This window comes from Sarcophilus harrisii, chromosome 5 (genome assembly GCF_902635505.1).
Source record: "Sarcophilus harrisii chromosome 5, mSarHar1.11, whole genome shotgun sequence".
Lineage (NCBI taxonomy): Eukaryota > Metazoa > Chordata > Mammalia > Dasyuromorphia > Dasyuridae > Sarcophilus > Sarcophilus harrisii.
Window position 1 is genome coordinate 88,756,995 of NC_045430.1, and position 72,089 is coordinate 88,829,083.

At 38.0% G+C, this 72,089-nt stretch overlaps 1 protein-coding gene across 2 annotated transcripts; it reads right to left on the reverse strand.

Moving 5' to 3' along the window:
* Positions 1-2,078: 2,078 nt before the first annotated feature.
* Positions 2,079-38,643, reverse strand: SP1 (Sp1 transcription factor). Of its 2 annotated transcripts, XM_031937791.1 has the most exons (6): positions 38,560-38,643; positions 37,485-37,621; positions 35,495-37,007; positions 10,222-10,390; positions 8,984-9,183; positions 2,079-7,895 (listed from the first exon to the last, which is right to left on the reverse strand). In XM_031937791.1, the coding sequence occupies exons 1-6, from the start codon at positions 38,564-38,566 to the stop codon at positions 7,582-7,584; spliced, it is 2,340 nt and encodes a 779-aa protein (XP_031793651.1). In that variant the 5' UTR covers positions 38,567-38,643; the 3' UTR covers positions 2,079-7,581. The 2 variants fall into 2 exon arrangements, with proteins under 2 accessions (XP_031793651.1, XP_031793650.1); XM_031937790.1 differs by lacking the exon at positions 38,560-38,643 and having other exon boundaries at positions 37,485-38,005.
* Positions 38,644-72,089: the final 33,446 nt, after the last annotated feature.

Genomic DNA, 72,089 nt, shown 5'->3' on the forward strand with positions numbered 1-72,089 from the left:
TAGTTATGTGACTCTAGGCAAATCATGTTTTCTCAATTATAAAATGAGGATAAGAAGTGCCTATTATGTCATTTTTCTGTGCTGTGTCTGACTCTCCATGACCTCACTTTGGGGTTTTCTTGGCCAGGATACTGGAAATGTTTTTGCCATTTCCTTCTCCAACTCATATTACAGATGAGGAAATGAGGCAAATGGGGTTGAGTGGCTTGCCCAGGGTTTGAGCCTGGATTTGGACTTCTATGATTTTGGGATTCTAAGACCAGTGTGCTACCTGTTCAATAAGTACCTAGTAGGAGCTTAATACTTGTCCCCTCCTAACCCTCTTTATGATGGCTTCCCTAACAAAGTAATTTTTCCCTTATATTAACACTATCTAGAACCCTCCTTCAACCCATTTTCTCTTTTCTTACCCACTGTTTCTTCTTATGCCACTCTCCTCCCCCTTCCCAATTCAGAATTAAAAAAAAAATATCCTCTTTATAGTCAGTATTTGATGTTTGTTGAACTTGTAAAATAAGGGGACTAGAGTAGAATGATCTCCAGGATTATTCTTCAGCAATAACAAGCTTATCAAATTTTCAGATGACACAAAAGTAACATGGCAGGATCCAAAAAAAAAACTCAGGCTATTATAGACTAAACTTAGTAAGACAAAAATGTGAGAAATATAAAGTCCTATAAAGATCAACTTCACAAATACAAGATGAGAACATTGTGATTAAGTCAACAATATAAAAATCATCTAAATAGTTTAGTGAATTCAATATGAGTAAAAAATTAACAGTATTAGGTATAATTCAGAATACAGGAGGTGATGTTCTCTTATCCCAGTTGGATTACATCTGGTGAATTTTCACTTCCTGAAGCCCCAGGCTTAAGAATCTGGAGAGCATCCAGAGGACAACCAGGAGAGCAAGAACTTCAAGAAGATCCCATGAGTAAACTGTAAATACAATTAGGTATGTTTAACACATAGATGACTTGAAAAGTGTCCTAAGACATCCTTGGCTTTGAAGGGGTCGAAAGTGTAGAAAAGGAATTAGATTTTTGCTTAGCCCCAGAGACAAGTATCCAATCAGGAAATGTTTCCAATGGAAGAGGTTGCCAAAGAGCAAATTTAAAACTTCCTAAGGATTGTTATGGGCTATGGCAATCTCTACAACCTGGGGAAAATGACAAGAGGTACTGTATGGCTAATTATTCTTTGTTCTTGGGGGAATTGATTTCGAATGGTGAAACAGTAATAGAGAGCAGAGTGAGGACAATTGCTAGTCATCAGCGAGAAAAGCTGTCACTTTTTGGATCTTCAATATCCAGCTAGCTGTCCATCCTTTGACTCCTTCTAAAAACATGTACAGATCCCACCAATTGAGACCAGAGGGAGTAGAAACCATTCAATACAATTTTCTTCTTTCACTTCGCCAGGTCTGGGTTGTGAAGGATGAAAGGAAAATAGACCGAGTAGGGAACTCATCACTTCCAAGGAGCAGCAAGGATCAGGATCAAGTTTGGAAACAACTTAGCCGTCACACTACATGGACTTGAACCTTATCAAATGATATGGGGAGAGGCAATCTCTGATGGTGGGTCAGAGCTCAGAGCTAAGTTGAGTGGTGGAGCAATGAGTTTAAAATGAGGGGTTGGGAATGGCCAGCGTAAGGACCCCAGCTTTAATGGAAAATCCAAAGGGATCCAAGCTGACCCCAGCAAGAAGACTGATAGTCTTTGGAAAGGAAGTACCCATTATTTTGAGCAGAAAACAAAGGCCCACAAAATATACATGACTCCCTCCCTTTTGAGGACAACAAAAAGAACTCCCTCATTGGCCCGACTAACAACATTTGGCCTGATCATTTACAAGGCCCAAACTGGCTATTTCCTTTGCATATTTCCATTAAGTTATGGAATCCTGAAACGGGCACATGTCTACAGTTAAATGTCTGCTCAAATAAAATTAGTGGAGAGAAAGGGGAAGTCAGTAAGATTAGTTAACGTGCAGTAAACTCTGTTGTTCATAACTGTAAGCTTTTGGATGAGAAAATCCATTCAATACCCCATTCAACTCACTCCTCCACACACAGAGACATGGCTTTTTATTAAAAAATTTTTAATTGGTTTACAAAGGAGCTACAGACTACATTGAAACTAATCTTTGTACAAAAAGGCAAAAAAAAAAGTTCCCTCCCCCACCCCACCCCACCCAGACAAGAACAAGGGGGAAGAGACAAGAAAATGAGACAAGAGACAAATGAGCAAAGGGGGGGAAAGATTGATGGACAAGAGATAAGAGGCAAGAGAAGAGGAAATAATCAGTAAAAAAGGGCAGGAGTTCTAGATGAAATACAGAGAGAGAACTTAAAACCATATTTTCCCATAGAGCTCTGGTGGTAATTTGTTGGAAACCAACAGAAACAGCATGATATTGAAATTTTTTTTTTAAAGGCAGTTGTGTGGTGACTGGTTATTACCAGTGTTAGATTAAAAAAAAATTATCTAAAGTTTTAGGCACAAGTTGGGTCCCTAGCCTTCGCATGGGATGGCTGAGACTCATGAAAAAGCAGGTCATCCTGGACAACTACCATATACCCATCTCAGCAAGTCCTCCCCCATCTTTCCCCAGGCCTTGGGCTTTAGGCCCTCCATCAAGGCGAGGGAAGCCATAGGGAGAGGGGCTAAGCAGCAGGACGGAGACTTCCCTAGTGGAGAAGGCCAGGTGTCACAGGGGAGAAGAGAAGGGTAGCTGAAGGCCTGCTTCCTGCTCCCCAGGAAGAAGGCACAGTAGCATTTCTGAGCACTAGAAGGACAAGCATGTCACTTCCCCCCTCACGCCAAGGGGAACCAGCAAAATAAATTGAATTCCTTGTTCTTCGTCAGCAATCACAGCCCTGCCATCATTCTCCCTAATCCTGAGGGGAGACCAAGAGTGTGGCCAAATAGACTGCCAACATCCTATAATCTCTAGAATCTCCTATTAGTTGAAGGCTAAGTGGGCAGGGAAAGAGTTAGGTTACCCTGCAACTAAGACTTCGGCTAACAAAGCACTGTGCCCCCTCACCCCGAGGCTGACCAGACCATCTCCCAACATTCTTCCCTTTGGCCAGTTGTGTGGAGAGCACAGGGGCTTGGGAAACCTGGCTTGGTGCTGACCAACAGGGTCAGTGCTCACCAGAGGGAGGACAATGAATTGGGGAGTCCTAAATCCCAGGGTCTCAGGAAAGGGAATTAAAGCTAAGAGTTAAGCAGTAGGAGAAAAGAATTTAAGCTTAAGGCAACTCACTTCTGCCCTGTGACCTTAGCTAGTGCCTGGGTGCTGGTGTTCAGAGAAGAGAAAAAAGAAAGGGAATCGACCTCAAAGTTGGTCCGCTCATCCTCCTCGGAGGAGGTCTGTGGCCTGGGCGGGGAGCCAAAAGAGGCACCAGGGAGAGTCTGGGCTCCCAAACAAAAAGTAATAACCTGCCCATATTTTATCAGCAGTTTTCAAAAGCAACCTTTTCCGGGGCTGGATGAGTGCCACATCCTCCTCCCCTTCCCAAGGCTACTGCCGCCACCTTTCATCCCTTGAGAAACTGAGCCCTCTTCCAAGAGAGATGGAACAGATTTCACTTTTTACCTTTCATCACCAGAGGCTTCCTAGCCTAGGACAGGGTAGGGGGTTAACTGAAGGGGTCCCACTCTAGGCAATTAGACCATTCTCACACTTTTATTTTTGGCACCTGCAACTCCAAGTGCTTTTTAAATTCACCCCAAGGCCCAATAGGCACAAGGGATGATGGTAGCTGGGTGGAAACTTTAATCAAGTAGCACCTAGGCTCCCCCAGAGCATGACAGGGACCTGAATAGCACCCCCAACAAGGTCCCTCCAATACCTGTACCCCACCAAAAGATATATAAATTTATTGCATTTCAGCAAAGATCTGCAGCTTCCAGTATTCACAATGTGAAGATATTAACAATACAAAATATATTCTGAAAGTCAAATACCTGCAGTTTATAGTGCTTTCTCAGATTTGTTAAAAAATACAATGCTTAAAGTTTCCTATATAAGATATACAAAAGCAAAAAATATATATATATAGTAGAAATAAATCAGCCATATTAATTTACAGCTTTTGTACCCAACCCTTCCCCCCCCCCCTAAGCCCCATGTCCATTACTTCTGTATTTCCTGAAAAGGGGAGGGAGAGGGTTGTTTATTCAGATTTGGGCTGGGCTCAGGAATACCCATTAAACTGCACTCTGTTCAGAACCCACAGGTCAGGGTGGATTAGGACAACCAGAAAGTCCCTGAAAAGACAATATGGGATATCTTACTATTTGGGGGCACAAGGGAAGAAGCCAAAAGGTACAAAGGCCAGGCAAGGGAATGAATGCTTTAACATTACCTCTCCTATCCCAACCCCCCACACCAAAAAACAAAACCTCACAACAAAATAGGATTGGTCATGACCAAAAAAAAAAAAAAAAAGATCATATATCTCATGAGGAAGGGGAGATGAGTCTCAGGATCAGTCTACTGACAGCTGGATTAATCTGTGATGGCTAAAACCTTAGGGAAAAGGGACATTCAGAAAAGAGCTATAGCTCCTATCTAGGCACAGGGCCCCCCATCCCCAATCACTGAGTCCAGGAGATTCAAGCTGCCAATGGCCAACTCTCAAAGGTTCATAGGCCAAACAACACCTCTGCTCTTGAATTTCCTTGGTGGGTAGAAGGGAAAGATTGGTCTGTTATAAAACTGATCCAAGACATGGATAATATATTCTTTTCAAGGAGGAGTAAACCCACAGCCTTCTACTCTATAATCAACCTCAGATACCTTTCCCAAAAGGTCCATTGCCCCTAGTAGCAACACTGAAAGGGTTTCCTCCTAATTCCACATTGCTAGAGGAAGAGATTGTGCCTTGTTGAATTGTACCAATAAAATATTGAAATGTTCACTGGGGTGTCCTTCCCCCTTCCTTTAATGGATCCAAAAGTACATGATTATAAATTTACATTGAAAGAATCTGCTGAGTCCTCTCCTGGAGCTGGGGTGGGGAGGTAAGGGATGGGAAGGGAGGATGGGATGGGATGAGATGGGAAGATAGGATGATAAACTGGGGCACAAATTCTTTTGTTTCAGCATAAACAGGATTTGGTCTGGGAAACAATCTTAGTTAACTAAGATCCTTGCAAATGATTCCTGAGTTTTGAAAACAGCATATGTCCTCATGGAACTGAACATGCTTCAAGTTAATCTTTAAGATATTAACAGTCATTGAGTTTCAGGTTAAAAAACAAACAAACAAACACCAAAACCCTAATCGTGCTGGATTTTATACAAAATATAAGGCAGAATCACAGCATCATCTATTTGTAGCAACAGTCAAAAGATAAATTCATGAAAAGGTCTAGGCCTCTGCTTATGTATGGACTGGGACACTATTTTCACTTTCACATACATATGTAATCATTTCCCCTCAAAAAGTGCAGAAGGAATTTAGTATGTTCTTTGACCCCTTAACTTGCCTTGTTTCAAAGTGTGACTGTTAGAAAAGCAAAGTGACCCCAGGAACAGTGTACAGATAAAAGTGGAGTTCTATGAAAGGGGTCTTGAGGTGTTTTGATTCTAGAGCTTTTTGATTCTTTTCAACAATTTCAAAAAATTTCTTTTAAGTGTATGTAGACACGAACACATACACATTAAAACACATACATACACACACACACACACACACACACACACACACACACTCACACTCTTCACTAGCTCTATCAGCTCAGGGTAATTTCCATTTATTGCAGGTCTGCTTTAATAGTGGCTAACAGAAACCTATCCCCCAAATCAAAAGATCCACACAAGACACATCCGTTTCTACACCTTGCTCACAATGAGTGAAAAGCTCCCTGATGAGAAACCAAACAGTCAAGAGACACAAGGCTTTAGTGGCTGGGCCTTGAGGCCAATTTTAGTTGCTTTTGGATTTCTCAATGACAAAAGAAATAAGCTTCCTGTTGCTGTCATTCCCAGACTCCCCTTTAGATCTGGGCCTAAAGGAAATGGGAAGATTTTGTTTCTAAAGATACTGGTGCCCCTTCTGAAATGTCATCCCTACAAATCTCCCAAAACAGATAATAATGGTGGTGGGGGGAAAAGAGAGGGGGCAGGTAAAGTTCTTCTGACCTCCCACTACATCCCAGAACAATCCTACTTTTGTCCCCAAATAATTCTTAAGGACTGAAATTGGGGGAAATCAAATTGTGATAATCCTTAATAATGGAGTCAGAGAGAAATTTCTAGGGATGTTTTAAATAAAGAGCATGCCTCTTTTCAGGCAGTATGAAGTCCAGGCCTTAAAAAAAAAAAAAAAAAAAAAAAAAAAAAATCAACCTAGAACTAACCTGGAAGAAGGTAAAACAAATTCAACTAAGTCTCCAACTAATCCGAGGCTAGTTATTCTGAGTACCCTCCTGGCCTGGGCACATCCTTCATTCCCCCTATCCCACTCTTTACCTATTCTTCTACCACCATCTTTTGGTGTTTCATATGGCTTGGACAAACCCACCATCTCTCCATGGCCTACTGTCCTTTTTCCTAGAACCACCTGGGATCCTGGATGCTTGAAGATGACCAAAAGGCACTGCCTTTGACTCTGGCTCCAGGGTGGGAGGAAGTGAGGGCAATGCCTCCATCAGTAGTTTTTCTGAATGGCTCTCTGACCCTGTCACTTCAAGCATTGGCCCAGGGAACAGGGGTACTTTTCCCATTCTTCTTCAGGACCAAATTTGCCTCAAAAATGCTAGGAGCCCTGGTCCAAAGAATATCATCTAAAAGTTAAACACTAAATGATCAGGTGGAAAGAGGAAAAAGGAGAGGTGGGGAGGAGACTGAAAAGGGTATGATTGAGAAAGGTAGTACAGAAAGCTGCTCCCAATTAAAATGACAAAATAAAGGGAAAAAAAAAACCATATATATATAAAACCTAAAAGCAGAGTATATGAATGCTTAATCTCATGGGAGGTCAGGACAGCATCTGCAGAAAGGCCTGATGTGCCAGGCCAAGGCCCAGCCACAAGGAGATAAGGCATTATTATGAAACTGACCATGGTATTTCGGTCACAGGTTATTCCTCCTCCTCCCTTTGAGCCTACTCCCCATTGTGAATGTCTTTTATATATTTTATATATACACATATATATAATATAGAATCTGTCTTTTGTTAAAAAGTATTTCAATGATCATATATATATTTATCAAGGCATGATGGCTTTAAGGAAGGGGGAAGAGGGAAGGATCCATCATGGGGGAAGGTAAGATAAGTAAAGCAGAAAGGGAGAGGTTGGGGAAAGAAGTTTAAAAGGAAACCGTCTGGGGTCAAATGCTCCATGTAGGGTAGCGGGGTCACATCAATAGTTTCCACTCACGTGCCCCATTCCAGGTGGGGTACTAGGGCCCCAACTCATCTCCTGGGTACCCCCCCCACACACTTCCCATTGCTGTGCATCGTGGCTCCCTCTCCCACATGTCTCTTGGACCCAATGCTACCTTGTACCCCAGGGTTTGTGGGTACAGCCCGTGTCTCTGGCACTGGGCATATGATCTCAGAAGCCATTGCCACTGATATTGATAGACTGCAGGTCAGCTACCTGCATGACGTTGATGCCACTGTTGGCAAGTCGGGCAATCCCCTCTGGGCAAATAGCTTCCATAGCTACCATATTGGTGGTAATGAGGGCAGAAGGAGTGGGAGTGCCACTGCCCTCTGAGCCTGCCCCACTGTCCAGGGGCATGGTGCCTACGCTTAGGGCCACTCCTGGGCCTCCTTTTTTATTCTGGTGGGTCTTGATGTGCTTCGACAAATGGTCACTCCTCATGAAGCGTTTGGGGCACTCAGGGCAGGCAAACTTCTTCTCACCTGGATGAAGAGAGAGGCAAGGTAAGGAGACATAACTGATAAAGATGTAAAGAGGGAGGGGTGACTGAAAGACTAGGAACCTTGCCCAAGTCTCCGTCCTAAAACATGTCATATTAGAAGCACTTAATAAGACTATCCCAGAAGGTTGTGTTGTATTGTAGGGTTAGTCTGGGTTTTTCTGCCGAGGCATCTCTATTTTATTCCAGCTCACAAAAAAGAACGCTACTAAATCCCTTAAGTTTTTATTCAGTTTATCTTGACATTAAGTCCTTCTGCGAGATAAAGACAACCAGCAATCCCTGAGTATACCAAGTCCTACTGGGAGAGATGGGGAGCCAGAGACACAAGTATCAGAAAAAGGCTTTTTTGTTGGTTGTTTATTTTTGGAAGGAAGGGGAGAAGCAGAGCAGTGCTGTGGTTGCTAACCTTAAGAGATGGGAACAAGGCAATTTATAGGTAATTTTTTTTTACTTCCCAAACAGCAAAATTTAAGTCCTTTAGTTCAACCTCTCTCTCTCTTGTAATATCCTGGAACCATGAATCTCCTACTTGGAGACCTTGAGAAAGGAAAACTCATTTCCTCCAAAAGCAGATTATTCTACTGCTCTTAATTACATTGACTCAAAATCTGTTAATTTTAGCCACTGTTCCTAATTCTATACTTTAAAACAAATAAAAGTCTAACTTATCTTTTTACATGAATTAGTCCATCTACTCGTTGGTTCTGTTAACTTTTTTTGAAGCTATACTTATGGTTTTTGTTTTTATGTCTCATAATTCTGCTAACAACCCAATCTTCCTTTCTCATCAAGCATTCTCTTAATCAAACCATCTTTTCCCCTAAAACATCTTTAAATCTCTAAATAAACCTCCCCCAAGAAAGTTGGATTATACTTTATTCTAGAGTATTTTAAAACTAAAATTGTAAGTAGTTTACCAGATTTTTCACTATACCTAGTTTCTGTTTTTCCAACTAGATTATAAATTCACTAAATACCTTGCAACCGCAGATGTTTGTTTCAGTATATGATTCTGACTCCCTGACTGGCTTATCAGTTCACCAGCCCCTTTGATTGGTATTCACTCACCTGTGTGTGTGCGTTTATGCCGCTGGAGCTCATCTGATCGAGTAAAGCGCTTTCCACAGTACAGCCAAGAACAGATAAAGGGCCTCTCGCCTGTGTGCCATCGTAAATGTGCCCGAAGGTGGGAAGTCTTGCCATAAACTTTGCCACAACCTGGCATGTGGCAGATATGCTGCTTTTTTTTACCGGGGTCCCCAGAGCCCCTGTCAGAGAGAACATAGCCACCATCTATCATCATCTTTTCAGATATGAATAAGGTGACCTACCAGATATACTAATTCTGTCTCTGTCAATAATGCAAACCCTTAGACACAAGGGGAGCTGAGAAATGACACAGTCTAGGAAGAAACTGGACTGTTCCAATTATCTTTACCTCTAGAAAACAAATAAGATTCAAAATTACTAATGCTTGCTGCCTCTCCAGTATTTTTCTTTGAATGTCAGCCTATGCTTTGGATATTGTCCTAAACTCCTTATTTTCAGTTGCAATGGGGCAACTAAAGGATGCTATTGTGTAGAAAGCACCAAGTCTAGAGACAAAAAGATCTGAGTTCAAATCTAGCCTCAGACCCTTACTAGTTGAGTGAACCTGGGCAAATCACTTAACCATTGTCTGCCTTAATTTCCCCAGCTGTAAAATGGAGATGATAATAGCACCTCTCTCCCAGGATAGTTGTGAGATCCAATAAGATAATAAATGCAAAGAGCTTAGATAGTACTTGGCACATGTTATATAAATGTTAGTTATTATTGTTATCATCACTAAGAAATAATCATTGATAAAATTAAAAAAAAATAAAAACATAAAAAGTTTAAGCAACATTTGTCAGTCATCAAAAAGGAGGTTTATAATGCCCAACTTTAGGTATTACTCATGAAAAACAGTATGAGTTGGCCACTGACTTTGCTTGGTTATTTATTCAGGTAAAAGGATTTTCTTCTCCTTAGGTTTTTGGAATACTCCATAATGTATGCTGAAGTACTCTTCTAGGATGAAGATACAGCAAGGAAACAAACTGAAGGAACTAAACAACAAAGAACTGATTTTCTGAAGGATGAAAAAATAGAGAATGTAGTCCTTGATTCATGTTTTAGATATGTAGAAAAGTTTTGACATATTCTTAATCTTATCCTCTTCTGAATATATCACTACTCCCAACAACACTCTTAAGTTGCCTTCCTAATGTGCCCTCCTCTAAAACAAATGAAATTTATTTTGAACTTCTGGGAAGACAACTCACCTCCCTTCACTATCTTTACAATAGGGGCAGGTGCAAGCCTCCCGCCTTGTCCTTCGACCAGTCTGGGGTTGGGGGTCTGAGCTGGACTCTCCTTCCACCCCACCAGCCGTGTCATCATGCATTCCATCACCACTGGCTCCGTGAAGGCCAAGTTGAGCCCCATGGTCTCCTAGAAGAGAAAGAAAAATAACTCTTACTCCTGTTATCACAACATTACCTACCATTTAACTCCCTGAATTTATGACACAATGCTTGCTTCAAAATCCTTCCAATTACCCAGGTTTGAAACCTCATAGTTATCAAATAAGAAACAAAGTTGGGTGATCATTTAGTCCAAACCCTTCTTGGTGTAATGAAGAAATTTGCTATATCACAAGCAGCCCATTCAATTTTTGGACTACTTCAATTCTTTCTTGAATTCTTCTGAGCTTTATAAACAAAAAATGTCCATCCATTCTAAAGATTAAGTCTAAGAGGCCTCTACTAGGAAATGTAGGTAATGTAAAAACAAAAGATAACCTAATCAGTTTTACATAACAACCTTTCAAATATTTCAGGATTAGGACATTAATCTAGACTTTTTTTACTTTTCCAGGTTAAATATCTGTAATTCTCTCAGTTTACCTGTATGACCACTCCTTTGTTGGATCAATATCTATGACCTAGTTGGATACTTAAAAAACTTCTCCCAAATAGAACACATTAGCTTTCCCCCAAAATCCACTCTTCTTAACTTCCCTATTTCTGTCATCTCTGACTTCTCATTCTCCCTTCCATGTATCTAATAAGGAGCTTATTCATCAATTCTATTTTCCTTGCATCTCTTACATCCATTCTTATTTTTGACACAGCTACCACACGAATTGAAGACCTCCTCGGCTTTAGTCAAAACTATTACAATAGCCTCAGAATTGGTCTCCTTGTTTCAACTCTCCCTTCTCCAATCCATACTTTATACAGATGCAAAAATGATATTTCTAGAACACAGGTTCGATCTTGTCATTACCCCAACTGAAAAAATTCCAATAGTTGTCTATGATCTCTATGATCATATATGTGGCTCCTCCTCAGGCAGGAACTTCAAGAACTTTACAAACTCAGCTCCAATCCATCTTTTCAAGCTTATCACACTTAAATCTTTATGCCTTCTACAATCTAGCCAAACTGGCATTCTGTTCCTCATTCACCACATTCCTTCACCCTTTTCAATGCCTTTATACAGGGTGGTGTTACCCTTGCTTAGAAGTATTCCCTCCTCCCAGAATCTTAACTTCCTTCATAAACCTTTTGCAATCCCCCACTCCTACACCATCCTGCCAAGACCCCCTCCCAAACTTCTTTCTTCCTTATGTAGGGGAGAAGATATATTTTGCATACAGTTATTTAATAGCCAAGAGCTGACATTTATAATAAGGTTTAGAATGGGCAAAGCATTGTGCTAAGCATTTTACAATTATCTGATCCTCACAACAACCCTGGAAGTAGGTGCTATTATGATCTCCATTTTATAGTTGAGGAAACTGAGGCAAATAGAGGTGATCTGCCCAGGGTCACATAGTTAGTAAATGTCTCATATTGGATTTGAACTCATGTCTTCCTAGCTTGGTTTTTGTTTGTTTGTTTGTTTCTGTATTCTTAGTACCTGGCATAGTGCTGGCAAATAGTAAGTACTTATTAAATGCTTCTTCATGGAGGTGAACTACTTCCTTGGTTCCTTCAAACCACAGTTCTATTAAAGTAGCTTCAGGTGGCCTAGTTTTTTTCCAAGCCTCTGAGCCACACACTTTCTTCATATTGAATACCTCAGGAAGCCCTAGCCTCTTCACCTGAACTGGCGCTTAGCTCTTATTCTTCCCTATTTTGTTTGAAATATCACAGCAACTTCCCACAGAAATTTATTACAATTTCTGAAATAGTTAATCAGTCAGGCCATAGTGCTCTAAACCAATGGGAAATACTTGGCATTTTCTGAGGCTCAATGACATTTTCCTTAAATTAAAGAGAGGGGAGAAAAACCCCACCCAATATAAATGCTAAAAGATCCTTTGGTCCAACCAACTCATTAGACAGACACAGAAACTGAGGCCCAGAAAAGTCAATTCATGTCATGAGGGATATACAGTCACCTCATATAGCTTAGCACTATGCCTAGCATGTTATAAATAACTCAAAGTGAAACAAATGCAGATAACTTACTTTTGTCAACAGAGACTAGATTAAAACTTGAAAAGGATTCATCAGAAACAACTCATGCTTCAGGTACAGGTTAAACTAAATGATCTGTGAAGTCTTTTTCTAATATTAGAAATCTATCTGTCCCAAGATTATTTAAATGAGTCAGTGGCAGAAGCAGGACATTATAAATTCGGTGCATTTCCTCTAAATCAGGCTCTTTCCATCACTGTATTCATCCACAAAACACCTAAGGGGCAAATCAGGGCCCCACAAGGACAATTCTACGAGGAAACATCAATGCCTCCTATTCTAGCCTGCTCTCTTAGCTTCTCCCCCCCCCCCCCCCAAAAAAAGGAACTAGGAAAATGAGGCCTATGTTTAGTTTTTGTCACTGATCCCAAGTCCTTTTCAAAACCTGCCTGCTTTTCCTTATGTGACCAATTCCTTTAAGTTTTCCCTAGTTACCATACTCAGCATTCTCAGACTTTTGGGATACAATGCCTACTATTTGTTTGATTTTGTGATCAAACTGCCACTAAGCACAACATTCACCACTTCTGCTGTAAGGCAGATTTTCAAAAATGAAATTTCTTTTTAGAATCACAAACTTAGTCACATACCTATGAATATATGAAAACACCTCCTCCCCCAGACATTAGAAAACGGGGCCTCTAGTCGATCAATGTACCAGGTAAATAACATGTTATTAATTAGCATTCTAAAATAGCTCAAGGAGATTTTTTTTGCTAATAAACAATGGCTCCCCCTCGTGGTGACACAGAATTTGTCCTTGAAATAAGCCTACGTGGCTCAAGAGATTTGCTTGCTAGCACAAGTCATGGATAAACTAGCAAAAAGTTAATTTTGGAAGAGAAATTTTCCACGTGTTTGCAGAACTTTATCTACTTTGAATCATTAGTAAGGACAACTGAAGAATATAATTAACCAACTTCTATGTATCATTTTAAAGGTCCCAATATCTTCAATCTGAGAAACTGGACAATTAATTCCTTTTTTCTCAATTTCCTGCCCAACTTTTACAATTTAATGGGAAATAATCTTCCTGTTTCCGTTATATGTAATTATGGACTTCTGAACCCAGTGGAAAACGTGACTTAAACTTCTGCTCTATTCCTAATCCTTTAAGATTTTCATAAAAGATGAACTAGGTCAATTAATGATCCCTCACAAAAATGGCAAACTTTTTTTAAGAGCACTAAATTGCCATTTAATTAATTTAAAGATACGAGTGAAATGCCAGCAAGCACTAAATAAAGTTGTTTCCAATTCCCTTTAATAACTATTTCAAAAAGAAAATGGTTGTAGCTTTAAATGTGGTATTGGTTAAAGACAAAAAAAGATAAAAGAATTTTTCTTTTCATGATGAAAAAAGCTAGTAAACCAAAAGCACAATTTAATGACAGCTTTGCTCAACCCACTGTTCCACCTCTAGCATCAGTCTATATCTACTACCCATACTTCTCAGTTTACTTGAAATGACAAAATGTGCCAAGGCCATGAACTTCCTAGATTGGGCCTGCCTAAAGCCAAAAGTATATTGTTGTCTGAGAAGACAACTGTAAAAAATACCACAGATATATGGAAGACTACAGGGAAAACAGCAAAATGGCTGCAGAGTTGCTTAAGATCCAGCTTGTCCCCATATACTTCTAATGTCACTGACAGATCTAGCATCATACCTTCCTATCCAACAACCCATCACAACTATTCAAGGCAACACCATCAGGAATACTTATGAACATTAAATGAGTACTATTTCAACGAGGAAATGAATTAAACCACGTACTACATTTATAGATAAACATAGTACTGTACTAACTATATCATTTTGCCTGCATTGTACAGAAGTTTTTCTGAGGAGTAGCTGTCATTCATTTGATGCAACCTGTTCAACTCCCTAGCAGCATAATGGAGGACAAAAATATTACACTGCTAACCAAACTCATCTGTGCAAAATAATAGTCAAAAACAAAAAGCAAAAAAGATGAAAAGCGAAACAGACGTTACAAAGTCCCAACACCTAATCAAATTACAAAAGTTCTGACTTAAGCTTATTTATTCTTAAGTACAATTGTTATCCTACAAGCCTAATGTTAGCTATCAATGTTCCTCAATCTCTCATTACTAAAAGGCTTGAAATGGGAACTGGCAGGAGAGAGGGAAGGTTAAGAGAACCACAAAGGAACAGTGTCTGGTCAGAGGCAAGTACAAGTACACGAACATCACAAAACAAGTCAAGATGAGAGAGGAGACACAAAAACATCAAGTAGTATACAACTATCTAGTAAAAAACTAAACAGTCTTGTATACCACCCCGCCCCAAACACCCTCACATATTCTTTAAACTACAAGTATCTGAAACAGACCCCAGCTAGAGCAATGATGAAGAAAACCGACTAAGTCTCAATGAGGGATTAAGAATTCTGGAGGAAAAAAAAAAAAAAACTGAACAAAGAACAAATAAATAGCTTAGAACAGAAGTGGAAAAGTTTATCGAAGTAAAGGATAAGCTAAAAAATAGAAAATAACAATCAGAACTCAATTGATTCCAGGAGAACTATGAAAATTATTATAGTAAAACTAAAAGAACGAGAGAAGCAAAGAAAATGTTAAATCCAATATCAAAAAAAAAAAAAAAAAAAAAAAAAGCTTGTCAAAAAGGTTAAAGATAGATATTAAAGAATCACTGGAGCTCTCCAAACCATGATCCAAAGATTTTGATACTGTATTTCAAGAAATCAAGAAAACTGCCTCACACTTAATTCTCAAACTGAAAAACCCCACCAATTATCTCCTAAAAGAAATGCCAAAATAAAAACACTCATCAGAGTCAATGTCCAGAGCTTCAAAGTAGATTACATAAAGACACAGAATTCAACTACTAAAAAGTTATGAAAATCTAGGATTACAATATTGTTCCCAGAGAAGATATTGGGATAGCTAGATGGCACAGTAGATAGAGCATCAGCCCTGAAGTCAGGAGGATAAAAAAGTCCGGAGTTCAAATCTGGTCTCAAGACTCAGCACTTCTTGGATGTGTGACCCAGGGCAAGTTACTTAACCCCAATTGCCTCACCAACCCCCTCAAAAAAAAAAAAAAAAAAAAAGATGCCACAGAATACAAAATGGACCTCTATGCACAAAATTTGCGAGTAATCTCAATAACAGACTAGGTGTGAGTAGAAATTGTGAAAAGAGAATATTAAACATGTAATTAAATTAAGAGCAAAATATAGATGATGTTCTTGGATTCTAATGAGAAGAGTCTCTTCAGAATCTACTATCTTTAAAGGACACGAGTTAAATACATACAAAGATTAGCTGTGATTTATATTCTATTTTAAGAGAGTAAAGAAAAGTATAAAAAGGATGAATGTGAAGGTTGAGGAGGAGAGAATATGTTAAGAAATAAGGAAAAGCATTTATTTCTCACAAATGAGAGAAAACTGGTGAAAGACGGAAGAAATCAGTTTACATGTGAATTCTATCAAACAGATAAAGAAAAATAATTGGAAACTGAGTGGATGCCCATCAATTGGAGAATGGCTGAATAAATTGTGGTATATGAATATTATGGAATATTATTGTTTGGCAAGAATTGACCAACAGGATGATTTCAGAAAGGCCTGGAGAGACTTACACAAACTCATGCTGAGTGAAATGAGCAGGACAAGGAGATCATTATACACTTCAACAACAATACTATACGATAATCAATTCTGATGGACTTGGCCATCTTCAACAATGAGATGAACCAAATCAGTTCCAATGGAGCAGTAATGAATTGAACCAGCTACACCCAGGGAAAGAACTCTGGGAGATGACTAAGAACCATTACATTGAATTCCCAATCCCTATATTTTTGCCTGCATGCATTTTTGATTTCCTTCACAGGCTAATTGTACACTATTTCAGAGTCCGATTCTTTTTGTACAGCAAAATAACGGTTTGGACATGTATACTTATTTTGTATTTAATTTATACTTTAATATATTTAACGTGTATTGGTCATCCTGCCATATGGAGGAGGTGGGGGGGAAGAAGGGGAAAAATTAGAACAAAAGGTTTGGCAATTGTCAATGCTGTAAAATTACCCATGCATATAACTTGTAAATAAAAAGCTATTTAAAAAATTTAAAAACTCCAGTATTATACCAATTATTTGCAAAATTAGGGAAAGCAGGATTCTCCCTGGTTCTTTTCATAAGACAAGTAAAATCTGGATAACTAAATCAGAAAGGGATAAAACCAAAAAATTACAAACCATCATTTCCAATTAATATTGATGAAAAAATATTGAGCAAATTAATAGCAAAGAGGCTATAATATATTTAAAATATCAACACTATGATCAGAAAGGATTTATACACACAAATGCAAGAACAGTTCAATATTAGATCTACAAGTATAATAGATGATATTAACAAAATCAAAAAATTCATGATAATACAGAAAATTCTCTTAACAAAATACACTACTTTATGTTAAAAGGTGGGAGGAATAGAGAGGATGGTTCTTACATTTGATAAATCATATCTACTTGAGAGAACTAGAAATATCTGCAATGGAGAAAGGATAGGCCTTTCCAATGATATTAGAAATAAAAGCTAGAATGTCCATCCAATATCACCACTATCTGATATAATTCTAGGAAAAAAAAATAAAAGTAATTAAGGGAATAAGAATAGACACCGAAAAAATAAAATTATCACTTCTCACATACATTATATAACAACAAAACTCATGAAGAGACAGAAAAAAAGATACTTCAACAATGCATAAACTATCTGGGAGTCCACCTACCACATGACACATAAGAAGTGTATGAATACAAGTACAAATTAAATTTTTGAAAAAAAAGCTAAATTATTGAAAATGTATTTTTTAATTTGCATGGTTGAACCCTGATAAAAGTAAAAATACCAATACTATTTAATCAATTTGCAGATTCATCATCAAATGACAAAAGGCCAAGCAACAGAAAGGAAATAATGAAAACTGGAAAAATGAAAACTGGGTCTTATTAGCAAAGGGACCAGATCTCAAAACTATTCTACCAACAATAATTATCCAAGCTATCTGATACTATTATAAAAATAGAAATATCCAAAAATGGAAGAAATGAAGTACTTAAGATCCAGTAGCAATCAAATATAGTAGCTTACTGTTCAAAAAACACAAGAACTCCAAGTTTCTAGGAAAACTAGAAAACAATTTGGAAGAAATTAGGTTTTGTCCAATATTTCATACTATTTACCACAATAAGATTCAAATGGATAAATCACCTAATTACAAAAAATGATATTATGTATAAATCAGAAGGAAGTTATCTTAATCGTCTATAAATAACTAGGGAAAAAGTTTTTGATTAAATAAATAAAGACTAGCAAAAAAAAAAAAAAACACGGGTCAAAATGGCCAATTTTGATTACATAAAACCAAGAGTTAGAATTAGAGTTAACTGGGAAAACATCTTTATTATTTCTCTAATCAAGGTCTGACATCCAAAAAATATAGGAAATGTATGAAAATGTATAAGTACAAAATCCTCATTCCCCAATAGAAAAAAAATTCAAAGGAATATCTGTAATGACAGAAGAACAAATATACTAATGCACTGCGAATGGGGCTAAAAAAATTTTTTTAATGTATCCAAAGTCACTAAACTACATATCCTTTGATCAAAGGATACCCTTAGTAGGTACATATACAGCAAAGAAAGCAGGAGACCCGTATTGACCAAAATAATCACAGCAGCATTTTTTACTATAGCAAAAATATTAGGACAAACTGTAGGGACCCAACTGAGGAATGGTTGAACAAATTATAATGTGAATGTCACACAATTAGCACTATAAGAACTTATGGAAGGGACAGATTCAGAGAAACCTGGGAAAAGATATGAACTAATACAGAGTGAAATGAGAAGAGTGGGAAAAATTATACAAACTTCAAACAGACCTCAAAAACTGTGAAGAAAAACAGTGAAAGATTTAGAAATAATGATCAATATAATGACCAACCATAACCCCATTTCTTGGAAGAGAGGGAATAGATTTGTTTTGTGTGACTACTTTTTGTATATAGTGAAGGCTTATTTTATTCTTAATTTTTTGGTAGCAGTAAGGCTGGAATAGGATGGTGGTAATTTAAGAGATAGTTACAGCAATTTGAACTATGCCTTCAGCGCAATGAAATTGTGCATACCCTTTGATCCAGCAATAGCACTACCAGGTCTGCATCCCAAAGAGATCATTAAAAAGGGAAAAGGATCCACATGAATTGAAATATTTATAGCAATCCTTTCTGTGGCAGCAAAAAAGTGGAAATTGAGAGGATGCCCATCAATTAAGGAATGGATGAATAAGCTGTGGTATATGAATGTAGGAATACCATTGTGCTCTTAAGAAATGTTGGGCAGGATAATTTCAGAAAAACCTGGACTTCCCAAAACTGATGCTGAGGGAAGTAAGCAGAACCAGGAGAACATTGTGCAACATTGTGTAATGATTAACCATGATTGATTTAGCTCTTCTCTGCAATACAATGATCCAAGACAATTCAAAAAGGTTCATGATCGAAAATGCTATCCACTTCCAGAGAAAGAACTATGAAGTTTGAATACAGACCAAAGCAGACTCTATCACCTTTTGGGTATTTTATGGCTTTTCCATTTTATTTTATTTCTTCTTTCACAATGTGCGTAATGGGGAAGTATGTTTACAGGATTGTACATGTATCAGATCACATGCCATTTTAGGCAGGGGGATTGAAAGGAGGGAAGAAAAATTTTAAATCAAAATCTTATTTTAAAAAAATGAATGTTCCAATATAACTGGAAAAGTTTAAAAAAACTTTTTACCAAAAAAGAGAAAGATGTAATGAAATTTAAAAAAAAAGGAAATATTGGTGAAATATTTTTAAAGACGAGAGAGAGCAAAAGCAAAGCTCAGAAAGAGAACTAACCCTTTAAGTATTCATTTTTTCCCTTTAGATTTTATAGATCTAAAATTATGCATATATCTCGTAGAATGCAAAGTTTTCAGTAAGAATCAGGTGATTGTCATTGAGTAGTCAAACTGGCTTTCTCCACCAGGTGTCAGTGTCACCAAGGGATAGATGAGCATGGGTTTGGAATGATCAACTAAATTTTTTAAAAGTTGAGAGTTTCAAACATTTACTTCATTAAAAAGGTTTGAAAAGTGGCTATCGACAAAATTGAGCCCAGATTATAAACAACAACAACAAAAAAAAAAACCAAACCTGAATCCTAAAAGTCTAAGCTGCATTAATCTGTATTTTGGAAAACATAGGAGGAACTGTTAGCTATGCTAACATTGTTCCTTGTGATGACATATGTCCAAGGGGGATCAATTTCTTCATTTTACTTGTCCAGTTAAGATTTGAACATAAATGTGAACATCAACTTTAATGTTCCAAAAAAATCAAATAAATACTAATATTTTCAGTTTCTTCTTCTCTTTCCTGGCATTTTCTTCACCCTACAATTCCTTTCCCATATTCTAGCCCTTTTCCTATAACCATATATCTGAAGAAATCCCCTCAGGTTAACATTCCTCAAAACTAATTATAATTTATTTTTAAATGATTTATATTCATCACTTATATTACAGGGAGTGTAGTCTGGCTTGGCAACTGTCTTTAGAGAGAAAAAAAAATAAAATTTATCTTTGATTTTATATTCACATTTCCATCACTTACTGGGTTGTAAAAGTGTCAATTTCTCCTTAGGAAACTGAAATAGGGGTTTAGTATCCAGATTTTTATAATTTAATATGCACATTAACTTTTGGAACTATTCAGCTTCATCAATTATAAATTTTAATATCTTTAAAACAAAAATACTACAAAACATATAAAAATAAGAAAAAAAAGAAAAGTCCAATGTGGTAGCAAGATGACAGTATCTGCTTATTCTTGCAATGTAAGTAAGAGTAAAATGCTTCCTAAAGGTGTAACCTGGATGCTAAGTGAAATGAGCAGAAGATCATTGTACACGGCAACAAGCAATATTATATAACGATCAATTCTGAAAGAAGGGACTCTTTCCAACAATGAGATGATTGAGGCTAGTTCCAATGATTTTGTGATGAAGAGAGCTAGCTATCTACACCCTGAGAGGAGACTAGGAACCGAGTGTGGACCACAACATGGCATTCATTCTCAATCTTTTTGTTATTGTTCACTTGCATTTCGTTTTCTCACTCATTTTTTCCTTTTTGATTTGATTTTTCTTATAAGATAATTGTATAAATATGTTTATATGTTGGATTAAACATATTTTAACAAGTATAATATATTAGATTGCTTGCCATTAGGGCAGAGGGTAGGGGCAAGGAGGGGAAAATTTCGAACACAAGGCTATGCAAGGTCAATGTTGAAAAATTATCTGTGTATGTTTTGAAAATAAAAAGCTTTCAAAAAAAAGATGTAAGCTGAAAAGCTTTTTAGCTTACATTTTTTTTTTTGAAAGCTTTTTATTGGGTTTCCACATTACAGTAGAGGTGTCTAGTGATGTAAACACAGTACTTGGGAGTCCCAGTTCTATGACAAACTAGTCTTGTAATACTGAGAAAGTTATACCTTCTCCCTGGACCTCAGCTTCTTAAATTGTAAAATAAAGAGGCTGTACCAAAACAATAACTGAGGTTCTCTTCAGTGTTAACACCATAACCAGAGGCCCCAGGAGAAGCTTAGCAATAATGAGTGATAACAGCTTCAAGAAAAATCTACTCAGCTGGAAAAAAACCAAAAAGACAAGCGGGTCTATAGAAAACCCAGTATTTACTCATGCTATATGGCCAAAGTAAAGGGGAGAAGCCTCTTCTGAGTTTCTTCAGCATCTTGCCTTCACGGAAAGGGATGTGATTAGTAATATACGAAGGCACTAAATTGTTGCTAAAAGTTCCTCCAACTTCATCTTAAAGAAACAAATGTATACCATTACACCATTACAAAACATTTGACTCAAATACATTTGAAGTGTAACTCATTAACCAACCAGGTCACCTGGTAGTCACATAAGATGCAATAAACACCTAGTCTAATCTTTTCTCTCAACTTTCATACTCAACCATCCAGAAAATGGATAATACAAGTTCAACAAAGTTGGATAGAGGGAAAAGGAATGAGAGGTACCACTTTGGGTTGAGTCATATACTCCTACTAAGAAAGCCCAAAGGAAATTAGAGTTCTAATTGATCTTTTCTCCTTGAAACTTTATATACTAATGAGATTTCCCTAACATTGCACATTACCTTCATGTTCTTGCTACCTATGTTCTCTCTTTACTTTTTGCTCCCTAAATGTGAAAGTCCCATAAAGGTTTTGTTATCAAACCTTTCTATGTCCTCTGGCTTGAGAACACTCATTTCCAAGATTTCAACAATCATATCTAATCAAATTATTTTTACATTTCTATCTCTAGTACAGAAGCAATAAATGGCTTTTAGAACTCACTCTAAACTCATGTCCTGGTCAACCATTTATCTGCTTCCTTTAGGCTACTGTGACCACTGCTCACCCTACACTGGTTCTGCTTCTTTTGCTCTACCATCAGTTCATGCAGCCTTCCCAGATTTCACTGAATTATTCATAATTACTGCTTCTCCTGGCACCCTAATAGCCAACCCCCCTCATTTTACAAAGAGAAGACACAGCAGCTCAGAGGTGACACAGCCAGCCTAAGGTCACTCCCAGTAATGAGCAGAAGCAGGATCTGAAAGTAGGCCTTGATTTCACCCTAAGCTGCCTTATCTCTGGATCCACTGATCCCTTCTGTTCCCTGGCTCATCTTGCCTGCCTAGTCTTTTGGCTTTTTCTCTCATCCCAAGCTACTCTGCCTGGAGGTGACTATATCTTAAATCTAAACTCTGATCAATGGCTGCATGAGCCTAAAAGCCCTAGATTTCTTGTACTACCAGGGCCTCAAATGCACCAGATACTTAAGATACCAGACTGGAATCAATAATATAAAGGGAACTTTAGAACAGATCAAGTAGCCATAGAGAAGTAGCCATAGAGAAGAGGCAGGGAATCTTTTGCTCTTAGCTAGAGTCTGTCCCTAAGTTAATTTTCATCCATCTTGTGGCCTAAGATCTAAGGGACAACTTATGCCCAGAATTACAAACAAGAATACAGAATCAAGCAGTGGCAGTAGGCTACAATGTCTCCAGAAGCTAAAGAATTCTGAATTATCTATTCTACCTTTTTGACTTTTTTTTTTTTTTAAGTATATGTGTTGTCTATTTTTCCCTTTGCCCATTTCTTATCTGACCATAATAAAGACCTAAAACATGTTATACGTTGCCAGGATGATTAGAATTCAAAGTGAACAACCTTTAAGAAGCACTGATTCCCAGAAAAATAAAGACTATAAACAATGTTTTATTTTCCTTATTTTTTTCCCAAGAGGGAAAAATATAAACTGTTTTCAAAAAGATAAAAATATTTCAAATTCTTCCCTATTAAAAAATGAAATGAAGAGAAACCTAAGTATGTTCTGTTTTTTAAATATAATATTGGATTTTTTTTGTGGGTCAGTGGCTCTATAAGACTTCTCCTTACTAAAGGGATGTCTAAGACATGTTGTAGCCCTACTTTGGAATTATTTAAAAACCCTATGGATAAACATAAAATCTTTCCTCTAAAACACATCATTAAAAATATTCACTTTGTATATTGTATTATGTATGTGTATGTCTGAGGTCAGGCAGTTTCATGCTCAGTCCACATTTAGGATCTAAAATACTGCCCGACACACCTACAATTGTACAAATACATGAGATGTTTTAAATATTTCAACAGATATTCAACAGACATCTCCATGAGTAATAGGGCAAGTATTAATATTCCTATTTTATTTATTGGGAAAGTACTGCCCAGAAACTCCAAACAAGGACACCAAGTCTCTTGATTGAAAATTAAACAGACTATATTGCCTATCGAGTCTTTTCCAACATTCAAAAGCCCTTTGTCTATACATCCTATCTACTGGGCAGTTAGGGAGAGAAGAGTTATAGGAAAACGGGTAAGCATTAGGGCAAAGAGGATAAAGGAGAAAAAGGACACACATTTTACAAATGGGAACATCAGTCCTAAATGAAGAGAGTTGAACATTTTATTTCTCCAGTAAAATGAAAACTTTCCTCGCTAGACACCAAATAAAACCACAGCCAATACAAGGCTTCCTCCCCACAGAAGTTTGCCTACCAGCTACTGCCAGGCTCTGAGCCTCAGTTACCTCATTCTTCAATTTCATCAGAGAAAACACTATGTTCACAGCTCACCAACTAAATTAAAGGATAATGCTTAAGAGAAATAATTCAGAACAAAAAGTATGCAGGAAAAGAACTGTGAATGTAAGATTCAATTTATATTCATGTATGATTTCACACCTAGAACAATGCCCAACAAATGAAGAATAGCCATTTCAAAAACACACAACAAAAACAAACCATCAGTTTTTGTCAGTTTTACATTACAAGTTCAAAGAATGACTTTTCTTTATAACTGACAGGTTAGTAGTGGGAGAAAGGTCCACAGAAAAATTTCACCACCTTCTGATTCAGTTGTATAACCTGTCTCACATAACAGGATGGAGATTGGTAGAGGAGACTAGACAGAAACAGTTTTGATTCATTTATAAATAGAACTGTTCATACAGTTTCTAGATTTCATCATCTGCTCCCATCTCTTTAGAAAACAGCTGCACAGATGGGGCTGATGAGGGTTTGCACAAATAGGGCCAGAAAAGCCTCTGAACTCTTGACTTCCTGACTAAACAGCAAGCTTTTCTTTTCAAATAGAACCTATCTTCATGTTTTCTACAAGTACAATCTTGTTAAAAAAAAAAACAAAAAAAACCAAATAGGGCATCAAAGTTGAGTTTTTCATCTCCTTCCCGCCCCAATCCCCTTTTAAATCCTAGACATGTTACTTATGGGGGCTAGTCAGTTATCCAAATGACTTACTAAGTCTAATTAATGACTTATTAAATCCTGCCTTTTAAAGCTTTTGAGAAGAGTTCTTAAGCTAACATCCCTGAACTTTTTTATCCTCAATAGCTTGAAAACTATATTTCAATATAATTTCCTTTGTAATCCCATGTTTTATTGTATGCATTTAAAAATATCATATAAGGAGGAATCCATTGGTTTCACCACACTGCCAAGAGGATTTAGAAAAGAAAGTTAAGAATTCCTAGCTTAGGTGCTCTGAAAGAAGTAAAATAAATCATAGTAACTAAAGTATAAAGGGACACTGGAATATTATTTTCATCAACAGAACTGGTTGAGTATTTTGTGAAGAAAGCAATGAAGTTTTTTTTTTTTTGAATGCCAAAAAAAGCCAGAATGGTATACATTTAAGGTCATTTAGGAGCTCAAATTTTAATTTATAGTATTCTGAAGCTTAATACTCATTGTAAGGGTAAAGTTTTCTCATTTTTAAATATTTTTAAAACTAGCTGACAAACCAAAACCAGCAAAATCAAGAAAAAGTCAGACAACTAAGGATAATCAAAAATTGCATCTGAATCTGCTTGCCAGCCTGTTTCAAAATACTATGTGAGAGCACATTACTGATTTTATTTAGATGGATATAAGTTGCCTACATTTCAGTAAAAGCCTCACCATCAGTGCCAAGATGCTAGGCCACACTGTAGCTCCCTAAGCATCTAAACAATCTAGATGAGAGGTATCCATTGTCTGGCATGACAGGAGGATGAAATTCTCTGGGCCTCAGGGGGTCATTGAATAAAGCCCAACAAGGGGAAATGCTTTCCAAGAACAATCCATCTTTGCTTTCTTTGGTTGTTTTATGCCTCAGTAATTAAAACAAGACAAAAAGCAATTACCAGTTATGGAAGAATGATTTACTTTGAAAGCATGCTGAACACACATAATCCATCACACGTATTCTTGTATAATTCAGGCCTGCAACAATCCTTATCCCAAACTTTGTGCTACAATAAACACTTTGCTCACACATATTCAGAATTTTAAAAAAAAAATTTAAGCTAAATGCCAAATTTCTCTCTCAATCTTCCTTTAATCAGGTTACAAAATATAAACATGACACCAAATTAATCTAATGTATTAGGGTACCCTAAGATGCATTTTTGGCTACCATAAAATTGTTTCTAAGTGGATTAAAGATTCAGGGAGGCATCTGTCAAGATTCATCCAGAGGCTATTAGGTAAATTTAATTTATAAAATACTCTTTGAAAAATAAAGACCTAAATAATTGGAGAAACATTTAGCTATTTATGGGTAGAGGTTGAGCTAATAGAATAAAAATCACAATACTACAAATTTACTTAATGAGTATTATGCTATTACAAAAAAAAAAAAATAAAATAAGGATAAATAAAAGGGTCAATAATGAAAAATAAGTGATCTATTAATACCAGATCCAAAATTGTACAAAATAGTAATCATTAAAATGATTTGGTATGGGAAAAAAAAAAAAAAAAAAAAAAAAGGTTAAATAATGGAATAGATTAGGTATACAACAAAGACCCCAGTTACTGGGATGAAAAACTCATTATTTGTCAAAAACAGCTGGAAAAACTGGACCACACTCTGGCAAAAATTAGATTTAGACCAAAACCTCAAACCATGCACCAAGATAAACCAAATGGATAAATGACCTAAATATAAAAGGTCACATCATGAACAAATTAAAAGGAACGAGGAAGAAATTACATTTCAAAACTATGGTTGGGAGAAAAGTTCATGACTATACTATTGACAGAATGGATTACATAAAATAAAATGGATAGTTTATTTAAACCAAATAAAATTAAAATTAATGTAGTAAAAATTAAGAGGGAAAATAGGTACCTAAGGAAAAATATCTTTGCAGCAAGTTTCTCTGAAAAAGTCTCATTCTAAAGATATATAAGGAATTGATTCAAAGTTGTCCTTCTACAATGGATAAATGGTTTAAAGAATAGGCAGTTTTCAAACAGTAATCAAAAAACCACTTCAAATCAATAATAAATTAGAGAAATGCAAAAAAACAATTTGAAGTTCCACCTACAAATTCACTGTTAATAGAGCTGTGACATGGACTGGTCATTCTGGACAGCAATTGGCACTATGCCCAGAATGTTACCAAACTGTTCACATACCCTTTGACCCAGCTATATTACCACTAGGCTTATATCCCCCAAAAAATTAGAGAACAAGAAAAAGAAGTCTGTGTACAGAAATATTTATAGCAGTTTTGGAGGGATATCCAAAAAAAAAAAAAAAAAACCAACCCAGAAACTAAGGAGGTTGGTTGTCTTCCTCTTGGAAAATGACTGAACTGAAATGTATGAATGTAGTTAGTGATTGTGATATAAGAGATGATGAAGTAGCTTCAGGAAACTTATTTATAAACATACAGAGTAAACAGAAGAGAGAGAATAATATACATAACCACATTATAGAGAAATACAAGTTTAAAAAAGACTTTAGAACTGCAAACGCAAGGATATACCACAAATTCAAAAGATCAAAACGAAAAACTTCAATAACTTTCTGACACAAAAGTAATGAATTTAAAATGCACTGAAATGTTTTCAGACATGGCTAATATGAGAATTTGATTTTGTCAGATTAAAAAAAAAACTTTCAATACATATCTATGCAATTTGCTCAACAGAAGTAGTGCAAGAGAAAAATTTTCAAGTTAACTTTGCTGTTTGAAAAATAAAAATTTTTTTAAAAAAGTTAAAACTTTTTAAAAAGGATTGTAATGAATATACAAAGAGTAACAATACCACAGAGTGCTGGATTAAGAGTCAGGAAGACCTGGGTCCTAATACTGACTCCTAAATTTAGCAGCTGTGTGACTTCAGGCAAGTCACTCCCGTAAGCCTCAAATTCCTAATCAGCAAAGTGAAGCAACTGGACTTGTTTCTTCCAGAGCCTTGAAAAATCAAATCCCTTTGTTCTTATACTATTAATTAGAAAAGAATTATTTTTCAAACTGTAAATTCCTTGAGTTTTGATGCCCCTTGGCCTGATTTCCATATTTCTTTCTCTCATTGGAATACACTCATTAACAAGGATTTGGCGCAAATTTATGCATGAACAAGAAAGGAACAGAAAAAATATTTTTTAACTAGAGAACTGAGAAAGGATATAGACAGAAATGTAAACCTAACAATGGTTATAACCTTCAATTACTGCACAATCATTAACATGACCCTTAGGACAAGACACACTTGGTCCAAGATGAAAATTTTCTATCCTTTATAGTGCTTTTAAAGCCACTTTTACTCCTATTCCCCTGGTTCTATAAAGTATGAAGACTGCAGAGGTGGGGGATTCTAGGCCTGGAATGCTGCATACAGTGGGCAGCCAAGTAGCATAATGCAGGAATTTTAAAAACTTTTTCTATTCGATACCCTTTTTGCCCAAGAAATTTACATGACCCAAAGGTATACAGTTACATAAAACAGGTATACAAATCAAACATTTACTGACAATAAATCACGATTTCGGGATTACCACATTTAGTTATGAGAAACCACATGGGGTCATGAATCACAGTTTTAAGAATAAATATAGTGGATGGAGCACCAAACCTAGAGTTGGGAAGACCCAAATTCAAATCTAAGCTCATAATTTTGTTTGCCACATTTCCCTGATCTACAAACGGGGATAATAGTAAAATTTATTCCCCAAGATGGTTGTGAAGATCGAATAAGAGTGCTTTAACATGATGCCTAGCACATAGTAAGTACTATATGTAAATGTCAGTTCTTTTCACTGTTGTATATTAATATATATAATATATATAAAAGCACCAACCTTGGTTGGACCTGAATTCAAATAAGGCCTCAAACAATTATTATCTGTGTGACTTTGGGCAAGTCACTTAAAACCCTGACTACTTCAAAAAATAGTAATAATTTTATGGACTGCTTTTTCTCCCTTCTTTTAAGAGATGACTTACTGCTTAGGAAGAGGATATGAATATGTTTTTTAAAAAGGAATCAATTAAAATTAGATTTTTTTTAAACTTCAAATATATAAAAGATGTAAAAATATAAAACAAAGAAACAAGATAGTACAATGAAAATTTCATTAAAGAAATGATCTCTACCATTTATGCCTGAACTATTTTCAGATGACACTCCAATACAAAACAGATGCTAAACTATAGGTGGATAAAAAATAAACGTTTAATTGAACTACAAGTATCCTGTAACCTTGTGAATTTTATTTGAAATTAAAAATAATGAAACTAAAAGAAATGCATGAATGCCAATATTCTTAAAAACAAAAATGAGTCTATAACATTTCCTAGAATTCAGAAAAAATTTTACCTTCCCAAGACTGCTGCTGGTCTGGGCAAAATGTTTATACCTTGAATTCAATAAACTGCCAAAGGAGTCTAGGTACGTTATTTTTAGATCCTCCACTATTTACCATAAACAACACACTTCACAGTTTTTATGTGCAAGACAAAACTGAATTTTGTGTATTGCTCTTTTGGGGTAGTTAACCCTATCTTTAGCTTTCCACTAGTAAGGGAAGAAAGCAATTCTTAAGGGGAAAAAGGAAAAATCTGGAAGGTCATTCCAGAATAACATCTGAAATGCAAAGAATTAAAATTCTTTGCACAAAATAGAGCAAACCCAAATTCAATTCTGTAAAAGTTTAATTTATCTAAGCCCCAGATTTATGTTTCACTGTTCGGCTACCATCCTTCACCTTTCATGTTTGGGTCATTCTGATGATAAATTACATAACGAAGTAGATGAGAGTATGACCACAGGTAAAATTAAAATTAGTTCATTTATGTTTTAGGTTAATGAGATAATCCAATATGCAAAAGTATCTATATTCTGTTTTTCTTTCTCTTAATTGTTCTTAGTCTCTGAATCAAAAGATTTTATGTAAACTGCTCTACAAACTGTAAAACATTACATAAATATCAGCTATTATTTATCAGACTATTTATAATATCTACAGTGTTAAGTAAGCAAGGAAAATAAAATGATCACTTTCATTATCTGAAACAGCAGTAGTCAGGAGACCTGAAGATTAGTCCTGACTCTGACACTCAATGTATGACCTTGGGCAAGACAACCTTTCTGAACTTGTTTACTATCTGCAAATAAATATATAAATGAAAGTTGGGGAGTTGAACATGATAATCTCTAAGGTCTCTTCCAAATCCAAAAAGCCTTTTTGTCTTACCCCATATCACTATTTTAAGCTGCAGTATATTTTTGGCATTGTAAATAAGTACTATTGACAAAGATTCAAACTCTCTGAACAGTCATCAAATCAAAGATTTTAGAGTTTTAAGACCCTCTTCTCATCAATATAGAAACAAATACTGAAGTGACTTACTAAAAGTCACCCAGAATTCAAACCCAAGTTTTCTAACTCTAAAACCAATAACTATTTTTTCCCCACTACTCCTGGCTGCCTTATTAATCTTTGAGGCCAAAGACTGAGCAAATCATTCCTTAATGTTGATGCTAAGCAATATGCAAGGTCTATCTCAAGAGTATTCAAAATCTCACAGGTTATTTGTGGTCAATACACATTTTTAGTTTCCCAGAGAAACCAGTTATTTGAGATTTTTCTACAATTTCAGCCAGTTTCTCAATTATTATAGGGCAAGCATTAATTTGGACTAAAGCAAATGAGGCATTTCATATTCTAGTTCTAGCTCAAATAAGCTAATAGTACAGTTTGCTCTCTACAGGAAGTTTTGTTGTTGTTGTTGTTTTGGGGGGGAGGGGGGAGAATGAAATTCATAGTAAATAATGCAGGCTACTTAAAGGGCACATCAAAACCTGTTGAACAAGTAATATTGCTCAATCTCTGTATGTCATACAAACTGAGTTTCTACAAGACAGTAGAGTAAAAGGACAAATTTAAATGCAATCCAAGGTTACAACCAATCATGAAATAAAATACCCATTTGCCAGAGAAATTTAATCTCTTTCTTCAAACGTGTTTTTCAGAATGCCTATCTCACCCATAGGGTTGTCATGAAACTTACCTTAAAAAAATGTGTATATAGAAAGCTCCTTGCAAAGCCCTAAGTACTAGTTTTTGTCATCATAGATATGTCAGCATCCTCTTCCCTTATTATTAAGGCAAACAATCTCTCTAAAGCTGGCACACCATCAGACAGTTACAGTGTATATTTTCAAAAACAAAGCCAAGTTCTATAGGCTAAATATTTGTGGAATTTTCCCAGAATGCTACAGAGAAATTAAGAGAACACAGACACGAGGTAGGCACTAAATATAACACACACACATACACATACATATGTATATATTATAATAAATACTATAAAACTTTCCTAGAGAGTTAAAAACAAACATTCCCAGGACTAAATCGATGGTTTCTCAGGTCAAGTGATGATACAATGGGAAAGAAACTGACATCAATTTTACTATTTAAAAACATGTTTAATGACAGAAAGATTCAGTTGGAACCAAACTCTCCCAGTCAAGTCTGCATACTACCACAAGCAAATACTACAAAACAGAATCAAATTAATACAAGCAAGGAGAACTCTAGATGTGAGCCATGACTTGAGCACGATGCACCCTTTGCATAACTGTGTGCTCTTGTCACTTAATAAGGAACTAAAATGGTCACATTACACAATGCAATATGCTTTAAAGATGATGTCATTTACCGGAAAGTCACTGGGAGTAAACAGGGCCAATAAAAAAGGTTTTACAGACTGAATTCTAATTCATTCCACTCATTTTCAATCTGAATTAGGGGCACCTGAGTTTAAAGCAACTTTCACTCTTACTACCAAACCAAAATCAAGTTTTAGGCTACCTGGTCATTGGAACTATGACAACCACCATAAGAAATATTTAGAAGTATCAAGAAAGAAATTTAAGGAAGCTGTAAATTTCACTTGTTCAACTGAAGAAATGTTTTCCTTTTAAAATAGAAAATCTTACGAAAAAGTACTCCCCCATACCATTCTTTGAAGAGATGGGATATCCAATTACAAAACACTGATAATATTTTCAGGCTTTTTCAATGTTTTAATTTATTTTACTGTTTAGTTTCTTTTTTCTTAACAAAAAAACAAAACTTATGGGAAGGCTAAGAAAGGAGAGGAAGAAGTTTTATTTACATTTTTATTTTTAAAATGTAGAAGTTTACATAAGACCATACCCCATTCTCTTTGAGGGGGTAAAGGCCTATGGATGTTGATTACCACATCTGTCAGATGATTGACAAATTAGTTAATTTTGCTGAACTGTTTATTCCCCCACACACACCTTTTTTATATTTTGTTATAAGAAATGGCTTTCTATGTAGAGGAAGACATATTGAGAAACAAGGCTAATGTAAAAAAATCAATACCAACAAAATCTTAAATATGGAAAATTTCTAGGTGTGAGAATTTCTGCCTGAGGATCAATCATGTAGGCTATATTTTTGGTTATCTAAAACAACTTGTCACTGCATGCTGAAATACAACTTTTTAAAAAATTAAGTCTCAGCAATATGACTCCAAGTCTATTGATACCACTGGCAAAGCAGTTTCTGGTATCACATTCTTTAACTTCATTTGGAACAGGGACATTCTCCTACCACTGATAAAAAGTAAGCAAATGTGAAAATTTTTAGTGCCTACAATTTGCTTTTTATAGCCATTAATGAAATATGTTCTCTTCTGTTGCCAGAGCCTAGCCCTGGAACTTTTTATAAGGCAGAATTCCCACAAAAGTCAGCCAAATTCTGTTGTACAGAAACTATAGACCTAAGTAAACCTTTTCTCCAACCTGGGGCCAAGCAAGATTTTTAAGACTTCGCCAAAGCTGAGAAAAGTCCAAGAGATTCAAACTGAAAGGAACAGATGACAGTTTCTATAGAAGAAGAGAAATAAATGGGTTGCTGGCTAAAATACCATTGTTTCTGAATGGAAAAAAAAAATACAGGAGAGGGCCTCACAGATCACTTCACTGTCTGGAAACTAATCCTAATTTAGTGGGTGATACATCTGAGGCGTTTCCTTCCTCAACCACTACCCACCAGGGGCAGAGCAACCACAAGGACAGGAGTGTTCTGGTCTGTGCCCTGTCTCTTCTTAAGCACACACAGATAAGCAAACTGGAGAAGTTTAACAGGGGAGCTGCTTTCAGGTAATTTCATAGGAAGCCTGTAAACAGACAAAGGGAAACAGCTGCAAGGCTACATCCCACTACCCAGGTGAGCAGCACACAAGAAAACTAGCAAAGCTTGATTTTCCAGCAAAACTATCAAATACTCTGGAAAGAAGGATAAAATAACCCAATTTCACAGCAGCCAGACAACATCTGAACAACACTAGGCTTCCAGGAAGTGACTTTATTATTCTTCACAGAGGATAAAGCCACATGAAATTAGAGGTAACGAGTAGTTGCGCAATTATGACGAACTGGAAGGGGAGGGGGAGTATCTTTGGAAGTAACCAATAATGAGGTATTAGTAACTAAATCTCAACACCAACAAAATGGCATTTGGTGCTCGATTCTTTCATTTGGAATACCTAAGTGACCTCTGTCTTCAGCTCAAAGACCATAAATAACATGATGGCTTTGCCTGTGCCAAAAGGAACAGTGGGTTTCTCTAGAACAGGATTTAGCAGTAACAAATCCCCATTATGGATATCCAGAGCACAAGCTGAAAACTTTTTTAATATTTCATAGACTTAAAAATAATCATGCTGTTCCCCAAAAGCACTAGACAGAAATCCTAAGAATAAAGAAAATAAAACTTAACATGTTACCTGTAGATTTCTACAATGAGTTCAAGTTTCCTACATTTCCATCACTATATTCTCTGACCTATAAAAAGTACAATGCCAAACAGAACACTAAAACTCAGCTAGATGGTACAGTAGATCACCAGGCCTGCCCTCAAGAAGACTAATCTTCATGAGTTCAAATCCAGCCTCAGACACTTACTAGCTGTGACAATGAACAAGTCATCACTTAATTTTTCTGTTTCCTCATCTGTAAAATGAACTGGAGAAGGAAATGACAAATCACTCTAGTATTTTTGCTGAAAAAACCCCAAATGGCATCACAGAAGAGCTGAAACAACCAAACAACCAAAGAAGGTACATCATTTTGTAATCTTATTTGAAGTAACAGTAGTTGAAATCAGTTTTTTTTCCACTAGACAGAGGAACTCTTGAGTACAGGGTGCTGATCCCACCTTTTAAAGTATGACTCTCTAGGTGTCAATTTTCTTCTCTGTAAAATGGATTTGGAGAAGCATTAAGAAGGAAAATTAAATGGGTTTTCAAAGATCTTAAGAGCTGAAATGATCCTAGGATTAAATTATGTCTTTGTAGAAAATGGCAAGAGTTTTGATCCCTCACAATATCAAATTTACTGAATTAAGAAACTGAGTATATCTTAAGGCTCTAAAGTGTAATTATTTTAAACAAATGATAAGGCTTACAAATGAGGAAGCTTTATTTGCTATCTCCTGAAACTTTCTTAAAACTACAAGAGATAAAGTGGTCTACAATAAAATAAAATAAATAATTTCAAGGGTACAGACATGATATTGGTGGAAATACCCTCCACTATTGATTCAGATGAGAAATTGGTACATAGCTCTTAGTGGTAATTACCCAGGATCATGTGGTTATGATGGGTAAGAGATGTTTGAAATCAGGTCCTTGAGACACCAACACCAGCCTTCCATCTCCAATAGTACTTTTTGTCTTCTAAAGTATATTATGTAATGCTTATACCACCTACCTATATTCCAAAATAGAGCCATGAAGTTCAACAATTTGATGGAATTTTGATATTTTTAATCATCCACAATTTTTTTAAATGAACATTCCCGATAATATACAATAGAGCATGAAACCAAACTTCTCTAATTAAGGAATACCACTGCATTTGAATAGAAGTTAATGAATTCTATTCTAAACAGACCAATGTTCTCACCCATTCACCCCCCCCCCCCCCAACCTGTTTTTTAACTCCTAAAACATGCCCATTATGGATACCAAGAAAGAGAAATACCTCAACTTTGTTTTGATCAAGTTCTGTTGAACGCTATAATTTATGTCCATAACTTTACCTTGCCCCATTCCCTCATAAGTACCTGGGAAAGATTCTCTACTAAATCACTAACCTACATTGGGATTAAGTAGTGGCCCTAGTAGTTGTACATAGGACATCTAGCAAGTCCCATAAGCCATCTAAGAATGTGGGAATTTTGAACTAGTTTCCTAGTTAATCAAATGTTAACTAATAGAGATGTCATCGTAGTATAGACTTTTTTTTCTTAATTCCTTAGTTGTATAGCACACCAAACATTACTTTTGATGATTACAACTGCGATATTGTCAGGATTATAATCAATATATATAGTGGCACTAATATTACAAATGCCAAAGGTTTGAGAAAATGGGCTCAAATTCTACTGACCCCAGAAATTCCCTGGAAATTTTTAAAAACTAGATTCTTACATAGTACAATCTTTTTTGTGATATACAACTCTCATTAAATGCTGGATGTTCCTTCCCAAACCCTCCCCCCCCCCCAAAAAAAAAAAAAAAAAAAAAAAAACAGTTAACCAAGGAAAATGCACTAAAGATGAGTCAGGAAACTTTCATTCTGGTCCTGGCCTCTACCATTAACTAATTGTGTGCCTAAGCAAGTCAATTCTTGCCTTAGTTTCTACAACTGTAAAATAAGACTGGACTAAATGATCTGAGGTCTCTTCCAGTTCTAAATGTCTTCATTTGAGATGCTATGGTTCAGGGTTTCCAGGTAACTGAAGTTTTATTCTAATAAAAAGTATGATAATAAATATGAATCTAGATGCACTGGAGTGAAGAATGACTGTTAATACTTAATTCCAAATGATCTGGCGACATCATTGTAAATTCTCTAGTATAGACCTGCCTAGGCAGAAGTGTTAGCCAAACAGGTCTCTGCAAGCAGCTGGAAAATAAGTCCTATCCCTAGGCTGGAGCTCCTCCGCTGATGTGCCAAGGTCAGTTCTACAACATAAACATCTCAGTCCCATCCTGAATATTCCTTACCTGTGGCATTTGCTATGGTCAGTGGCAGACCTGGCAGCTGGTGCACCTGGATTCCTGAAGCACCTAGTGCACTGAGGTTGATGGTCTGGAGGCCTGGCATCGAGGAGAGCTGAGCAGCATTCACAGTGACTGTGCCAGCAGGGATGGAGGCAGCTGAGGCGATAGGTGTGAGGGTGGTGTTGCTGTTGCCAGTCTGTCCCAAAGAGACACCCTGCATTGGTGCCAGGGTGATTGTCTGAGCCTGTGGGTTCTGGACTTGAAGATTCTGAAGCTGAATAGTCTGCCAACTGACTTGCCCATTAGGCCCCACGGTTGGTGTCCTGATGATAATGGGGCCTGAGTTGGGAACAGCCTGAAGCTGGAGGTTCTGGAGACCATCTTGAGAAATAGCTTGGGTTGTAAAGGTCTGGCCTGACAGTGGTGTAGCCTGGAGAGCCTGAATAGCCTGTCCCCCTTGAACTAACTGAGGCTGGATGAGGATCTGCTGTTGTTGCTGTGACTGCTGGTTTTGCTCTCCCTCTTTCTGTTGACTGGTCTGGAGTGTACCTCCAGGCGTTTGGTTCTGAACATTCAGAGAGTCAGATCCCTGAAGCCCACTGACCCTTTGTGGTGTCTGCACTTGAGTATTGGTCCCAGATGTTCCGCTGGTAGAAAAATTCATAATGCCCATGTTGCTGGTGGTGGTTGTGGACGAGTAACTGCTGGCATTAGTGAAAAAGGATCCAGAACTGGCTTGTGAGGTTGCCAGGCTAGCAGAGCTAATAGTTGTCCCTGAGGTTGCCGGCTGTGAGCCACTCTCTTGAGAGCCTGAGCTACTGATTGTGACTGCCTGGGAACTGGGAGTCAGGGTGGCTGCAGCAACACTATTGACAGGCAGCAGGGTGATATTCCCATTCAGAGCCACTGGGACATTGGCCACATACTGAGTCTGTCCTGAGAGGACATTATTGGCCAAGCCTTGGAGGGGGACAGCCTGCTGGAGCAGGTTTGGCATAGCAGCGATGATATTGCCCCCACTCCCTCTATTTGTGATAATCTGCTGGTTTGCCCCTGGTATTATCTGAATTTGACCAGAACCATCTTGCTGCACTTGGGCCCCAGTGGTGGCAAACTGCAGCTGTTGCCCATCAACAGTCTGGAACTGGGGGATTACTTGATACTGAATGTTAGGCATCACTCCAGGAAGTCCTGTCAGAACTTGCTGGTTCTGTATATTGGGGGTGGTGGTGACAACATATTGCCCACCAGAGACTGGGCGATTCTTGGAGGATTCACTACTACTGCTACCATTGCTACTGCTGCCACCCTGATCCTTTGAGGTAGGGGTAGCCCCAGAGGAGGAGATGATCTGCCAACCATTGGCACCTTGGGTGAGCTGTGTGGCGGCTGTGAGATCGAGCTCACCTGAGCCCCCTGACTGGCTTGGGCCCTGGGAGTTGTTGCTGTTTTCATTGGGTGACTCGATTCTGCTGCAAGTGGCTGCTAGCAAAGCCAGTGGGGATGGCTGGGACTCCTGGTCAGAGAGGAAAGGGAGGAGGATTATTGATTTGTCATATGTCAGCCCTCAGTCATGCACAAATACCAAGAAGGAGACGAGAGACAAAATACAACCAGACTGCTGCATGAAACATAAGCAAAGATAGCACACCGGACAAGCAAGTACAAAAAGAGCACAGTGGGAGATCCAGCCTGAAGAAGCAAACCAAGGAGTCTCTCAGGTATTTGCACTGAACAATACAACCTGAGAGGCAAGAATCATTCACACCTTGCATTAAGAATGCCCTAACTTCAGATGTGCTACTATGTGAAAGAAGGATGCCATGAGTCGCTCAATGTCCTATCCCCAAGTCATTGTCTGAATTCCCATCCAAGGGGACAATTTTCTCAATGCCTTTTTTTCCTCCACTTCCGAGTCCTCCCTACTTCAAAAGAACTACTTACTACGCATGGGGGCTCAACTCTGTAGTAAGGTTTGGGCACTCTAACTCACCTGGCCACCTCCTCCTCCACTACTGCTGCTGCCTGTGCTGCTGCTGCGAGTCTGGGAAAAGCCACCTCCACCATTGCTGCCAACTCCTTTCTCAATCTTCACCACAACAGGCATTTCATCCACAGAATGATCTTGATCTGGAGAAGATGAAAAAAGCCAGAACATTCAAAGAGGCAGCAAGGGAGGGCGACACAAGGTCCCAGACGAGCTGGGACGCCGGGAAAGGGCACCGGGAGCGGGGGGATGGGCGGGTGCACGGGGCACTCGGACCCCAAGCTCCGCGGCGGCTCATCTTGGGATGCGAGGAGGCGGCCGCGGCGGGGTGGGCACGGGGATGACTGGGTCTCTGGGCAGGGAGGATGGGAAGGCTGGACACGGCCGCCAATGCCAGGAGCCCTCCACGAGTTGGGGGTTCTATGAAGCCGGGGACCCGGCCAGCCCTGGGGAGGCGGCGGTGGCCAGAGGAGGGAACGGGGTGGGGGTCCCCAGGCTAGAGGAGAGAAGGCGGTTTCGGGGGCGGGGAGGAGGCGGGCCGAGGGGGGCCAGGGCGGTTTCGGAGGGATGGGCGGGGCGAGGGCGGACCCACGGGGGGGGCCCCCAAAGGGGGGGATCGACAGCGGGGTGGGGGAGGAGGCCCGGGGCAGCGGCGGCCGCGGCATTGGCGGCGGCGGCCCCAGGGCGGGCGGGAGGCGTAAGGCCCGGGCGGAGCCTGCGAGGCCTCGGCGCCCCCGCCAGAGGAGCCTGAGGCGGGCAGGCGGGCCGGCGGGCGGCGGGCGGCGGGCGGCGGAGGCCCGTCCCCCGTGGCCGGGGCGGGCAGGGGGCGGGCGAGGCCGCGCTGCCCCCTCCCCCGGGGCGGGCAGCCCATCCCCCCTCCCCCTCGGAGGCCCCGCCACTGCCCCGGCTCTCTCTCACTCCCTCCCCCGTCCCTTCCCCTTCCCTCCGCCCCGGGCGGGACCAAGGCCGCCGCCGCCGCCTCCCGCCCGCCCCCCCTCTCGGCGGGGACCGCCCGGTTGGCCCGCGCGCGCGCCCCCTCACCCGCTTCCAAGCCCCCGGCGTGGAGGGCACGGATCCTTACCGCTCATGGTGGCAGCGCGGGCACGAGCTCTGGGAGGGGGAATCCTGCAGCGGGGGGGGTTAGGGGGGGCCCGGGGAGAACGCGGACGCTGACGAGGCAAGCGAACCTGGACCGGACAGGGAGGGGGGGGTGAGGAGGAGGGAACAGCGCGCCACAAGCCCGGCCTAGGCCCCGCCCCGCCACTGCTGCCCCGCCCAATGAGGGAGGGGGAAAAGAGGGACTTACGGAAGAGAGGCGGATCGATTAGCCAATGGGAAGGATTACTACTTTACTAGGGCGGTACCCGCTGAGCAGAAGGGCGTTGCGTATTTGGCGTTCGCCCCCTGGGATCAGCCCTCCAGTTCTAAAGTCCAATGAGAAAAAGGGCTCTAAGGGAGGGGTGGGATCTTTTAAAGATAGACGTGAGAACACGCTAATCAAGAACCAGGCGGGCTCTCTACGTGGTCCGGATAGGCTCATTTTTGTAGAAATGACGAGGGGAATGACTAATCAGATTTCAGGACATGGCTAGGCAAAGTACAGGTTTGCGAGCAAGGGGCGGGTTTATCTGAAAACGACCACTCACAAATCAGAAAGGCACCTAGGCAAACCATCATTGGAAGATTCCTAGAAGCAGACGGGACTAAATTTACATTGACGTGACAAGACATCCAATAAACCACCAAATAAGTTTTGTGAGGGAAGTCGGAGCAGGAGGGAGCGTAATCGGCCTCCCTCTGAATCCCGTCCACCAATGAGGAAACAGATTTAGCCGGGAACCGCCCTAAATTGGCCAATGGGCGTTGGCCAGTGGCGCCTCGAACTGGGGAGGGAATGGGGTTGTGCCAATAGTGCTGTGCCGCCATGTTGTTTTTTTTACCTAGGCGTTTTCGCGAACCCAAAGCGAGCCGGCGGCACGGCACTAGCCTCCGGGGGCGGAGTGTGGGGAGCCCACCCGCCCTGTTCCTCCTCCCCGCTCCGTCCCCCTTGCCCTCCTGCCCCGCCCCGGCCCATGTGAAGTAGAAGTTGGGACCGGAGCTCTGGGAAGCTCTCCCCTCCCCCGCTACACGCCTCGCCTTCCCGGGGCGGGGGGAGGGGGGAGGGGCAGCTGGAGGTCGCGCGGGGAGCGTGTTCCGGTTTCCTTTCAGCCTACCCCAGCTTTACCCCTGGTTAGGCCCTGCGAGCCCCTGGTGAGCCTTTGGACGCTCGGGGCTTCTTGTTTACACCACCTCTGAAGTAGATTCGGTCAGAACACCTACACAGAGCAAGGCCTGGGTAGGAAACTGCCCCCCCCCCCCCCCCCGCGGGTTTCCACTCAAAGTCGCCCACGGGGCTTTAACAAAGTCTTTGTAGAGAGTGGGGCTTCCAGATTATTGGAGTTCGGGGGCTACGAATTAGGAGACCCCTGGATGAGGGAGCAGAAGGCCGCGTTTACTCAGATGAGAGAAATAGACAATTTGGGAGGAAGGAAACAGGGAGCACAGCAAAGGGGGGATTATTAAGCCCTTAAGCACTTCCTGAAGGGGGGTGAGGGGCAGCAGGAATTTGGGGATCAAGTGAGGGAGGAGAGCAGGCATTCTGGGCCTGAAAGGATCAGGAGGTGGTGCTAGTCAAATTCAGCCAATTGGGGCAGGATGAAGCAAAGTAAAACTCTATGACTCTAAAAAGTAGGTTAGAACCAGGCAGTAAGTCTTAAAATTCTATGGGTTTTTTGGTATTTTATCCTAGGAACATCAGAAAGATGCTGAAAACCTTTGAGCTAAGAGTGTCTTGGTTAGTCCTGGAAAAAATGGAGAGCAAAAGGAATCGATTAGAAGGTTATTGCAAAAGTCAAGAAACTAGAGATCTAATATGGCTGGTTGCCCATAACAGGACCCCTGACAGAAGAGTAATCGCTGATAGTTAACAGGGTTATTGAGTGCTTTATCTTCTCAGTTCTTATACTGGAACCAGTTTTTTTCCCATTGCAGAATTTAAACTTCTCAGAAAGGTCAAGAAGTATTTAACTTATGCCTTGATCAATTAGCATTTAGTGCTTAATAAATACTTATCTAAGTGTGGGGCTCTTTTGATTATTAAAGGATCAAACAGAATCAAGCTTGGAAGAGCCTCCATACCTCCCCCTTGCCTCCTGCTCCTGCGCCACTGAATGAAGCAGTAGAAAAATCACTAGGTCACTATTTGGACAAAAATTGTTAGGAAAACAATTTGATAGGAACTAAGGACACCCCACTATTTAATATATGCCTCCATAAACTCCAAATGGCTGTTGGATTTAGAAAGATAAAATAAGTAAATTAAAGGAGCCCAGAAGAAATTACCCGTCAAATATACTGATAGCAAAAGAGGTCATGATTAAACAGTGATCTCAAGATAAAATGAAGAAATTTGATTACATAAAATTTAAAAGTTTCCACACAAATCTAATGCAGTTAAAAGGGAAATGGGTAGTGGGGGAAATCTTTGTTGCAAGTTTGTCCTATAAAGTTTTCATGTTCCATGGCTCAAATTTAGAACCATTTCTTGGTGGGAAAATGGTCAAAGTTTAGGACTTTCAAAGGAAGGTTATCCAAGGGTTTCAAAGGAAGATATCCAAGCTTATTAGCAGCCATATAAAATGTTCCAGATTACTAATAATTTGGGAAACACAAATGGGAAAAAAAACATCAGTTCTCCCTCACATCTATCAAAATGGCAAATATAAGAGGAAAATAACAAATGTTGGGGAAATAGGCACACTAGGTCATTTTTAGTGTGGTTGTAAACTGATCTAGCCATTTTGGACAGCAGTTCAGAACTATGCTGAAAAAGTTATTAAACTTGTGCCCTTTGAACCCAGCTGTCCTGTCCTAGGCCTATACTTCAAAGAAATCAAAGAAAAGAGGAAAAGGATCTACCTGTACAAAAATATTTATAGCAGGTCTTTTTGTAGTGGCCAAAGGCTAGAAGCTAGCAAGTGGGGAGTGGCTAAATAAATTATGGTATAATAATATAATGAACTATTATTGTGCCATAAGAAATAGTGAAACAGAAAGTGAAAACTTAGAAAGACCTCTGTGAACTGATGCAAAGAATTTGGCACAATGAGGAAAATGACATAGGCAAAAAGCAATTTTGATCGATTTAGAAGTAGGAGGTCTGATCAATATACCGATAAACTTCAGACTTTAGAGTAAACACACCACAGCCATAAATTCTGAAGGAAGGCCTCCTCTCCCAGCATTCTATGGTGATCCCATCAGCTCTCAAAGATTCAATTATCTTCCCCAGGCAGATGATTCTTCTATCTATTCATCCAGGCTCCACCTGGCTCAGGACTTCCCATCTCACATCTCCAGATGCCTACAGGGCAACTCAAACAGTCACAAGCATTTTAAATTCAGTTTGTCCAAAACTGAACTCATTATCTTTCAGGGTGAAGGGACTCTTTCCTGTCACTGCTTACAACCATCCTTGCAAGACTCCTCCCTCCCTCCCCCTCCTCCCCAATACCTAATCACCAGAGTGCCACAAAATCTCTGGAAGGGGAGGTAGATGGGGTAGTAATGGGTGGGGAAGTGGGTGGGGTATTCTAGGGAGGAGGGTGGAGTAGTATGGGCTAGGGAGGTGAAAGCCTGAGGATAAGTAGATTAGGTGACCTGGGGTCCCAAGCTGGCCAGCTAGCTCAACCATTTCTCAGTTGGGCTGCCAAATTGATTTTTCTTAAAAGTATACATCAGACCCCGTCACCACTCTCCTCAGTAAAATGTAGTGGGCTCCAGTTAGCTCCAGGACTAAATATAAAACGTTTTTTGGCACTTAAAGCTTGCCACAACACAGTCCCTGCCTATCTTTAGTGACTCAGGCCTCCTCCATTCTGACTCAGTGATTGTTCATTGGCTGTCCCTAATGTCAGGAATGTTCTTCCTCCTAACCTCTGCTTCCAACTTCCCTCAAGTCTTCACTAAAAACCCTACCTTCCTCTGGAAATTTTCCTAATTCCACCCACTACCCCTACTCCCATGACTAGTACCTTGCCTACAATGTCACTTCCCACATAAACTATACACATCTTAAATATACACTGTTGTTTGTGGGTCTTTGTCCCCATTACAAAGTGACTTCCTTGAAGATAGACCCCAAGTTTTTGCCTTTTTTGTATCCAGAGTACTTCACACAATTCCTGGCACGGCACAAAATATAAAAATATTTTATAAATATTTATAGACACCTATAGAGAAAAATAATTTATAAAATATTTTATTTATTCATTTTATGCATAATTCCTAATTGCATATATTCCTAAAGTACTAAGCTAACCATGCCATTCCTGAGTTCAACTCCAATGGCTAGATCAGTGAATGGAGCACTGGCTTAAGACATGAGTTCAAACCTCAGCCACTTACTACTGAACATCACTTAACCTTTACTTATTGGAGGGAATGGGATAGATTTAATTTTCATTTTATTTTTTTCTCTATGAAAACAAAACTTTTTTTAAAATTTTAGTTCCCTATTTTATCCCAGTCTCCTATCCCTCCTGTCCTATATTTGTCCAATATAGGCAAACAGGGTCTATGTAATAATATAAATTATACTTGTGCAGAACAAAATAAGATATTTGTAAAGCATGCTGTAAACCTTAAAATGTTTGTTATATAAATGCTAGCTATGATTATTATTATCATGATAATTAATAAAACTCCTCTAATTAGTTTGGTCTAAAGCCTTTCAAAAACTGGATTGAATCTATCTTTCTTGAGTTGTCCCCCCACCCTCTTCATTCACTCCACCCTATAGCCAAACTGGATTTCTGAATGCTGCCTGGACCTGACACCCTATCTCTTGTTCTGTGACTTGGTACAGGTTGTCCCTCCTAACAGGAACACCTCTGCCTCTGAAAATCCCAAGTTTAATTTCAAAGCTCATTTCAGTTGCCAAGTATTATATGAAATCCTTCCTGATTTCCCAATCTGCTGATGTTCCCCCCCCCCCCCATACACTTTATCTTGTAATTGTATTGTAATTACCTTGTGTTGATTTTGTTTATATTTATACATTATTTTTACTTCTTTCCCTCTCTCCAGAACATCAGCTTATCGATGGTACTTTGTTTCACTTTGTCCTTGTATCCTTAGAATCTATGCTAGTACCTCTGTCATAGAAGGCCTGCTGATTTTCTTCCAAGGATTTACATAAGCAGAAAGTGTTTCCACATATATTTTTTTGTATATGGTCCTATCTGGTACAATGAAAAGAATGTTGAATTTGAAATCAGAAGACTACCTTTAATTGTTGGGCCATACCTTTCCACCGACATCCTATCTCATTTCCCATTTTTAAGAACCTGAATTTTGCTTATCTCATAAAAAGGTCAGCGGTTTACTTGAGATAGCTATAAATGTTAATTTAGGCAAAAATCCCAGTTTGATGGCATCTAATGAGGAAGTGGTTTGAGGAAAGTAGTAGTCTTTAAAAAAAAAAACAAAAAGAACTTGCTTTTAGTTTGCAACATTTAATTTTATAACATTTTGATTTCTATTTTTTTCTCCCTCCTTCCCATCCCACCCCTGCTCCAAGATGGCAAGAATAGTTCTTTTCTTAGTGCTTCCCTTTGACTTTCCTGTATTGCTAGGACCATCTCTGTGAGATTTTTCAGACTCTTCATAATCACATTTGGGATTTTCTTGAAATATTGAAATGATTTGCAATTTTCTTCTCTAGCTAATTTTATAGGTGTGGACATTGAGGCAAACAGGGCTAAGTGACTTGCTCAAGGTCACACAGTATCTGAAGCCAAATTTGAACTCAGGAAGATGTATTGCTGGCTTCAAGATTGGCACTCAGGCTACTTACCAAGTAGCTGAGATTATTTACCATTTTTTATGTGTCTTGTATGTACATAGTTGCTTGCATGTTATCTCTCCCATTAGAATGTGAACTTACTGAGATCCAGAACCATGTTTTTGCCTTCTTTTGTATTCCCCCAGTGCCTGGCCTACAATAAATACTTGACTTAATTGAATAACTGGAGACTGAGTGTAAATTAACACATGCTATATTCACATTTTCTTCTGTTTTTGTTTTTTTTTTTTTCTCTCATGGTTTTTCCCTTCTGTTCTGATTTTTCTCTCCCAACATGATTCATAAAGAAATGTGTTTTTAAAAATGAATGTACTGTATTGGTCAACCTGCCATCTGGGAGAGGGGGTGGGGAGGAGCAGAAAAATTGGAACAAAAGGTTTTGCAATTGTCAATGCTGAAAAATTACCCATGCATATATCTTGTAAATAAAAAGCAAAAAGCAAAAAAAAAAATTTAATTGAATAAATCAAAGCCATTTCTTGAGAAATTTGCTTATTCTCAAAGGGATGAGAGGAATTATTTTAGAACCAAAAAGGATGGGGATGGAGGTGGGAGTCTAAAATCAGTTACCTCTGGCAAGCTTCTTGCAGCCCTAAGATAAGTATTATCCAATAATAATGTCCCAGACACTAGTGATACCAATGAACGAGGGCTCCCAAAAAGAACCATCAAGAGGAAGGATATGGTAATAGGAATATCCTAATAGCCAAGAACAGTGCCTGGCAAGCCACACGTGCTCAATCAATAACTATGGATTGGTTAGTTGAATGTCTCTCCCAGACCTTTGTCTGGTGGGTTGGGCTAGTTCTTTTTCCTTAAAGGCATTGAAATTGTTCTGGAGAATTAATTGGTTCTGAGGACAAAGTTCAGGCCAGTGACATAGTTTTTTTAACTTTCTGGTTGCTTGAGTACATAAGATCCAGAGACATAAGGAATTCTAGCTCCTCCCTCACACCTGACTGGTAAGGCAGCCACATGACCATCCAACCCAGACCACAGAAAAGCTGAGTTCTGCTGAATCAAAACTATCCTCTGACACATTTACTTCCCCTGTCATAGTTAAACTTCCGTTTGCTAAATGTTAAATGGACTAGTATTTCTATTTTGTTCTAAACTCAAACCTGAGGTGCTAGACTGCCTTGTTTAGCCCTGACCTACTTCATGTAGTAGGTGTGCTATGCCAAATAATAACATTATCTTATTTGATCCTCAAAACAATGTGGGTACTGTTATTATCTTCATTTTACAAATGAGACAGGCAGGTGATCTGCCCAAAGTCTAATAAATAGCTAAGGCAAAACTTGAATTCAGTTCAGCATTGTATCTACTGAAGATAGAGCAGGTCATTCAGTACTTCTTAAAAGAGGACAAAGTCTGCCATTTGTTCTATTCTTCTATTTCAAATAGGTGACTTGATCTAGTTGCACTTACAGTGGCTATGTAAACATGGCAACTGGCATATGTGCTTATCTAGATCAATCAGAAACTAAACCTGGCTCCTCCTTCTGCTTTGTGGTTTAATTTGTTTATTTTCTGAACAGAGATCTTGATGTGAATGTTTCTAGCTTTAGAGGCTACCTCCTGGGTTCAAGTGTCTAGAAGTTTCAAAATCCAGTGTTGACTAATAGTAGGAATGACCACTTCCTTTACTTTCTTGGAGATGACCCACAAATGATGGGGTCATTCAAGAATCAAAAGGCTTTCTGGAAGTCCAGAAACCCTGGCTTTGAGGTGCTACTTTGACAGTAAAAACTATTATCTGGATTATAATACATCCTGCCCATCTGTCTTCTCTGAAGTCCGACCCAAGACAAGGGAAAATGACCTAAGGCCTTCAAAATGTCCAAGAAAACTGGGAAAGCCCAAGTTCTTTAAGCCAGCAAATAAAGTACAAAAGACCTAGAATGGGGCTTGGTTTGGAAATGTATGAACTTGTTTTCCCTACATGCTCTAGCTCCCCTTTATGTTTTGTCTTCTTACTATTAGAATGAAATTAAAATGCTTTTGGGTAGGCAGCACCATATTGTTTTTTAGCATTTATATTCCCAGCATTTCTAAATGCCTGAAATATAAATGCTTAATAAATACTTTATCTATCCATTTATCCATCTGTCTCTGTCTACCTATTCATCCATCTGTCTACCTATCCACCCATCTGTCTATTAAGCAGTCCCACAAGGCTCCTAGGAATCTTTGTCCATGGGTGGATATAATAAAGAGAATAGGTAACATGTGTTTCTGGATTATTATGGGCTTCTCTGAGTCATCTGAATTTCTTTTCTGTTTCCTATGTATGTTTATGGATTCCAGTGAGTTCTTTGTGAGAGATTACTATTTCAGGTTCTAAGTAATTTTTTCTTTTTACTTTTGAACTTTTTGTGTTTTAAGCATTTATTCTATGGTAGAAGGAAAAAAGATATTGTCCTATACCTGACATTTGCTTTTTATACAATTTCCAAAAGGGACACTAACTTAAATTTTCTGGGAAGATATAACCAGATTTAAGTTTGAAAAGATATTTTCTGGGGTTTTCAGGATGAAGGCATCATCATTATCATAGTTGCTGTTTATAAAGTGCTTTAAAGTTTGAAAGTAGTTTACAAATATTATATCATTTTACAAAAAAACCCAATGAAGTAATAATAATAACTAATCTTTATGTAAGCTAAGCACTTTATAATTATCTCATTTGATCCTCATAACAACCCTGGTTGATAAGTGCTATTCTTATTTCCATTTTACAGATGAGAAAATGGAGGCAAAGAAGAGATTAAGTTACTTGTCTAGGATCACACAGCTAGTATCTAAGATGGGATTTGAATTCAGGTCTTCTTGACTCTAGGTGGTGTAGTAGATTGTCAGAAAATTGGAGAAAGACAAGTTCAAATTTAGATTCAGGCATTTATTATTTCAGTCCCTGAGCAAGTCATTTAACTTCTACCTGCCTCATCTGTAAAATGGGATTTATATTAGTACCTGTGTCCCAGGGTTATTGTGAGGATTAATTGAAATAGCATGTTAGCTATTATTATTATTATTGTAGTTATTGTTATCATCATCATTGCCTAGACCACCTAAATGCCTCTGATAAGATTTGAGAGAGTATGTGAGAAAAGCATAATCTATTCTCTTTGACACTGAGTTTCCTCAGAATTGAATCTGGTTTATATGAAGTAGCATCCCTTTGTGGGTGACAGTCCAAATTGGAAGGAAGAATATGGCCGACTTTGTAGTCAGGGTACTAGAGATCCAAGTTCTATCTCTAATACTTCTGTTTGTGTGACCTTAATCAAGTCTAGAGCCCAGCTTTCTTCACCTGTAAAAGAAAAAGACTTGAGAGCCTCTGCAGGCCCTTTACAACCGGATAATCTAGTCCACCAATCAACCACTAATTCTTTCTAAATTGTTAAGGGATTTTCCTCAAGGTTTCTCCAAGAACAATTGAAATACAATAGTCCTTTCAAATCTATTGTTCGGTACAGCAATACATTCCAACTTAATCTGATACATCTGTACAGGTTTCTATGAACTCGGCTAGAATGGACAATCTACTGATGATGAGTTTATCCAGATTTCTATGCCCAGCCTCATCCTCATTTCCTGGTTGTTGGTTCCTCATTGGTCCATTCATTTGACAGTTAAAGCAAAGACTTAATGCTTTTTGCTGGTTGTCAGCTGGATAATGCTCTTACATCAAATTGTTGTGACCTTTATTCTCTTGGTCAATCAAGCAATGTACAAGCATTTATAAAATAAATATCTAGCATGTGCCAGATCTGGAGAGACAAAAAGACAAAACTTTAAAAGTCTATGCTCTCAAGGAACTCATATTCTGTGTGTGTACATATACTATCTGGTGTATATGTGTGTTTATATATGTTTTATATATATATAGACACACACACACACACACAAACACTTGAATAAAAAAAACCCACAACACAAGTTAGTTTAGAGAGGGAGAACATTAGTAACTGGCACAGTAATGGGGCAGGAGTGGCTCAGGAAAGTAACAGATCAGGGCTTCAATTAAATCTTAAATTAGCTAACCAATAGTTATTCATTAAGTGCCCACTATATGCCATGCACTGTGCTAAGCATTGGGGACACAGAAGAGGCGAAAGTAAGTCCCTGCCCTCAAGCAGTTCATAATGTAATGGTCAAGACAACAAACAAATATGTGCAAATAAGTTGTGTAAAAGATAAATAGGAAATAATAGAAGAAAAGCACTAGAATTAAGAAGCATTCAAAGACTTCCTATAGGAGATGACTTAAAGGAAGCCTGGGGAACTCATCCTCAAAGATGAAGAGGAAAAGCACCCCAGGCATGAGAGGGCTGGATGGCTTGGAGAAAACTGGAGAAAGAGTAGCTTGTGAGAGAAGTGGTATAGATGAAAGTTTGATTAGAACAGAGAGTGAGGGAAGGCAAGTAATGTATAATAAGGATGGAACAGGAGGTTTAGAGACTTAGTCATGAGGAACTTTAAAAGCCAAGCTGGTGCTTATATTTTATGTACTTAATATGGAGTCACTAGTAAAAGAGTAACGTGGCCAGGTCTATACTTGGGGAAAATCATTTTTGCAGCTCTGAGGAAGATGGGTTAGAGTGAAGCGACACTCAAGACTCAAGGAAGGGAGCCCAAGTATGACTCTTATAATAGTTCAGATGAGAGGTGATGAGGACCTGAACCAAGATGGTGCTGTATAGAGTAGAGAGAAGGGGACTGAGGTGACTGAAGTTGAAGAGAAAGAAATGGGCATCATATTGCCTGCCTTCTCAATAGTTGGAGAAAAGACCAGAAGGAGAAAGAGAATTTGGAACAAACACACACACACACACACACACACACACACACATACACACATACTTGAAATGAATTTAAAAAACCCTTATGTCCTTAAGAGACATATAAATGGTTAAAATGTAAAAAAAAATTAAATGTTTAAAAAGTGAAATTTTTCTTTGGTCTTTGTCTTTTTTGTTTCTCTTTGGCTAAGGCAATTGAGGTTAAATGACTTGCCCAAGGTCACCCAGGTAGGAAGTGTTAAGTGTCTGAGATCATATTTGAACTCAAGTCTTCCTACCTTCAGGGCTGATGCTCTATCCAATGGGCCTAGCTGCCCCAGTCTTTTGTCTTTTTAAAATAATAATTTGTTGCTGTTCTGAATGTGAGAAACATTAAGAATGTTTCCAGATATAAAGGATAGGAAAAGAGGGTTGTATCTGAAATAATGACAATATTATATACAACTTACTTTAAAATATTTGATTATGTGTGTGTGTTTTTAAAGGCTCTACTATTCAATAAAGTTTTTCTCTGAACTTTCTTCTAGACTCTTCTATACTTTTTTTTTTACAAGCTTTAAATACCTTCTTTTTCTTTTTTTCTGGCATTACCATTAGTCTTTTTTGTTTTCTTAATCTACTCTCCTCCAAAAAAAAAAAAAAAAAAAATCCTCAAGCCCCTCTCCTTTATAACAAATAAGCATAAAATAAATTTGAAATTGCTGAAAACAAATAGGCTTATTAGTCTATATCTGATTTTGCATTCCTAGTCTCTCAGATCTCTGTCAGAAGAAAGAGATGATTTATCATCAAACTTCTGGAGTCCTGGCTATTCTCAAATTTTGATCAAAGTCAAGTTTTTTAAAGATGTTTTCCCTCACAGAGATGTAGTTACTGCATAAATTGTTTTCCTGGTTCTGCTTCTTCAATATGCATTAATTTTTAAAGTCTTCCATTTCTCATTTCTTATAAAGTAATAATAGTCTATTACATTAATATACAGATTAAAAGTTTATTAAATATGCATTATCTCATTTTGTTCATTACAAGTCTAAGAATTATTACATATTACATATTATTCCCATATTACAGGTGAGAAAACAGGCTAAGAAAGGTTAAATGTCTTACCCAGGAATGCACAGATGGTAGTGTCTGAAGCAATATTTGAACTGAAGTCTTTTAAACTTTAAAACTTTTAAACTTTAAACTTTTTAAACTCTGATCACTGTACCCTCCAGTTACATGTATCTGAAATTTGGGGTATATATTTAAATTGCTTTCCAGAATGGCTTGACTAATTCGCAACTCCAACAATGGTACATTACTATTCCTATTCTTGTACTCCAACAGTTCTTTTTCCTTTTTGTCATCTGATGTGTGTGATGGGAAACTTCAGAATTATTTTAACTTACATTTTTCTTAATAACAATGATTTGGAGCATTTTTCTATATTAATCAGATGTGTAATTATTTGTTTATTGAGGAGTGGCTACTGTTCTTAAATTGTGAATAAATTCTCTAATTTTGATATCAGACCTTTTCTTAAAGAAGTTTGCTGAAAAAAAAAACTTCCCTCTATTTTTGTTTCCCTTCTATCTACATTGGGTAGAAAAGGCAAAACATTTTCAATTTTGTGTAATCAAAATCATCTATTCTGTCTTCTGTGATCCTTCCTTTTTCTTGTTTAATCGGGAACTTTTCCCCTACCCATAGTTGTGAAAGGGGAAGGTTGAGCCTGAAACACTCATTTATTACATAATATGTTATATCTAGGTCACATATCCATTTGAAATTTATTACAGCATAAATTTTGAGTTGTTAATTTAAATCTAATTTCTGCAAAAAAAAAAAAGTCTTACTATTTTCTGAATGTTTTTTGTCAAATGTTGAGTATTGCAGTACCTAGGATCATTGGGTTTTTTTTAAACACAATGCTACTGTGTCTGTTTCCTTTTGAATCTTGTATACCTAATTTGTTCCCTTTTTGATTTATCTACTTATTAAACCAATATTATAGTTTTCTTTCCTTCTTTTCTTTTTTGTATGTGGAAGCAATCATAAGTAAGTGACTTGGCTATGCTTACATAACTAGTAAGTCAAATTTCAACTCTGATCCTCCTGACTCTAGGGCCTGTTCTCTTATCATCTTTACTGCCTACCTATAATTTTTTCAAAATTACTGCTTTGAAATATAATTTGGGATTTAGAAATGCTTGATCCCTTTCTTCCAACTTCTTCAATTGAGTTTCTTTCATTCTTCCAGATAAATTTTGTTATAATTTTTTCCCTTGTTCTATGAAACAAAGCTTTGGTAGTTTGGGTATGGCACAGAATAAATCAATTAATTTAAGTAGTATTGTCCTTTTTACATTGGTACAGGGCAACCATGAGCAATTATTTGCCTGCATTTTGTAAAGATTGTTTTGTAGTATAATCTTATACTTCCTATGTCTCTATAGTTATTTTGAATGAAATTTTTCTTTCTAGCTCTTCTTGCTAGATGTTGTTGATTATATAAAGAAAGCCTTGTGAACTATGTCCAAACAGATTTTGTTGATTATATAAAGAAAGGCTCGTGAATTATGTACTGCTATTATTAATTGCTAAATTAATTTTTAATTGTCTCTTTGGGATTCTCTAAGTAAACTATAATGCCATTCATTAAAAAATGATGATTTTGTTTCCTCTTTGCTTATGCTTCTTCAGCCAATTTATTTTTCTTGTTTTATTAGTATACCCAATATTTCTAGGACCATATCATTAAATTACAAACTTCTTGAGGGTAGGGACTATCTCTTGCCCCTTTTTTACATTCCCAATACTCAACACAGTTTCTGGCACATAGGAGGTATTTAATAAATATTGATATTTGTATTTATATCAAACAATAGTGATGATAATGATATAAGCCCACAGAAGGCATTGGAGACCTTTGGGATAGAGAAAAAAGTCTGCTTTCAAGATATGTAGAGAAATGGTTCAAATATATAAGAACAAGAGCCTTTCCTTAACAGACATATAAATGGTTAAAAGATATAAACTGGTAGTTCTCAAGGGGAAAAAAACTACAAACAACCATATGGAAAACTGCTCCAAATCACTAAGATAAATGCATATTAAAACAACTCTGAAGTTCCATACATCCAACTGCAAATATGACAAAAATAGAAAATAACAATTGTTGGAATAGCTAAGGACAGGTACCCTAATACATATCCCCTGCAGCCTTCTCATCATGAAATATCTCTCTACCACATTAGACCCTTTCTCTCATTAGTGAGTTCCTCCATTTTGGGACTTGATGAAAGACCCAAGATAAACAACTTTCATTTCCCTCATGGCTCTACTTCTGAATTTCTGGGGTTTGCCACAGTGCCTTAGCTTCCCTTTCACCACAGAACTTCCCTTATCTCCAGGGGTCTCTTTGCTTTAGAACATCCATTAGTCCCTACAACCTTTTCACCCTGAAACATCCTTCCACCATGGTAACCTTCTCTCTGGTGAATTCCTCTCAGAATCTCCATTTTGGGAACAAGTCTGATGCAGTTAGTGGCAGCGCAGAGAGTTGTGGGAATCCCCTCTGGTCGACGCAGGTCCAACAAGAACAGAATTCACGAACCCGAAAAAGTCTGATTGGCAAAAAGGAAGTTTGTTGTTGTCTGAGAAGCCAGCTTGGCTAGGAAGATAGACTCCTCAGCTGCAAGAGGTCCTGGCAGAAAAATAACAAGAGATTATCACTGAGAAGAAGATCTCTTCACAGTGGGCAGGAGTCCTGGCAAACTACTTCAGACTTCTGCAAAGATATGAGTTAAAAAAAAAAAAAAAAAAAAAAAAAAAAAAAAGAGTTAAAAAGGCCTGATCGCCAGGCCTAGATTTCCAGCTGAATGAGACTGCTTAAATTTGAGCTAAGTAAGGAGTGGTCCTGGGCTAATCTAAATGAAACCACTTAACTGCCTTGAAGGGTGGGTCCCTGTCAGAGGAGAGTTTCAGAGTTCACCCCAAAAGTCAAGGATAACAATTTCAGAGTTCATCCCATCAATCCCAGGCCAGTCACTCATGACTTTAGGGATTTCAGTTCCAGGTATCTTCAGCAGCCTTTTTTGCATTTCTCTCTCCATAAAAATGTAAACTTCTTGAGCATAGGAATTGCCATTCTTTATGCTTATATTTTGTATTCCTAGCATTTAACAGTTGCTGGCACATAGAAAGCATTTAATACATGCTTCTTACCTAACCTTGCCTTGCCTGGTGGAATTATGAAAGTATATTAAATACGCCTTTTTTTCAGTTTCTCTAGAAAATATCAAAAAATAATTTTTTTCTAGGATAAAACTCTAAAATTCTTACTGGAGTTTAATTTTTTTTTTTTTTTTTTTTTTTTTTTTTAAAGAAAGTGGATAGGAGAAAAGCCAGGTTCTAAGAAATGGATCAAAGGTGGAAACTAAACTTTTATCTATATAAAATCAGTGCTTCACCACCCCTTTGAAGTGGTTGGTGAGTGACCTAAGGTCAATATCTTCTTTTGTCTTCAGGCTTAAGATATTGATCACACAAAGTTCTTTAAGATAGCCAAAAGAGGGACTTTGTAGTGACTAACATATAATAACCTTAAACAATTTTAACATATTTTGAATTTTTTCTTGTTGGGGTTCCTATAAAGGTTAACCTCAAACCATCATGGAGAGAAGAGAAGCATCTCAGAGCATATGGAGAACTATGCCATTTTAGATATCTCTCCAAGACAAAAATGGCTTGGACATAGTATAAATTTTTTTTTTAAGTATTGTGGCAGATCTGTCTTAAAACAGAGCATCAGGGGTAGCCAGATGATGCAGTGGATAGAGCACCAATCCTAGAGTTAGAAGGATTTGAGTTCAAATCCACCTTAAACACTTAACACGCCTTACCTATGTGATCCTGGGTAAGTCACTTAGCCTCAATTGCCTTGCCATACTCCCCCCCCAAAAAAAAAAAATGTAGTACCATATTAATATTTTTTTCTTCAATTGAACCATGCCCCCAAATTTACTAAATTATGCATATCCTTTAATCCAGTGATACCACTTATTATGTTTTAGAATGTCTCACTCTTCCCAACTCCATGGACCATAGCACAGCAATACTGTCCATTTCTTGGCAAAGATATTAGAGTGGTTTGCTATTTCCTTTTTTAACAGATTAATGCAGACAGAGATTAAATATCCAAGGCATCATTTGAACTCAAGTCTTCCTTACCTAGCACTCTATTCACTGAACCAATTAGTTACCTCTTCTAGATTTATTCTCCAAAGAGAGCAAAAAGAGAAAGGTTCATAAATTTATAGTAACATTTTTTGTTGTAGCAAAAGGAAAGAAGAAAAGAAAAAGAAAAAAAAATTTGCCAAAATAGACAAATTATGACATTGATATAACAGAATGCTATTTCTCTAAAAGAAATTGTAAGAGATAGATTCAGAGAAACCCAGATGACTTTATGAACTTATATATATATATATATAATAAAATAAACAGATCAGGTTAATTTATACAATAACCACAACACTGTAAAGCAAAACAAACTGTGAAAGACTAAATATTCTGATAAGTGCTGACCAGTCGTGATTCTAAATGACTGAAGATGAATCATACTTTCCACCTCTTGATAAACAGGTAATAGACTACATATACAGAATGAAATATACTTTCTGACTGACCTATGTGTAGGTCTATTTTGCTTGATTATACTTGTTTCAAGAGAGAAGGTTTTTGTGTGGTTTGGTAGTGTTTATGTTGAAGAGGGAGAAGAAAATAGTAATAGGCCAAAAAGAAAATAACATTAATGAAACATAAAATATACAGAAAAGAGCAGTAAGAAATTTAGAGAGACACACAAACAGAAGAGTTTTGGAAATATAATATTCAATTTAATATATCTGAAACAATTCTAAGCCATAAGTAAATGAAAATCACAGTTTCATGTGCAATTCTCTATTTTTTTGTTCTTTGTATATGAAAAAGATCAAGGTTGTTGATGTCTGCCAAGTTCATAATAATAATTTTATAAAGCAAGGTTTACAGAAGTAGATTGCAATAATGCAATAAAGCCAAGGTTGAATTTTCTCTTTTCTCCCTGTCTTTATTTTTCATCTACTTTGAGAGGAACAAGACTTTCATCTTGGCTGGGAATTCCCCCCAGCACCGTATTCTGGGGAAGTAGAGAGAAAGAAAACTGGGCTGGATTATACTTGCTCTTCCTAACCAGTGCTTACTAGTCCTTCCTCCCTAGTTACAGTGTATCACTTCACCTGTGCTTCCAGTATTTTTACCTGCTTGTAGAACTTCCTACCCCATGGCAGGGCAATCATGGAATATGACAACTGCTGTTCTTCTCCAACCCTCCAACTCCCTCTAAATCCGAGCAAGAAGTGCCTTCAAGGACAATGACACCAGTCACATCCTGCACCTACTGCAATTTACCAAGCTTCTATGACCTTTGGTTTTCCAAAGACTCTAAGATCTGAGGAAGGGGAATGGGATTTGCACAATATTATCATCCCGAGGTTTTACAGAGGAGAAAAGTGAATTTGAATTTGAGAGTTGTCATTTATTTATGATTACAGCTAATATATGGAGTTGGGATTTGAATCTGGGGCCATAATTTATTCCAGCAGTTTCACTGATATTTCAAGAAAGAAAATTGAGAAATTTAGAAAGGAAGGAAAGTCAAAACTCAAAAGAGGATTTTGACTTTACAAATTCATACAGGATACTATGCTATTATCTTCCACCTGAGACTCTTTTGGTACCTTTATTTCAATATGATTTGTTTCTTTTATAATCCTATGTATTTTATTTTACCCCTTGAGAAACATGATTCCAAAAAGGGGTCTTCAACATTCTGCTGACAAAATCCATGATACATTAAAAAAAAAAAATTAAGGACACTTGCTCTTGAGTGAAATTAGTACTCACCTCATCCTCAAACCTCTTACAAAGGATGTAGAAAGGATTCTTGGCTTTTTTCCAGTCTTTTTCAAGGACTTTCAGCTTATTGCACAGTTTTTCCAGCCCCAGTAGCTTCATTTCCCCCCCAAATATGTGGAAAGACAGAAAGACTGAATTCTACAGATTAAGAAAGGAGATTATTGCCCAAAGACAGACCAGCTGGTGGAGTGGGCCAGTTGTCTCAATGATTAATATAACACATACTTGTATTTGCTGGGACTGGTCTACACCAAAGATAGAAACTAAGTCTGGATTTGTATCCTAAGGAGGAAAAAAAGAGTTGAAATAGTACTGGAATTGCAATTTGGGAATATTTGGCCAGGAGTCCAACAGTTTCCATATATTTCTGATTCACAATCTGGACTTTTTCCTCCCTTACCATTCCTATTCACCTTCCCCCTTTCCTAAACCTGGATAAGCCAAAAGTACAGAGGAACCCAAGTTTTGGAGAATTATCTAAGACCTTATTGATGGGGGAACCCTGAAACTGTTCTCTGACTTTGAGGGGTAAGCCATGGGGGAATTCTTGAGAAACTCTGCTCTGGGAGATACCGGCCTCAGGGAGTCAAGATAAAACGATCTCATTGTTATCTTGGTGAGATTAGTTGCGCCCTTTATTGAGTTGAGTCCAGGACCACTCCTACTTAGCTCAAACTTAAGTGGTCTCATTCAATTGGAAATCTAGGCCTGAGGACAGTGACAACATTGAAGGAATTTCATTCAATTGATCTCTTATTAAAAAGGGCGATTTTAAACTCATAATTTGCAGAGACCCAATGTCAGGACCCCTGCCAACTGTGAAGACATTCTCTTCTCAGTATTAATACCTCTGTAACTTCCCTGTCAGGACCCCTGCCCACTGTGAAGACATTCTCTCAGTGTTAACACCTCTGTTTACTTCCCTACCAGGACCTTGCCACTGAGAAAGTCAGTCTCCTAGCAAAGCTGAATTTCCTTTTGCCAGCCAAACTTTTCGGGTTTGTGAATTCTTTCATGTTGAACCTGTGCCGAATAGAAAGGGATTCTCACACCTCAACTTTCTGCACTGCCACTAACCACATCACCATGACATTAAAGGCATCTTTCTCCTCCTCTGCCCCTACCCCTCAGCTATTTTCTGTCTGGGACAGGACTTGAATCTAACCCATCTGGCCCAAAGCCTAACCTCTAATAAATTTTCATGTTTGTTGTACGATGACATAGAAACTGAGTAGATTAAAGAAAATCGGTCAGTTCTGCTCTTCACCAACTGCTTTGGAAGGTCACAGGATTAGACAGGAATGAACCAAACAGTAAAAGGAAATAGACTTTGAACTGTAACTCCTCGACAACAGGAACTGTGTCTTCTGTTATCTTTTTATCTGAAACAGTGTCTTCTATATAGAAAGTACTTAGGAAATGGCTTCAACTGAATTTACTATATTTATCTACTCATGCAACACTGAGAAATATCTAAGCTATAGTGCCAGCAAAAGGGCTTTTTAAAATTTTGATTGGAGTATTACTTCCAACTATTTGTATAATTTTCTCTTTCTTGGGAGGTGGGATGTAAAACAACTGGGGTTAAATGATTTACCTAGGATTATATAACCAGTAAATGTCTGAGACCAAATTTGAATTTGAGTCCTTTGACTTTAGGTTTTGTGTTCTATCCACTGTACTACTTAGCTGCTCCTTATATTAATTTCTTTATTATTTACCTAAGGATTTTTTTAACTTACTATTTATTTACTATATATTTAGTATATATACTATATATTTACCTACTAAAAACTCAATTGCTGGAGTGCCAACTTTGAAGACTTGGGCTTAAGTGCCACAGCTAAGTCCTTTAACTCCTCATGGCCCCAGGTAATTTGTTTAGGAAAAAAATGCCAAGCATCTACTGGCTTACCTCCAGAATTTAGGGAGTTTCCTTAACCAGAACTCCCTTTGCCAATTGAAATCACAAGTTCAGGCCTAAAAAAAAGAATTTACCCCATGGAGCCCAAAGTTAAGACTAAAGACCATTGTTAAATGTTAGGTCTTTCATAAATCACCTTGTACTTAGACAGCAAGACCAGTGCACCAATTGGTCAGTCAATAAACACTGTTTAAGTTCTTCCTGTGTAGCAAGAATTGTACCAAGATTTAGGAGTAAAAACAGGAAGCAAAACAGCCCCTGTTCACTAGGAGCTCACAATGGCATGGGGGAGACTAGTAAGTACAATCAAACTATATACAAGATAAATTGATGATAATTAATAAAGGAAAGGCACTGGGATTAAGAAAAGTTAGGAAAGGTTTCCTGTAGAAGATGGGGATTTTGATGGGATTTGAAGGAAGGCTAGGAGGTCAGTTATTGGATTGGAGAAGGGAGAGCATTCCAGGCATAGGGCAGGAGAGAAACAGAGAAAATACCTAGAATTGAGAGATGGAGTGTCTTATTCAAGGAATAGTCAGGAGATCAGTTTTAACTGACTGAAGAGTATATGTTGGGCACTGGAAAGATAGGAAAGGGCTAGATTATAAAGGACTTTGAATGTCAAATAGAACATTCTGTATTTGTTCCTGGAGGAAATAGGGAGCCAATGGAGTTTATTAAATAGAGGAATGATGTGGTTAAATCCACATTTTAGGAAAATCACTTTAGTGGGCAGGAAGATTAATTAGAGTGAGGAGAGACATCAGCAAGTTATTGCAATAGTCCAGACATGGACAATGAAGGCTGGTTTTAGAATGCTGGTAGTGTCAAAGGAGAGAAAAGTATTGTAAAGGGAAAAACAGCACGATAGGGAGCAGGAGTGAATGCCCCAAATATTGAGGTTCAGGCCAATGTTTTGGGGTGCATCAAAAGAATTTGTAGGTTTAGATCTTCAAATTAAGAGGCAGAGATTTTATTATTATGCCATTGAAAAAATGGAGGGCTAAAGTTCTCAAAGAATGTTAGCCATTCCTTTTGTTAGGGGAAAGATGGAGAACAAGTCCCTAGCAGAATTTACCATCAACAAGGGAAAATGTGCCCTTAACAAAAGGGAAGATGCTATAACAAGGCAAAAGATTCAAAGTAGGCAAATTCCTAGAGAACTTGCTGCTGTAAGGCAGGAAATTTCTAATGAACCCACCACTGAGATACTTAATAAGCAGGCTAAGTTCCTAAAAGGAGTTAGCCAAGGAATGGATTGTCAATATATCCTATTATAGGCAAAAAGTAATCTGAGTTGACAGCTATAACTTGGCCTTCTGATTAGATATTGTCAAAGCAAGGAATTGACTAGGAATTCAGTGAGGATCCAGTGCAACAAAAGCCTGCTTAAGGACAAGGTAATCCTGTCAACACCCTCCCAATTTGTTGAAGAGAGTATTGTGGGAATTCATTTAGGGCCCACACAACAAAAGGCCCACTTAAATTCAACAAATTCCCACCTGGCTACCAAGAACCTGTTTTGTTTGGGGGGGGGGGGGGAGGGGGGGGAGGGGGGGGGGGGGGGGGGGGGGGGGGGGGGGGGGAGAAGGAGGAGGGGTTTGCTGAAGTCTTATTCATCCCATCAAGCTGCTATAAGTATTTTTGTACAGGTAGATCCTTTTTCTTTTCTTTGATTTCTTTTAAGTATAGGCCTAGGAGGGTACATGTGGGTTCAGAGGGCACAAGTTTAATAACTTTCTCAGCGTAGTTCTGAACTACTATCTAGAATGGCTAGACCAGTTCACAACCTAGTGACCTAGTATGCCTATTGCCCCAATATTTGTCATTTTCTTCTTGTATTTGCCCTTTTGATAAGATGTGAGGGAGAACTGATTTTTTTTCCCCATTTATGTTTTGCTAATTATTAGTAATCTGGAACATTTTATATGGCTACTAATAAGCTTGAATATCTTCCTTTGAAACCCTCTTGTTCTAAACTTTGACCATTTTTCCACCAAGAAATGGTTCTAAATTTGAGCCATGGAACATGAAAACTTTATAGGACAAACTTGCAACAAAGATTTCCCCCACTACCCATTTCCCTTTTAACTGCATTAGATTTGTGTGGAAACTTTTAAATTTTATGTAATCAAATTTCTTCATTTTATCTTGAGATCATTGTTTAATCATGAACTCTTTTGCTATCAGTATATTTGACAGGTAATTTCTTCTGGGCTCCTTTAATTTACTTATGATATCTTTTTAAATCCAACAGCCATTTGGAGTTTATGGAGGCATATATTAAATAGTGGGCTGTCTTTAGTTTCTGTCAAACTGTTTTCCTAACAATTTTTGTCCAAATGATGACTTAGTGATTTTTCTACTGCTTCATTCAGTGGCGCAGGAGCAGGAGGTAAAGGGGAGGTATGGAGGCTCTTCCAAGCTTGGTTCTGTTTGATCCTTTAATAATCAAAAGAGCCCCACACTTAGATAAGTATTTATTAAGCACTAAATGCTAATTGATGCAAGACATAAATTAAATACTTCTTAAATTCTATAATGGGAGAAAACTTGTTCCAGTGTAAGAACTGAGAAGAAAAATCACTAAATAATCCTGTTAACTGGATGATTTCAGAGAGTCTGGAGAGATTTACATGAACTGATGCTAAGTGAAATGAGCAGAACCAGAAGATCAATATACACAGTAACAAGATTATAAGATGATCAATTCTGATGGATGTGGCTCTCTTCAACAATGAGATGATTCAAACCAGTTCCAATTTTTCAGTGATGAGAGAGCCATTTACACCCAGTATGGACCACAATATAGCATCTTCACTCTTTTTGTTGTTGTTTTGCTTGCATTTAATTCTGCTTCTTTTTTTTTCTGGTTTGATTTAATTGTTCTTGTGCTGCAAGATAATTATATAAATATGTATGCATATATTGGGTTTTACATATATTTCTACCATATTTAGACTACCTGCCATCTAGGGGAGGGGGTGGGTAGAAGGATGAAAAAATTTGGACCAAAAACTTTTGCAAGGATCAATGCTGAAAAATTACCCATGCATATGTTTTGTAAATAAAAAGCTTTAATAACATTTTTTAAAAATAAAAAAATGAGGTGATGTTTAACATATATTGGATTATTTGCCATCTAGGGGAGGGACTGGGGGAAGGAGGGAAAATTGGAACACAAGGTTTTACAAAGACTAAATGTTAAAGAATTGCCCATGTATTTGTTTTGAAAAATAAAAAGCTTTAAAAAAAAAAAGAGAGAAAGATAATTTTGTTAACTATCAGGGATATCACTTCTGTCAAGGATTCTGTTATGGGCAATGTGCCATATTAAATCTCTAGTTCTTGACTTTTGCAATAATCTTCTAATTGATTCCTTTTGCTCTCCATTTCTTCCAGGCCTAACCAAGACACTGTCTTGGCTCAAAGGTCTTCAGCATCTCTCTGTTGCTCCTAGGATAAAATACAAAAAAACAAATCATTTAAAAACTTATTTGGCTGATTCTAACCTTCTTTCTAGATTTATGTAACTATACTTAGCTTCATTCTACCCAAATTGGCTTACTTGCTGTTTCCTGATCCTCCTGACCCTTTCAATCCTAGAATGCCCCCTCTCCTCCATCACTTGATTCCCAGCATTCTTGCCCCTACCTCCTCCTCCTCACTTTTCCCATTTACTGTCACAGGGTGGAGAGAGCTTAGGGAAAAAGATAAGTTCAGTTTTAGACATATTGAGTTGAAGATGTCTACTGGACCTCCAACTTGAGATCTTAGAAGGCAGTTTAGACAGATTAGAGGTCTGCAAAGAGGTTTGGGCTGGTTAGGTAGGTTTATCTTATTAATAGTGTGCAAAGTTCTATAAATTCCATAAAGTGTACAAAGTTCCCTTGGGTAACTCCCTGCCATAAGGAGGGCAAAGTTTCTAATGAACTCGAAGTTAACAAGAAGAAAGGAAACTTCTTATGGAAAAAGATTCAAAGCAAGGTATGCTGATTATGCTACTTGTTTTGCTTTAGAAAATTATACAAAATAACCTGGGGGTTTACATCTAGGGCCTCCAGGTGTTACACAGTAACCGTGGAGTCAAGATAATCCCATCAATGCTATAAACTATAAATTACAACCAATCAGCCAAATCCAATCTGGTGACTGTTTTTATACTGACTGAGCTAAGGCTGGCCATATCTTAGCTTGAGGGCTTACAAAACAGGACAGGCTAGATTTGATATATAAGGTTTAGTTTGCTAGGCCCTAGTCTAGACTATCAACAAGATACACTAAATCCTGATTTGTGGTGGTTCTGATATCTGAAGTAGAAATGCTCAGGCTTAAAACTGAACAATTGGCTCTTGCAAACAGGTTTGAGCTGCATCCAGCATGCTCCTGAAAGAAGAAAATCTGAATGTTCTTCAGTTCTCTGCTTCATTATGTCCCCTTTCTTTCTTTCTTTTTTTTTTTTTTTTGATTTAATAGCCTTTTATTTACAGGATATATACATGGGTAACTTTACAGCATTAACAATTGCCAAACCTCTTGTTCCAATTTTTCACCCCTTACCCCCCCCACCCCCTCCCCTAAATGGCAGGATGACCAGTAGATGTTAAATATATTAAAATATAACTTAGATTATGTCCCCTTTCTTAAGAAATCTTAAAGTTTATGTTTGAATTATTTCCTCAAAAGAAATTAATAGGGTTTCTTCTAAGAAGTCATTCAATGTACAAAGTAGATCTGGTATAGGACAGTAGTTTCCTTCATTATAAAAGAAATACTAAAAGATATGCATTGATAACACAAAAAACAATACACTCTGGAGAATGAATATAAATCAATACATGCTATGTTCACTTTTTTCCTTTTTATTTTTTTCTCTTGTGGTATTTCCTTTTTGTTCTGATTTTTTTTTCTCCTGACACAATTCATGAAGAAATGTGCATTTTAAAAAATGTATATGTAACCTATTTATCATGTATAGGACTGCTTGCAATCTGGGGGAGGGGGTACAAGGAGGGAGGGAAAAATTGGAACAGAAGTGAGTGCAAGGGGTAATGTTGTAAAAAATTACCCTAGCATGGGTTCTGTCAATAAAGTTATTTTTTAAAATGTATATGTATAACCAGGAAAAAATTTTAAAAGGGTAAAAACCCCTACATGGTAACCTAATGACTAATACTTTCCCAGAAGGTTAATGCTAAAAACATTGAAACACTTTGAAGGATGTCTACCCAGGTATTTTATTTATATTTCAGAAATCTACTGTTTGAGTAACTCATGATAGGTCCACATCTGCTGCGCAGCCATGGATGTTCTTCTCTAAGAAACTTTGTAGTAGCCGGTAGCACTCTCCTTCTGGCTATCAACACCCAGAAACTTCAAATTTACAAGGTAGTCCATTAAAAACGTTAAAATATCCTTTTCAAAATTGTTGGGAAGAAGGAAGGATAGATTTGTCAGGCACTTTACAAAATTTTATTCGATCCTCACAACAACCCTAATTAGGAAAATGCTTATTATTATCCCCTTTTTAGAACTGAGACAAACAAGGAGTTAAATCATTTATCCAACCAAAAAAACTTAAAATCGTCTTCTTGACTCCAGTTCAAGGCTCTATCCACTGGGCCACCTGTCTTGTGGTTCGGTGTTTAAGGAAAGAAAATCAAAGAAGAGACAATTATGAAAAAAAAAAGCCTTCTCCCAAAGTGTGAGTCCTTCTGCACTAAGCCAGAGCAAAAATAGCCTACCACATGTGCTTAGCCCCATAGTCTGGTATGCCTCCCTTCCCTTAGTTAAATATTTGCTATCCCTAGCAAATTACTGGAGTACTTTCTGTTAGGGAGGTTTCTCTGAGCATTGCCACGTACGCCACGTCAGCTGGTAAGGCGGCCCGGGAGGTAAAAGGGGGCTTGGTCTCTGAGGCAGGTGTTAAAGGGACTGCTAATAGGCTCCTTGGGATGGCGAGAGGTGTGTCCTCTTGCTAGATCTCCTTCCGGACGCAGCATTAACTCCAGGTGTCTCCCTTCTGCGCATCCACCTACGCAGTGCTGAGTGGAGTAGGTACGGGGTAATCCTGAAAGAGAGTAAGTATAAATAGGTACCTTTGAGTCAAACTCAGAAAGATGCAAGCATACGTACCCACGCTTGCTCTTGTGCTCTCTTGCTTCCTGCTAACCCCCGCTGAGATTACTAATAAAGGAAGGCTGCTTTGCAGCCCAAGGCCGGCTCGTTTTAGTGTGTATCGGGGGTAGCCCGAAGGCTGGTATGTATGACCCTGGCAGTCTAGGATAGTGCGCACGGACAGTCCGGCACAACTTTCGGTGTGTTTGTTCATACTCTCAATTCTGGAAATGTCCTGATTTAGGGAGGCTCAAATATAGTCCTTTCAAATGTCTCCCCTCATTGCCTTATACTAGAGTCTTGACCAAATCTACATTTCTCAGTGGCCTTCTAAATGCCATGTAAAGAATGCTATGGAAGTTTACTTAATATGTTTCTGTTAAGAAAAAATTCTTTATTTTTCCCAGACAATTTTTAGCATGCATTAAAATAAATAAATAAATAAATAAATTGAGTCCCAAATTTTCTCTTTCCCTTATTTGCTTCCTCCCTGAGATGTCAATACATTTATTAGACAATTTGATAATTAATAGTCTTTTGTAGAGAACTGGATCTATCATAATCTGTTCCTTTGTAGTACACAATCATGGCCCCCATATAAAATTATACAAATTCGACAAGTACACAACATTTTGCCAAATTATTATAAATAATCACTTGCCTATTCCTTATAAGGGCTTATCTGAACCCAAAATTAAATTAGAACAAAATTAAAATTAAAATACAATTTTAAAAATAAAAAAAAAAAAATTAAAGAAAAAGAAAAAAAAATCTTCCCCTCTCTTTCACTCTCTTCTTCTCCCAGAAGGCTATTTGCAAATAAGCACCTAGAACACATGAATCTTTCCACATAGGGGGTGAAGATTTGGGGGTCCATTGGGAATGGCCCTTCCATATTCAGGTAAAATAAATTGGCCTGTTCCTTTTTGGGTCCCCTTCTTATACAAGGTAAACCATATATTTCTCTAAGAAAGTCCTCTGCCAATGCATGGGCCAATCTAGATGAAGGTTCAGACAAAATTGCTCTACTGGTCTCTGCAACATTACTAGGTTCCTAATTGAAGGCCCAAAATAAGTCAGAGAAAGGACAAGCAGAACTAGCTAAAAAGCAAATTCAGATGAGCCCTGAACATGCTTGGGAATTCCTTAAATGGAGTGAACACTGAAGGTTGATGGGAATCAAACCTGCAGATCCTGGAAAGGATTGCCAAGATTGAAGACCTGTACTATATTCCATAGATGGAAACAAGAAAGAGAGAGAGAAGTTGTCTCTCCTTTTGAAGACTGACTTCAGGAGAATCAAGAGCCATGGTCGATCAGAAAGAGTTAGGATACGTGTTCTAAGTATATATTCTACAGACATAGAGGATCCCAGTTTGGGGGGCGGGGGGGGGGGGAGAAATGGATATTGTATATGTGAAAGCTTGTTGAAATGGGTACTTTGTTCTAAAAAGACTTGAATATTATTTGCTTGGGTATACGAAGAAAATTTGTTTGTAGAACCTGCTATAAAGATTGTCTTTTTAAAACTCTTAAAAAAATGAGAATCAGTTGAAGAATGGCTGAACAACAAGCATATGAATGTAATGGAATACTAGTGTTCTTTAAGAAAAATTTACTAGGCAGATTTTGGAAAAAATTTAGAAAGACTTTTTTGGAATTTTTTGGAAAAAAATTTAGAAAGAACTGATGTTGAGTGAAGTGAGCAGAACTAAGAGAACACTGTACATAGTAACAGCAACATTGGGCAATGATCAGCTATGACAGATTTTGCTCTTTTTGAATAATACAATGATCCAAGACAGTTCTCATAAATTTGTGATGGAAAATCCTATCCACATCTAGAGAAAGAACTATGAAGACTGAATGAAGATTGAAACAGTATTTTCATCTTTTTTATTTGTTTTTGTTTTTTATCTGTAGCAGGTTTTTCCCTCTTCTTTCACAACATGTTTAATGTGGAAATGTTTAATATGATTATATCTGTATAACCTATATCAGATTGTTTACTGTCTTAGGTAGGGGAGAGGGAAGGAAGGGAAGGAGAAAAATAATTGTTGTTCAAAATCTTATAAAAATAAATGTTGATATATTGTAACATATTTAACATGTATTGGACTACCTGTCATCTAGGGGAGGGGATGGGGGGGAAGGAGGGGAAAAATTGGAACAGAAGGTTTTGCAAGGGTCAGTGTTGAAAAATTACCCATGCATATGTTTGTTAATAAAATTTTAAAATAAATATTGAAAACTATTGTTACATATAATTGGAAAAAAATAAAAAAAAAACTATTAAGTGTGTGTGTGTGTGTACACACTGTTAACTATCATGTGAGGGCATCACTTCAGCTGATGAGTGTGAAGGTTTTCTGGAGGCAGCCTTAGTCTCAGTTACAATCAATAATTACTCCAAAATTTCCCAGAGTGCTCTATTTATGCTACTTCTCTGAGAGTGGGATTGTGGGATATCTCCCAGCATGCTTTCTGGCCCTAAGGAAGGTGTGAATTCAGATATCTCTTTCTAGACCCTGAATCTCCCAAACTGTGAACTCTATTGAGTACTTAGATACTTATGAGCTCTCTAAAGGTATGAACACAAGCATTGTTTCCATCAGTATTAGCAATTTATCACCTTGTAAGGATTTGCTCTAAGGTGTGAACCAATAAGCACTGTATCAATTCTATTGAGTTAACACCAGGATTCTGACATCACCCTCCAGTTTTCACCTTGTTTCAAGTTGAGTTGACACTAGGATTCCAACAGATAAGGATAAAGGAAAATTTCCTAGAGAAGACATCTGAACTGACCACTTCAGCACTAGTATTTATAGCTATGAGACTTTACAAATCACAATCTGGACCTCAGTTTTCCAATTGTAAAATGAGGAGGGTCCCTTTTAGCTCTAAATCTATATAGTTCTAAGAACCTATCTATATTCAGGGGAATTATTGCAGGCAGTACTCAGAAATATAGCAATAATACTGACCTGTATTTGGCTCCAGTCATTGTGATAAATAAACATATTTTCTGTAGAGTCAACAATGGCTCCCACACATATTATTGCTTTTCAAAAGAGAAGCAGTGTATTAAAATAGATAGGAAGACATGGATTCAAGTCCTCCCTTCTATAGCTCACCACAGTGTCAGGCACATAATAGGCACTTAATAAATGCATGTTGACTGACTGAATCATACAAACTATAACCAATCAAGGGCAAGTTATATAGCCTCTGAATGATCTAGACAACTTTCTAAAATGTAGTTTCAGAAGATTTAGTAAGATACATATTCGAAGGAGTTCCCAAGTCTCTACTGGGGAATAAAAATCACATCTGAATAAAATCAACACCCATAGATTTTTAAAAAATAAATGCAGATGCAGGAATTTTTCATTTCATATTTTCTTAATGATTAATTTGTAATCAATTGATGATTAATATTACTATTATGGGACCAGGGACATAGCAATTTTTGAGTACTTGTATATAAAAATTTTAGTAATGGCTACTTTAGAACTCAGCTATATGGAGGCATTTTATGTGGTTTCTTCATTATTACAATCTTCATCATCTTTTCAAATTACAGGAACTAGGATAGAAAGGTGATGCAGTAGTTAGAGCACAAGCTCTGGAGTCAGGAGGACCTGCCTCCAAATCCCGATTCAGACACTTGATGCTTACTAGCTGTGTGACCTTGTGCAAGTCATCTAATCCTGATTGCCTTGAAAAAAAATTGCATGTCCTAATTGGACTTTAGGCTGATTGCTCCCCTTGTCTGTTTTCTTATCTGACAAATATATTTGTGTATATTTGTACATTTTTACATAAATCCATAGGAAACCACACATATATGTAAACACATACATGTATGTATATAGAAATATATTCAGAATTTCCACATTGATTTAAGACTTGCAAAGCACTTATCTGCTGCTAATAGCTAACATTTGTACAGCACTTAACTATATGCTGACTACTGGGATAAATACTTGACGAATGTTTTCTCATTTGACCCTCACAAGTCTGGGAGGTATTATTATTATTATCCCCATTTTACAGATGAGGAAACTGAAACAGACAGGTTAAGTGCCTTGTTCAGGGTCCCTGGAATAGTCTGGTGTCGGATTTGAACTCAGGAAAATACTCTTCCCTGACTCCAGATGCAGCATTCTGTGCACTATGGTGCCACCTAGCTGCCAATATATCATTTCACTTTTTTTCATTTAGTTTATATTTTACATATATTATTTCATTGGCATTATTCTATTTCATTTATATTTGATTCTTTAACATTAATACTCTCTTTCAAATATCCTCCTTTACAAACTGGCTTCCTATTCTTTAGACATTCCCAGTTCCCAACTCCCTGGACAATCTCTGCTCCAAGGAATAATAATTACTCCTAATGATATTTATATAGGGCTTTGAAGTCTACTATGCATTCCCTCCTTATCTCTCTGCTTCTTTTTATGTTTAGTGTTTTTAGTGTTCTAAGCTCAGCTCAAGGCCCTGCACTGTTAATGATCTCTCTCTGTCTCTGTCTCTTTCTCTCCCCCCCACTCTTTTTCTCTCTTTGTCTCTCTGTCTTATCTGTCTTTTTTTCTGTCTCTGTCTCTGTTTCTCTTTTTCTCTGTCTGTCTCTCTGTGTGTCTGTCTCTCTCTTTCCCCTTTCGATTTCCTATTTACTTATCTATTTATAAGTTGCCTTAAACTGTAGAAGGCAGTGGTTATTTTTTCCTACTTACTAGTACATGGGCACCTAGTAGACATTTGATAAATGATTGTTAACTTAAATAATTTTTTAAGGGCAATAGTTATTAAGAATCTGCCAGAAGATATATCCCTTAAGTAAAACTGGGAGAGTTTTTTTGTTTGTTTGTTTGTTTTTTGACAATCAGGGTTAAGTCACCTGCCCAAGATCACACAGCTAATATTTTAGGCCACATTTGAACTCAAGTCCTCTTGACTCCAGGGTTGGTGCTCCATCCACTGATCTACTTAGCTGCCTTTAAAGCTTGTGTTCTTAATTTTTTTGTGTGTGTTTTGGATTCTTTGGTTAGTTTACAGAAGCAAAGGGACCTCTTCTCAAAATCATATTTAAATGAACAAAATAAAATACATAGGATTACAAAGGAAACCACTTATGCTGAAGTACAGTTATCAAAATATTTTTTAAAAAACAATTTCACAAGTCTGTATAGAAGGACAGATCACATCAAAATAACATTAAAAAAAGTATTAAACTACAATAATAGCTAGCATATAATAATAATAATACAGCCAAGTGCTGCAGTGGCTAGAAAGCTGGACCTGGCATTAAGAAGATTTACCTTCTTGAGTTCAAATCTGACCTCAGACACTAGCCATGTCATTCTGGACAAGTCACAACTCTGTTTCCTCAGTTTCCTCATTTGTAAAGTGAGCTGGAGAAGGAAAGGACAAACCACTCCAATATCTTGACCAAGAAAACCCTAAATGGGATCAGAGAGAATAAGATGTGACTGAAATGACCAAGCAAAACAACAATAATTAATGATAGCTAGCATGTACATAGAGCTTTGTGGTTTTCAAAGTGCCTTATAAAATATAGTTTTAAATTATTAAGACTTTGGGGATAATCTATGATCTCATTTGATTTTCGCAACCTAAGAATAGGTGTTATTCTTATACCCATTTTACAGATGAGAAAACTGGGGACAGATAGAGCTTATCAAACTTTCCCTTAGTCAGATATTAAGTGTATGAACTGAGACTTCCTGATCTTCCAGTCTCTCTCCACCTGTCTGCCTCATACAAAATACAACAATTCAAAATTATACCAGATATGTTATTTGTATCTATTTCAAATCATCTAAAACAGGTTTAATTCACCTCCTCCTCCCTGCCAGTCCCTGAGGAGAAACCCAAGTGACCACAATGAGTACCACTGAATCAGAGAAGAATCCTGTGTCCTGCTGCTCAAGTGGTCTGACTCAGACCTCTGTACCCCAGAGACAGGTGATGTCATCAATGCTGACACTTCAGGGTTTTTTTTAACAGTCTCTCTCTTTGTGTGTCTGTGTCCTTCTCTGTGTCTGTGTCTCTCTGTCTCTTTCTGTGTCTCTCTGTGTGTCCCTGTCTCTGTGTGTTTCTCTGTGTCTCACTGTATCTCTCTGTCTCGGTCTCTCTGTTTCTCTGTGTCTCTATATCTTTGTATCTGTGTGTGTCTATCTGTGTCTCTGTATCTCTGTCTTTATGTGTTTCTGTCTGTCTTTGCATCTCTCTGTCTCTGTCCCTCTTTTGTCTCTCTCTGTCTCTCTGTGTGTCTGTCTCGGTGTTGTCTTTCTGTATCTGTGTCTCTGTTTCTCTCTGTCTGTCTCTCTGTTTTCTGTTCCTCTTTTTGTCTGTCTCTCTCTCTGTATCTCTGTTTCTGTCTCTGTGTCTCTGTTTCTGTGTCTGAGTCTCTGTCTCTGCCCCTCTTTTTGTCTGTTTTTGTCTCTGTGTCTCTGTTTCTGTGTCTGAGTCTCTGTCTCTGTCCCTCTTTTTGTCTGTCTCTGTCTCTCTGTATCTGTCTGTGTCTCTGTTTCTGTGTCTGAGTCTCTGTCTCTGCCCCTTTTTTTGTTTGTCTCTGTCTCTCTGTGTCTGTCTCTGTATCTGTGTGTCTCTCTGTATCTGTCTCTGTCTCTGTGTCTGTCTCTGTATCTCTGTCCTCTCTTTGTCTCTCTCTGTCTCTGTGAATTTCTTTCTCTTTCTCTGTCTCTTGTCTTTCTTTTTTTAACCATACTCTAGGGAATTTAGAGTTGAGGGTTTTTTTTTTAAACTTCAGAAACACAATTTCCTGTTTCAACAGAAAATGAAGCAGTTTCCCTTTCTCCTTGTCTCTGGGTTTTGGCTCAGCTGCTGGGGCTAGGCCCAGAGAGGGAGTCTGAGTCAAGAGCTCAGGGACTTATCTGGAGGCCAAGGAGAGAGCACTGACACCATCGCTCTTTCCTTCCCAGGAGTGGAACTTGGCCAGAGCTGGCTGACCAGGTCTGGAAAGAGCCCTTCCCACCACAGGAGCTAAAAAGAAGCGGAAGAGAACTTAGGCTGCTTTCAGTGCCCCCCTTCCCCAAACTGGAGCTATAGAATGGAATGGGTGTAAGAGAGAAAGTGTATTTATAAACACTTTTTGCTGGGCCCTGATGCACCCAGAAAGAACAGAGCTCACCAATCTGCTCAGGCCCTATTCTTCTCCAGCTGACCACACTGGCCAGGACCCCTCTCCTTGGTGCCATGGACTTCCAGGTCCTAGCGAGGGGTAGATCATCCCTTCCACAATTTTGAGTCCAACAGGTCCAGGATTGGCAGGAAGCCAAGATAGATACTTTCCAAGTCCCAAAGACAGGGGATAGAGGCAGACATCTGGGAAACCCTGCCAGCCTCCTGCACTCAGCTTTTCTCCACGGAATTATGGGTTCTCCTCACCAAAATGGATCTGCAGAAGACTGTAGTATTATGCTGGAAAGGAATTTTTTTTTTGGAATCATTTTTATAATTTTCTTATATTTTTTGGTATCATAAGCCCCTTTGGAAGTCTAGTGATGTCTATGAATCCCCTCTCAGAATAGTGCTTGCAAAATACATAATGTACATGCATTATGCATAAGATAAAAATACACAAAATCACCAGGTATATTGAAATAAAAATGTCATTTTTCTCTTGTCATATATTGCTGAGGAGGCCTATGGATACCAATTTAAGAACCCCTCTTCTAGGCCAGTCCCTTCATTTTAGAGGTAAGGAAAATGCCATCTAGAAGAGGCTATGGCATGCCCCAAAATATCACTATTACTAAGTGACAAAGAGCAAAGAACTTTTGACTATTTTCCACCATACCTTTATTTTATACTATTGATATTAATCTTTAAAATTTTAATAATTTAAAATTTAATAGTAA

Excerpts from the sequence above, each read along its gene's own strand:
- SP1 (XM_031937790.1), bottom strand. The coding sequence starts at position 37,649 with ATGTTCTGGCTTTTTTCATCTTCTCCAGATCAAGATCATTCTGTGGAT. Across the intron at positions 37,008-37,484 it reads GTGGAGGAGGAGGTGGCCAG|GAGTCCCAGCCATCCCCACT; the intron begins GTGAGTTAGAGT and ends CTCTCTGACCAG. Across the intron at positions 7,896-8,983 it reads GCATAAACGCACACACACAG|GTGAGAAGAAGTTTGCCTGC; the intron begins GTGAGTGAATAC and ends CTCTTCATCCAG.